Here is a 56,065-nt window from a genome sequence, read left to right on the forward strand (position 1 = left end):
TTCATCCCGTCTCATCCTCGGACGGTTCAGGAGAGATGGGGACTGACTGCTGAGAAGGGACTGACTTTTCGAAGTCAAGAAATGGCGTGGAGTTAGACGCAGCATTTACACAGCAGTGCACTCAGCCCTTGCCCCTCCATTACCCAACATCCTGCAGCAGCCCGCCCCCCAAGGACTCCAGGTCCTGCAGGAGTTGGTCCCTCCTCTGTCTCTGCCTCTTGCTGCCTCCACACCCTGGCCCCCTTCTGGTCTCCAGGCACTGTAGCCCCGTCCCCACCACTTTTCCTACGTATGTCCGCTCAGACCTACTGACTTTACCTCCTCTGCGTCCTCCTCATATCTCTCAGATTTAGCCTTTGATAAACACCCTACTAAGTGCTCACTTCTGTCACCTAGCACATGTCACCTGTCCCCCACCCCTTTTCGTCCACAGTTTTTGTCCCAACTCACATGTTGCCATTGCTATGATGTATCCATCTCCCCTGGGTTGGGATGCAGAATGCAGACTATGAGAACAGAGATCTTATTTTTGTGATAAAGCTTCTGAATTAGGGCTGGGTACATAGTAGGTGCTGAATAAATAAATAAATATAAATATCCAATCAATGGATTTTAGGACTAGATATGACATTATAATTAAAAGGTGTACCGGGATGACTTAGCAGGTAAAGAAGCTTGTCCCCAAACTTCACAACCTGAGTTCTCTTCTCAGGACCCGCATGAGCCTGAGCGAACCAAGTCCTGCAAATTGTCCTCTGACTTCTACATGGATGCTGCGGCACTTGTGCTCAAAGGTGAGTGCAAGCACACACCTGTACACACAAATTCATAACGGTGACTCAAGAAAAGTGCTCAGTAAATATGACAGCATCTGTGACTGTGTGCAGGGAGACCACTGACCTCCATCTTGGCAGGGCCAGCCCTCTTGTCTTCTCTCCCCACCACTTCTCCCATTATCTTCCTTACATTTCATTTATTTAGTTTTCCAAGAGTCTCAGGTAGCCCAGGCTGTCCTTTACCTGCTATGTGGTTGAGGATAGCCTTGAACTTCTGCTCCTTCTGAGCACAGGTGTGCATCACTAAATCCAGTTTTATGTGATGCCAGCCATCGACGCCAGGAATCCATGCCTGCCAAACACTCTCCAGACTGAGTCACAACCCCGGTTTTGCGTGTTTTTGAGACAGAGTCTCAGGTAGCCAAGACTGGCCTTGACGTTAAGATGAAGCCAACAATGGCCTTGAACTCCTGATCCTCTGGCTTCTCCTGCTTCCGTCTCACAGTGCTGGGACACAGGCTCTGCTGGTAATGCTTCCCACGTGAGCGCACTCTTCTCCAAAGTTCTAACGTTCCCATTCCGAAGGTTAGACTGCCCAACTTGCTTTACTTTGTGTGCTTCCTCCACCTTAGGCCTCAGGCTTCCCGTAAAAACTATCAAAACCTCCTGTCTACTGGAAGGTCCCCAAGGGTGGGGCAGGGCTGCGGCACCCACCTGTTCTCTTGGCTCTAGCATGCGGCAAGCACTCAATCAATGCTCCCTGGGTGAGACAGAAAGCCAGAGGACTCGTTTTCCAGTCAGACATTTTAAGAGGCTTATAAGTCTCGGAACTAGTGACAGATTCCGAGGATATTTTTTTTAAGAACTTTAAAAATTACATTTTATCTTTTTAATCAGAGCTGGGAGGCACGCGCCTCACGTGGGTCTCAGGGATCAAACATGGGTTTGGCAGCAAGCACCTTTGTCTGTTGAGCCAGCTCACTGGTCCCTGAGGCTGCGCCTTAAAGAAGCTCAGAGAAGAACCTATCACCAAACAGTTTGCTGCCTGCTCTGTGGCCACCAAGCAGGGAGCCATCTCTTGTTAAAGCCGGACCACCTGTTTCCTAGGGACTCCCAGAGATGGCCGCTTTTCCACACAGACCTGGGGGGCAACTTCTACTCTTCTTGGCCGACCCTCTTCGACCAGAGCGCACTCCGCAAGACCAAGGGAGCCACCTGCCCAGAGTTGGATTCCCAGCCCCACAATCTGCAAGTTGTATGACCCTGGAAGAAGCACTGACTCCTCTGGGCTTTTCTTCCCTGCAAAGTAGATGACTATGCTTGTGACCCGATAACGCGGAAAGGCGTGAAATCTGATCAGTCCGGGAGGGTCTCAACTTGGATCCTGAGAAGCCTCAATTTTCTGTTTCTCAACAAACCTTCAGTAAGTGGCAAGAATGTGGAATAAAGTGTACGAAGCAGGACTTTAGCTTGACATTAATTCTGATTTTCCAAGTCCCCTTCCGCCTCGAGGCGTCAGGTCTGGGCCTGAACCGACTCAGGTAGGAGATGGCAGGTACCCGGGAGAGCACCCTCCCCCGCACGCCCTTTCCCTGCAGCTGGTGACTCCCAGACTCCAAAAGTGAAGCACCCGGGGTGGGGCGGGGCGGGGCGGGGCGGGCAGCTAGCGAACCTGATTGGTCCCTACGTGCCACGTGTCCCCTGCCACGGTGAGCCCAGTCTGCGCTGCGGCTGCTGCTAGGCTAACGGGCTTCGAGCTGCGTCGTCTGTCCGCCCTGACCTAAGGCCTCCCCAGCACGGTGAGTGTGCAGAGTCGCTGCAGGGCACGGAGTTCATGGCTGCAGGGACAGGGGACCGGCATCTTGCTTGCTGGGTCCCTGCTGGGGTACGGCCACCCCGGAGTGTCGCGGTTGGGTGTGTCCCTGGAGGGAACCTGAGATGCAGGCGTGGGGTGACAGCACGCCTGCGGGGGAGGGGAGATAGTGAAATCCCGGCCCCCGCCGAGGGTGTGGTCCAAGGCTGGGGACGCCTGATCGTTTTAATTTCACGGGTGGAAAAACTTGGGAAGACCGGACACGGAGATCTAGGGACCCTCAGGGAAAGCTGTGAGTTGCCTAACTTTGAGAGTTTGAGGAATCCTCTGCTGCGCGCTGTCCCAGTGCCTGATGCCCACTTAGGAAGGACCAGCGGTCCATCCCGAGGGTTCTGATAGTCTGGCTCACATTGCGCAGCTGCTCACCTGTCCGGGAGCCACAGAGGCGCTTAGCCGGTGGCAGAGGCCCCACTCTTCTGCTTCTCCTAAGCCAACCCCGCGCCTTCCCAAAGCTCCAGGGTCTTAGATGCTTTCTAATGACCTCGAATCCTGACCCCGCCACCAATTTATAGTGTGACCTTGAGTCGGGCTCTTTCCCTCTCTGAGCCTCCCTCTCCCCTCTTTCTGGGTAAACAGTCACTGTGAAAGTGGGTTGCTCTGGCTGCCAGTACAGGTAGGGCAGTGAAAAGCTCCTTTAGGAGAGTGAATCTGGCCTCTGCTTCCTCCTTCCCTAGCTGTCCTTTTGTCTAAACTCTGGTGGGTCTTCCCAGACACTTCCAAATTTGGGCATATGGCTCCTGGGTTTATAAGAGCTCCTGGTGTCCCCTGAGAGTCTGCCCTCCTTTCCTCCTCCTCTCCTGACCAGATCACATCTTGAGCTGCTGTCCCCACCCCCAGACAAGATAGCTTGACTTCGAAGCCTTTCTTGCCCCATCTGCAACCATTTCGGCCCCGAGCTTTGCAGAAGACCCTGGGCAACTCTCCCTCATGTCCGTGGGCTGCAGCTTGCCTGTGGCCCTTGGATGGGTCTCTTTTCTTTCTGGACCCTTGTGGCCCATAGCAGTCTGCTAAAGTGGCTGCTACTTCCGGTGCTCCCTCCCCCACCGCCCAATTCAACTGCTCTCAGATTTGGGAGTTGGGTGTGGCTGGGCATGGAGGGAAGAGAAGGCCTTCATCCCCCTGCAGCTGTGACTGTCGCTCACCATGTCCCTTTACTTCCTGTCCTTTCGTTCATGAGCCTCCCTCTGCTGGGATACTGAACCAATTTGCTGTGTCTGGGCAGGGGAATGCAGCTGTTGATGGACAGAACATGGACATGAGAATGGAGATGCTGGGGTGGGGGTGGGGCTGGGAGTGGGGGACTGCAGCACTGGAGAGCTTCCAGAGACCATACAGACATCTGCACTGCAGCTCCCAGAGGAGTCCTGGACACCAGCCCCAGCCCCGCCCCATCCCTGCCCCTCCACACACCAACTGGGCACCTCCCCACTTTGATTCCTTCCTCCCGGAGGAGGAGACCTGTACCCAAGCCCCCATGGTAAGATGTGTTGGCTCTTTAAAGTACCATTCAGGCTCAGTGGTGGCCCCAGGGCATCCCTAGTCAACTTCTTCAAGAGACTTCCTGGGTGGGGTCAGAGCTGAGGATGTGGTCTCAACAGATTCCCCATATGGGGTGGGGAGATGAGGGTTGTATCCTGGTTTGCTGCTTCTTGGCTTGGAATCAAGCCTCTTCTATTTACATTCTGCATCCATTTGCATTCGGAATGCCCTCTCCTGGAGGACTGAGAAGCCCCCACTGAGGCTGGCCCTGCAGAGAACTGTGTCAGCTTCCGGGTTCCACCATCTGTAAAAGGAGGACTGATACCTTTATGTGGTATTGAGCCTGCAGATATGCAAGTGCCTCGCAAACTGTAGAGTGTTCTATGTAGAGAAGTCAGTGCTGCCATGGTAACCTCAGTCGGTTGTGATACTCAGGAGGCTACCTGAGCCTCAGGTTCCTCTTTCTCAACTGCTGTCCAGATGTTCCTTAAAGTCATTGTCACTGATGGAACCCTTCCAACTGAGTAGACTCGGGGAACCCCAGCTTTGTTGGATGCTGGTATCAGACCATTACAGAGATAAAGATACCCTAGTCCTCAAATGTAAAGAAGTGGCTAGAAATGTGGTCCCCTACCTAGAGGATGCCTTGGTTCCTTCCCCAGGGTGGCATAAACTGTGTGTATCTGCAATCCCAGCACTTGGGAGGTGGAAGATGCAGGACCTGGAAGTTCAAAGTTCAAGATCACTCTGAGCTACCTAGTAAGTTGGGTACAGGAGGCCCCATCTCAAAAAAAAAAAAAAAAGAAAAAAAGAAAAAGAAAGAAAGAAAGAAAGAAGGGTGAAGACTAGCTGTAAGCCTTTGCACAAGACTTCCTGGGCAAGGTCCTCATGTGCACACTCGTCTTCATTCTTGCCAGGAGTGGTAGCCAATGCCTTTGTTTTAATTCCAGCAGAGGCAGATTTCTGAGTTTGAGGCCAGTCTAGTCTGCTACACAGAAAGAGAGAGAGAGAGACCCTGTCTTGAAACAAGCAAACAAACAAAAAGTCTCAATTGTCTTTATTCTTTACACCTTAACCATAATCTTTACGAGAGTTAGGTTTTAAATATTTTTATTTACATGCATTTATTTATTTGACTATGTACCTACATGCCAGGGTATGCATGTGGAAGTCAGGGGCCATCTTTCTGGAAGTTGATTATCTCCTTCCATGTTGTGGGTCCTGGATGGAACTCGGGTCAAAAGGCTTCTCACATGCTGAGTCATCTGGCATCTGTTTTTACCCCCATTTTCCATATGAGACAAGGTCTTTCTTTTTGTTTGCCACTAGCCCGTGAGCTATCGAGGGTTCTCTTGTCTCTGCCTCCTATCCTGCAGTAGGATGGTAGACTTGGGTTCTGGAGATTTGAACTCAGGTCCTTCCCACCATACAGCTTCTAGACAGCACCTTGGAGCTTTGACCTTGGGACACCTGACTGCTGTGAGACTTTATCATTCACGGAGTGATCTCACCCGGGATTCAAACCCACATCAGGCAGTTTCTGATCCTGGGGCAGTCGGACAGACAAATGCTTGGGGCCCTGCCCAACTGGGGATCTAATGTCAGAAGTTGGAAGACACTGCTCTCGAAGAAACCTGAGTGTCTGGATTGGGGGGACGGACAAGAGAGGGATGCTCTATCCTACTGTGTCAGCTGGGATTGGGAGCTACTCCTTCTGGCTGGGGGAAGCCCATAAGAAAAAGAGAAATCATTTTCTAGATTTATCTTTTCTTGGAGGTAGGAATAGAACCCAAGGATTTACACAGGCTAGGATTAATAATCTACACTAAACTGTATACCCAGCCTGAGAGGAGTTTTGAAAACCAAAGCCTTCAAAGTACAGTAGACTTACCCCAGGAAACACCAAACCTTTCTGGTGTACAGAAAGTTTTCTGTTATTAAAATGGTTGGTTTTGAGACAGGGTCTCATGAAGCTAATAGGTTTTCTGTACCCCGATAATAGGTTTCTCCGCCAATGCAGTAAGCCAGATCAAGCCGAATTAAAAAGTAAAAGACAAAAAAAAAAAAAAAGTCAAAGACTAGGTTTATTCTGAGCAAAACAACTCCTGGGTGACTCCTCCAGCCCCCAGAGATGGAGGCAGGAGAAGGGGCAGGAAAAATCACATGTCCATCTAAGGGAAGGAGCTTAAATACCCTGTGGGGAGGGTGAGTGGGTGGGTGTGGGTGATGATGACCACAAGCTGGGTTTGCACCCGATTATAACACCTTAGTCAGGGATTGACCCCCTGCCGACACCCCTGCCGGATTCACCAAGAGAGCGGAGGTTTGGAGAGAGAGAAATAGAGGCTTTCAAAGGAGCGAGCTGGAAGTCCCAGCCGAACAGAAGCCCGGGCTGGCCTTGAACATACTTTATAACTGATGATGAATTTCTAATCCTCCAGCCTCCACCTCCCACATGCTAGGGTTGCTTGTGTGTACTATTCATGGCTGATTTATTCAGTGCTAGAGATCAAACCCAGGAACTTGTACATGCTGGACAGGTACTCTGCCAGCTGAGCTACATCCCAACCTACAACATGTACTTTTCCTATGTTATTTTAAAAGTGGATTGAAGGGTAAGGAAGTGAGCAGAAATGGCTTAGCGGGTAAAGGCTCTTGCCACTAAGCCTGATGACCTGAGTTCAAGCCCCAGGACCCACGTGGTAGAAGAAAAGAAACCAACTCTCACAAGCTGTTCCATCGCATATACAAAAAAAGTCTAACCAGTGCTCATCTCTTTTTGTTTGTTTGCTTGTTTGTTTGTTTTTCGAGACAGGGTTTCTCTCTGGCTTTGGAGCCTGTCCTGGAACTAGCTCTAGTAGACCAGGCTGGCCTCGAACTCACAGAGATCCGCCTGCCTCTGCCTCCCGAGTGCTGGGATTAAAGGCATGCGCTACCACCGCCCGGCCAGTGCTCATTTCTTTTCCTCTGTAGTTATTGGTGAGGAGACTTCAGTATTAGGCAGCCAGTGCATGGGCACAGGAGCCTTGGCTGTCCCATTTTCTGTCCTAGGGTTCCAGTGCCATAGACACAGGAGCCTTGGCTGTCCCATTTTCTGTCCTAGCCCCAGCTCCCACCAGTGACCCTAAGTTGCTAGTAGGTTTGTTGTTTTGTTTTGTTTTCTCATGAGTCCCCAGTTAATCAGTAATTTTCTCTATGGACTTGGACAAGTTACTCAACTTCTCAGGTCATTTCCCCTCTGGCCACAGCATGGGGAGCAAAGCAATTTGGTTCAATGGTTCCATTTTTTTCTTCCCCTGTGACTTCTCAATGGTGTCCCTTAAAGAAACCTCTCATGGCTGTAACTGGAGTTTTTATCCTGTAAACCTGGACTTCTGCAGCCCTAGCTGGCAAGGCTCAGCCACCTGATCCCAATAAACCAGTTAGAGACCAGTCATAGTAAAAAATATATATATATTAAAAGGAAGTTTATTCAATGTGACCAAGTTGGGAGGAAGAACAAGCCGAGGAGGCTGCAACAGCAAGCCCATTTTTAGGATCCTGACATGAGCCTTAGTCTGAATAGAGGAAGAACTAGGGCGGGAGCTGTGCACCGTCAACTAGTCCTGGTCTCCGTGTGACTTAGAGTTCAATGTCTTTATTCTGGTTCTTCTAGATGGTTCATAGATGCCATTATCTCTGTCCTTATCAATACCATTGCTTTAGGAGCTCATTCTGGTTCCTACTGACCGACCACTTCTGCCCCAGGGTACAGTTTGCCCTCACGGAATGACTGTCCTCTGTTACAGGGTGATCTGTTCGGTACAGTGTTATTCTTTGGGAATCTAAGGTGACTCCAGAGGAGAGGTTCAGGACAGTACTTAGCTCTGTACTTCCAGCCAAAGTAAAGGAGAGAGAGAGAGACAGACAGACAGACAGACAGACTCCAGATGAAGAGATGCCAGAAAATACCTTGGATTTGGTTTCCTTGTGAGCGGAGTGAGGGGTCTGTACTTTTGAGGAAAAATATCCTGGAAAGATTGGTTTCTTAGCCTCTCAGTGCAAGACAACCTTTAGGAACCACCATCCCTGACCAGAGACTCACGGCAGGCACAATAGCTGTGCATTCGGGTCTCCCAGCAAGGGTCAAACCATGAGTCACATGCAATAAAATAAAAATGATCTTTCACTCAAGGTTTTATTCAACTTACAATCAATGGACTAGTCCAAGTAGTTATTAGTAACCAGCTCAAAATGGAATCAATAGCCACTGTCATATTGAAAGGACTATGCACTTAGAGGCAAAACTGGTTTTTCCACCCAAGGGGGAAGGGAGAGACAGTGGAATGTGCAAGTTATTAGAATACTGTGTATGAACATTAGTCACCTACAACTCGCTGAGCTGTAAAGAGACTGAAGACAGAAAAACCAGAATCAGATAACCTAGAAAAGTTTTCTTTGAAGAGAATTTTTTTTTCTTCCCCATGGTGCATTCAGGGTCAGTGACCTCCAGCTACACAGGAATGGCAAATCCTCAATGGTTGACCACAAGCCAGTCAAGGGAGGGTGGTGTGGAGCCCGCGGGGATTCCAAGGAGAGGAAATCTCCCTGGCTCCCCAGTTGAGACCACAGCTGAGACCAGTCAGTTGGTTCTCAACTTTATTGACTGCTGTGGCCCTGAAACGTTAAGTTAATCTCTAAGGTTGGTCTTTGGTCATTTGGGGAAAAAAAATATTTAGGATGTTTTAATAAAGCTAGAACACTGGTTTAGGTACTAGAAGGTTGGGTAGAAAAATGACAGTGGAGGGCATCCCTGGCTTAGGAGTGGACAGAAGCCATGAAGGGTAGGCCAGGACCTTGAATGCTGAACCTATAGACCGGCTTTGGAAGGCACTGTGGGAGGGAGAATTCTTACAACCCTTCAAGCCCTCCTCTTCACAAATACAGTTTGAAGTAGGGCTGTTCCAAAGTTTCGATTGTTTAAAAAGATAATTATTATTGGTGCACTGTGGATGTGTGTGTATGTATGTACGAGACAGAGAGAGGGAGAGAGAGAGAGATGCGTGTGGAGGCCAGAGGACAGCTTTGTGGAGTCTGTTTTCCCCTTCCACCTTTCACGGTTCTGGGAATCAAACTCAGGTCACCAGACTTGCATGGTAAGCGCTTTTACCTGTGAAACTGTCTTACTGGCCAAGTTTGGTTTTGAGGCAGGGTCGCTCTAAAACCCTGGCTACCCTGGAACTAACTATGTAGACCAGACTGGCCTTGAACTTACAGAGATCCACCTGTCTCTGTCTCTGCCAGTTCTGGGACTAAACATGTGGGCCATCACTCCTGGCTCTACCGGCCAGTTTTATTTTCATCTTTGAAATGAACTGAAATTATACAGTTTAGGAGGGGAAAACCATAACAATGACCTCTGTACATGCATTAATATGCCAGGCACTCCAAAAGAGGCAAGGGAACCTGCCTGGGGGTGCACATCTGTAATTCCAGGACACAGGAGGCGGGGTGGGGGGGTAACCTGTTCCAGACCAGCCTGAACTATGTAATAAGGCCCCTTCTCAAAACATGGGGTGGGGTGATGGAGCCCTGCAGTCAGGTAAACAAAGGGATGAGGTTGGGCTTCTAGGGGGTAAGAAGTGGCCCAGGCCTATAATGCATATGAAGTCTCACAGGTCAGGGTCACCTGTGGTCATTTCCATCTGGGTCAATCAGACCTCCATTGTCCTCCTATAGATAAGATCTCTCCTGTGCAAAACAATGCCTGCACTCGCTGTCTACTGATTGGGCAGAAGTGAACAGCTTCCTGCAAAAAAAAAAGCCCATGTTCTATTTGCAAAGGTCTGCAGTTCCTCTGAATGGCCAACTTGACATATGGCGCGGAAATACATTTGGTTGACTGTGGGTGTGGCTCTGTTGGTAGAGTGCTTGCTAGCACCCTGGAAGCCAGCCCTGGGTTCAGTCTCCGGCACTGTATAAACTGGGTGCAGTGATGCGCATGCAATCCTAGCACTTGGGAGATGGAAGCTTGAGGGTCACCTTATGTGTGACCCTCAAGGACACATAGTAAGCCCAAGGCTAGGCTGGCATACAAGAGACCCCCTCTCAAGAAAAAAAAAAAGCAAAACTGCGCTAAAAAGAAACAGTCTGAGGCTGGAGAGATGGCTCAGTGGTTCAGATCACTTGAGACTCTTCCAGAGGACCCAAGTTTGGTTCCCAGCACCCAGGTCCTTTGGCTCACAACTGTTATGGCTCCAACCCCTTGGAAATTCAACCCCCTCTTCTGATCTCCATATACTCGTGTGGCATACGTTCATCCAGACAGACGTATACACCTAAGCATAAATAAAAAGAAATATTTAATAAGTTACTTGTGCAGGCCTGGAAAAGTGGCTCAGTGGTCAAGAGCACCCGTAGCTCTTGCAGGGGAACACAGCATCCACAGGGTGGCTCACAACCATCTCTAACTCCAGTCTCAGGGTTCCCACGCCCTCTTCTGACCTCTGTAAGCACCATTTACACGTGTGGTACACTTCCATACGTGCAGGCAAAACAGTCATACACAGAAATAAATTGTAAAAAGAGCGTTTCATTACTTTTGGTCTCCCTCAGAAAGGGTGGTTTTTGCACGCTATCTTGCAAAGAAAACCTTACAGAGTTCCCATTTCTAAGTAGGAAATTTCTAAATTGAGGCAGAGAGAGACGCAACTCAAGTGGTTCAAAGTCCTGAACAAGGTGTTTGCAGTGTCAGGATTTGAACTTGGGGATCTTGACTTCGTGTTAAACTTAGTCCAATAAAAATGATCATTTATTGCTTTTTTTTTTTCTGTGTGCCAGACTAAGCGTTTTTCATCTGCTGTGTCACAGTTCACATTGGAATTCCAATGTCTTTGCAGATGCGCTAACTGAGATTCAGTTTAAACAACTTATTACGTAAGCCAGAGCTCAGGAGACACAGTGACCCCTGTCCATTCTCTAGGTTGGGCAATAGGGTCCTGCCCCTGCCCCTGCCCCCACCCCCACCAAAGACCACAATGGTCACCAGCTACCAGGCAGGGCAGTGGTGATAGCCACCCAGGAAGAAACCATCCAGGTCACTGTCCAGAGGGAGGGGTTTTCAGGGACGATCCAGTTGCTTGGGTGGTCAGATGAAAGAGACTTAGGGCTCTGAGGAGAGAGAAACCAGTTTTAACCAGTCTTGAGCATCTTCTTCAGGTAAGTTGGTAAAACTTACAGATTGAGGGAGGACTGAGGAGTCCTGGGATCTAGGAAGAACCTTCCCAGTGTTCTGTCGTAGAAAGGGCTTATTGTAATATAGAGAAGTCGTTCATAGTGACTATGGGGTTTCCCAAAGAGGACAGCTGTGCATTGACCTCATTTCATTAAGTCCCAGAGAGGGAACTCAGCAGGAATCACATATCGTGGGCCTGCCTCCAGCTGTGTGACATGGGACTGTAGGCAAGGCTGCTAGCTGAGTCTTGGCCATCTTGAAAAAGGCATGGAGATCAGATGGTTCAGGCCTCAGCTAGGATCCTGGGCCAATGGCTGCTTAGCCAGTCTGAAGCGTGTGGTGTAGGTTGTCATGGGAGGGGGGCCCCAGTGCTCAGACAGCGACCTCGGTGCTTCAGCCTTTTGCTTTCCTGTTGGAATGAACTGGATCGATCCTCTGGACTACAATCTAAACGTTAAATTATCAAAGAAACTCACTTTCCACATACGCAGGAGGCCGGCCCGCAACGGGCCCACAGAAACTGCCCTTGGAGTTTCCCCCAAAGGCATGGTGGCCTCTCCTTGGAGTTGGCTCTCTGTGGAAAGGGGCTGTCGTCCAGATGGGCCTGGGCGCCAGTCAGCTGCTGAAGTTTCCAGCAACCACGCCAAAAGAAAGTGCCTCAGCCTTCAAGTGACAGGTCCCAGCCCTCCCACCCTCATGTCAGCTCACTTCCTGGGCCTCTTTCACTCCCCGGGTCTCTGGCAGTTTGGGGGTTCGTTCCTTCACTGGCTGCCCCTTGGGTCTCCAGGTTTGGGGAAACCCCAAGCTGATTCTGGGCCCAATCCTGGAAGTCACCCCTTCTCATGTGAGGTTTCCATTTCCTGGTGAGAGCTGCCCTTTTATAGCAAGGGGCCCCCGGTTGCCCGGGCAACAGCAGGGTTTCCTGTAGCTGAGCTTCAATCACAGGCAGATCTCTGTCTATGCCCCCCAACGCCAACATTACCAGATCACTGCTCCTTGCTGACTGGCGGACTTCAGCAGAGGCAACATGGGGGCAAACGGATTAAGTCCCTGTACCTAAGGCCTCACCAGTACAATAAACTCCCACCCCTGAAGTGTCTGCTCTATGCTGGAAGTGATTCAGGTCCCATCCCCCAGCAGTTTGTGCTTAGTATAACTGTGAACTCAGAAATGAGCGCTAAACCCCAGTCACAGACCTAACAACTGTCAAGGGAGCAGTCTCCTAAATTAGGGGATGTGTTGGGCTGGGGAGTGCTGAGTTGCAGGTCTCTATGGTTCCACCCTCCTTTCTAGTTCATTCCTTGCAAGTAAGTTATTTTTGCTCTTACAAAGCAGTTTGGAGCTGTTTTAAGGCGGTCCGCGTACGCCTGCTGCTCCTAGTGGTGGTCAGTGGCCCTCCATGGTTCCTGATTGCTTAACTTGCGTCTCTTGCCCTTCTGCTGAGTGCTCGTGAGCTCAGTTCAGCTCTGCACCCGCTTCGCTTCCTCTTTCATTTATTTATAAATTTATTTATTTATCCACCTGTGTCCCAACTTCATGGTAGCTCTTGTCCCTTACCCCTCCAACCCATAGTCCTTCCCCGGTTTCAGTAACATATTTCAACCTGTCTGTTCAAGTTTCCCACCGTGGCGATGGCCGTGTTCCACCAGAGTAGAGCCAAGTCTTCACAGTGACCTCAGGCCATCCTATCACCACCCTTCTGTCTGCTGCCACCTCAGTCACCTCAGTCACATTGACCTCTATGTTGCCTCTTACCCAGGCGCCTGTGTGAGACCTCTGGCTGGCCACCCAGGGTTACATTCCATTGCCTTTTGTCACCGGGTGCTTCTTGTAATCCATGTGGGTGCATTTATCACTGGGACTGAGAAAATGGGACCGTCCAGTCTTGTGTATGTCCTGCTGTGTTCTCGGGGTTCAGGGCATTGCTGGCTGGGGTGGACGATGGGCGAATGTGACGTACCCGAGTTGAGATGATGTCCTCAGAGAGACATCAGGGAATTCCTGCTTCTTCCCATTTGTATGTGAGAAGGCCTGGCTGGGAAGTCATTCTCAGTGGCTTAGAAGGAGGACATACAAAGTGCGTGTAGCACAAAAGAGCTCTGGAGTCCGGAGTTCTAAATGACTTTGGACCAAATATGGTATCCGGCCTTGGTCTCCTTTCTCTTACTAAGAGCACCTGCGGCCTGGAAGGATTGCTAAAAGGATTAGGGGAGATACCAGGCACACAGCAGGGCCTGGGTCAGTGCTAGGTCAGTGGCCATACCCAGGCCTCCCTTCTCCTCCTTTCCCACCCTGCTAAGACTGGCTGTGTGGTATCTAATACAGCCACTGTCCCCTGAAAAACGAAGTTCCTGGCTCCACCAGGTGTCTGGGTCTGAGAACAAGAGGGAAAATCAGGAGAGGGGAAACAAAAACAAAAACAAAACAAGGAGTTACAGAGTCCTGGAGTGGCCTCTCAAATTTTCTTTGTCTTTCCACAGTGGTTTCTGCTACAGAACCTGAGACCATGGCCAAAACAGCACAGGTAAGGGTCTCTCCTCTTCAACGTCCTAACCGTCGGTCTGGGAACCCTAGCATCAGTCGGTCAGAGTCCCAGGTACCCTCAGCTAAGCTAGGTAGGTACCTTCAGTTAACCCTTGGGGCCCTCAGCTAACCCCTGGCACCTTCAGGAAAGCCCTGGTACTTTCAGCCCCCAAGGACTAGAAGTGACTCTAAATCCACAGCTCTTCCTATGCAAGTCGCCAGGGATGATGCACAATATCCCAGGTACAAAAGGATGCGAATTGACTCAAGTACTGGGAAGTGCAGGGCTTCGGGACTGGTTTGATCCAACTCGTAGATGGCAGAGTGAGGATTCTGCTTTGGTGGGCAGCTCTTTTTAGATTCATTCCTGAGAGGTTCTTTCTTGCCTGCCATGGGCATTGTGCACCTCCGGGCTTCCGTTATCCTGTCTTCAGAGACCCGGATACAATAGTGCAACTTATTTTCAGTGGTTTTGGGTTTTATCCTCATTGGCCAGGCCTAGGTAACATGTTTTTTAGAGTGGGAAGTTGAAGTGACCCCACCAGGACTATGTGGCCCCAGGAAGGGAGATGGGCAACTAGACGGGCACTAGATCGCAATGAGGGGTGCTTATACCCTGAAGAGGTGTGTTCCATAACCCATTGGGGTTATGTTTTCCTGGCTGGGAAGATCATGACCTCGGTCTTTCATGCTGTCTGGCCACTTTGTTGGGTGATAGAATTTAAGACCAAATGAAGCATTCTCTCCTATGTGACTAAGTGAGGCATGAGGGTTTCCTCTGTGTCAGTCAGGGCTTGCCTGAAAAGGGGTCCCACTTGGCGAACCTTACAGTGCAAACCTGGAGCTGGAAGGGGAGGATGAGCCGAGGGACTCCCAGCAGACCCCCTTTGGTTGCTTACTCCATTTCTAGAACTTCTGGTCACAGAGCAGGCCTCTTACCCACTGGCCGAACTGAGAGCTAATTTCACATCATTCCTCCTTGTGACATGACACGCAATGCACCGAGGATAGCCACAGCTTGCAGAGAGTCGTGTTTATATGATGCAAGACAGACTCTAAATAGCTCCTGCACAGCTTCCCTCCACGCCCCTGAGGAGCATGCTTTGTCCCATAGCCTCTCTGATCAGGCCGACTGGAAAGAATAGTCCTTGTTGTGCACAGAGCTCCGGGACGGGAGCTGTGCTGCTTCCTTCTTCCTGAGTGTGTGCATGGGCAGAAGCTGGGAGGCACTTGCCTTGCAGGGTTCTGAATGACTCAAACGACAAGTCAAGCTGGAAGATGGTTCAGGCCAAGACTTGGGGTTCAGAGGTTTGGTCCAGGGCCAATAGACAAAGCAAGTTTCAGGGGGGTTGGGTGTGAATGCAAGTCAAACGTCCTTGCACCAGCTTTGGTGGGACGTGGAAAAGGTCTGGAGTCAGCAGGAGGGCACCCTCTTTGGGTTAAGAGGCTTTGGAAAACAAGAGGGGTCTGGGGCAGGCTGGCTGAATCAGAAGGCCATAACTGAAAAAGCATCCAGTGTAGTCAGGGCAAAGGGTAATTCTGGGTGCCTGGTAGGCAGCAACCTCTAAAGGGAGAAGGTTGCCGAAGACAGGGCAGTGTGAAGAAGGAAGTTTGTCTATTGCCTGCTCTTAGCACTGTCTGCAGTGCCCTCCCCCACGTGTGCACACCCACACACCCTCGCAGACACACAACACATTGGGTCCAGTCACCTTAGCTCCTTCCATCGTGATGATGGGTCCTTCCTGTCACCTTCCAAAGAACTGAACTTGGGAGGCAGGCAGAATATGATTCCATGGAAGGCCCCAGGAGATGTGACTCTGTGGCCTGCTTAGTAGTGAGATTTGGTGTCGAAATGCAATAGCAAATCTAAAAACACTTTGCAGACAGGGTGAGAGGAGTGGGTGTCCTGGGATCCCAGCCGCTGCAGGATGAGGTGGGTACCAGAGCTGGCTATGGTTGCTCTCTGCTGGAGTTCCCCTATGGGCAATCATCCGTCTAGGTAATGTGTATCTGCTTTCTAGGAGGCCCAGGACACCTGCAGGAGCTGGGGTGGGGCCTCACAGGCTGGAGCCCCAGGGCCCAGGCTGCTCACCACCTGGCAGCAGGGTCTGCTAAATATTTCAGGGTGGAAAGCTTCCTCCCCCACTCCCTCCGTCCTGGGTATCTGCATCCAGAATCCTATCTGTGTGGGGTGGGACAGGCTGATTACAGGTGGCCTGGGCAGCTGCACAGGTGGCATTTAGGAATATAAACTTCCATAACACAGTGAGCCATGGCCTGTGGGCACTAGGCCTATATGTTTTGAGGGAATGTTTCTATAGCTTTCTGTTGGCAGCTAGAGCTAAGTCCCATTTACTTGCAGTGCCCATGACTGTGTGATATCTTAGATTGTGGAGCTAGCAGGCAGGCAATGAAAAGACTTCTCTGTCCTTGTGCAGAGCTGCATGGGAGACTGAACTAGATCCCCACTTAGTTTCTCTCCGTGAACGCTTGGGCCCAGCCTGTGTGGGTCATTAGTCTTCCTCCCTGGTGTGACCTTGATTGTTTTATCTTCAGCCCAAACAGCACAAGAACCCACCCACACCATCCACAGAGGGAGAAGGGCAGAGATGAAGCAGCCACAACAGGGAGAGCAGCATGCCAGGTGCTCTGTCTTCTGCCCCACAGCCTGGCAGGTGCCTCTTGTCTTCTCCAAGCCCTGTAGTGACATTTCAATTTTTATTTTAATAAATAAAACTTGCCTGAAGATCAGAGAGTAGAACAGCCCCACTGGTCAGCCATACAGACCAGGGAGAGGTAACACATACATTTAATCCTAGTAGCCACACTAGTTGCCATAGAAACCAGGCAGTACGTGCCTGTAATCCCAGGGAGACATGCTTTTAATCCCAGAACTAGAGAGGATTATAAGAATGGAGGAGACAGCTCTCAGTCTCAGTCTCATTCTGAGATTCTTGGAGACAGGATCACCATTTTCAAACTGAGGACAAGGTAAGAGCCAGTGGCTAGCTATTTTTGCTTTTCTGACCTTCAGGTTGAACCCTAATTTCTCTCTCTGAGTTTTTATTAACTGTGCTTCACAGTTCCTCTAAGCAACTTCCAATCCTATGGTCATAGATCTTGGGTATCTGACTGTGAGCTTTCGAGAACCATCTCAGAATCTATCTTGGCACTTGTTGCCTCTAACATGAGCCCTGTAATGATTAATCTCAGTTGTCAGCTTAATGAGATCTAGATGCACCTATGGAAGCATTTTATGGCATGTCTGTGGAAGGATTCTCTTCCCCATCCACACCCCCTCCCTTTAAATATGTAGTTCTGGCTAGCCTGGAACTCACTGTTTAGACCAGGCTAGCCTTGAACATACAAAGGTCTGCTTGCCTCTGCCTCCCAAGGCCTGGGATTAAAGGGATATGCCACCATGCCCAGCTCTGGAGGGTTACCTTAATTAGGTTAACTGAGGTAGGAAGACTTACCCACTATGGGTAACACCATTCTCTAGGCTGGGATCTTAGATTGTATGAAGAGAAGAAAGTGAGCTAAGCACAAGCCTTTATTGTTCTCTGCTTCTTGGCAACAGAAGGAGTATAACCAGCTGCCACCCCAGTTTCTCCACCATGATGTACTGTGCTCTTGAAGTATAAGCCAAAATAAGCCCCTTCTCTCTTAAGTTGCTTTTGTTCAAGGTATTTTATCTCAGAGATTGAAAAGAACCTAAGGCATCCCTACTATTGGCCTTGACAAAGGCATCAGTTTGAAACAGCTGTTGTTTGACAGCTTTTAACCTACACAGAAGATGGGTTAGTTACATGGTTAAACTTCCTGGGGAAAAAATGCAAAACCCTGGAGACAGTATCATGAGGAGCATCTCTGTTTAATGGGCAGAGACAGCAATGCCAGGTACAAGAACCAGGCCCTGACTTAGGGGGCATGCCTAGGGTAGCCAATAGGACTACAAGCTCTCAATGACATTGCAACCCCATCTTCTTATTCATGCTCATTGTACCCTACATGAGTTGACAGACTCTGGGCACCGGCTCCTAAGCACTGTAACCTGGGGTTCTTTTTCTGCAATGTTCTTACTGTCTCCCAGCCTTCTGCCATATCTCCTCCGTGTGGTAATTTCCACAGCCACTCTCCCCAGGGTAGAGGACCACCATTACTCATCCTGCAGAACTCACAGGGACTCAGACATCATCTCCAGGAAGTCAGCTCTAATCTGCTCAGCATGTATTCTCAGTAATTCACATCTACTTCTGAAGCAAATACCAAGGTGTGCCCCTAGGTCCTATACTGGGGGCTGGAAATACATCAGTGAGCAAGACAGATGCAGTCCCAGCCTTCACAAGGTTTCTTCTCCAGTCCCTGTGATGCACTTAGCTGATTGGATTGTGGGTGCATTTACCATGTAGTTCCCTACCCGACTGTGAGTTCTTACAAGTCCCTTGACTAAGCACCTAGCAGATTCTCAGTGAGAGATGGATGCATGCATGCATGCATGTGTGGGTAGATGAGTTGGTGGATGCAGAGTTAGGTGAATAGATGGGCATGAAGATGATGGATGGATGGATGGATGGATGGATGGATGGATGGATGGATGGGTAGCTTGGTAGGTAGATGGAATGGCAGATAGACAGATTGATAGATACATGAACAGACAGACAGATAAATGAATGGGAGGATAGTGAGCATAAATTGGCGATGCGTGGATTGGTAGGTAAATAGGCAGATGAATAACAGATGGATGAGTGGGTGGCTCTAGTTTCCCTGGAAACGAGAATCTCCGTGTGAGAAGCTGTTGGGGTCTAGGCGTGGTGGGGCCCTGATGCTTGTTTATAGCTTGAATGTGGGTCACCCTGACACAGAGAGGAAACAGGTCTCCTAAAGCTGCCATCCCAGCAGGGGAGTCAGACAGTGCAGGACAACTTGTTTAGTCTTCAAGGAGAGATCGGTGGGTGTCATTCGCTGAGGAAGAAACCCTAAGCTATATGATGGTCACTCCTTTCCTTATGATCTACCACACCATTCTGGCATCTGGCAGGAAGGGAGAAAGCTTGGTTTGCTCGAAACAGCCATCTTCCCCTTCCCAGTCAGGTCTCTGTCATGCTGGCTGGTCACATGTCACTTGTCCTCTCTATTTTGGGTCTTTGAAATTTTAAGATCCATTGCCTTTTTTTCTCCAAGTGAGCCCCAGAATTGGCGGCAAAGAGGTTGGTGCTACAGAGATGATGGATGTGTGGGCTTAGGCAGTTGGAAAGAAAAACATCATGAGTCATGGCAGCAGCTGGCGGCCTCAGATAGACCCCAGAGGACCTGACTCCCAGAAAGCTATTTCAAAGCTGGACGCTCCATTGCTGGTCCCAGCATCTCCAATGCTGAGCAATGGTGCTAGGAATCCATGCTAAGAAGTCAAACTGCCCTCCCCCTGCCTGCCTCCCTCTTCAGCATTCTTCCCCTCAGAGGAGAACATCTTCAGTCCTTCATTCAACTCAGTTACCTTTAGCAAACCCTCTCTGGTCTCCATTGCTAAGCCTGTGCTGGGTGTGGGGATCCACTCTGTCCTATGTGGTCATGCCCTGTTCATGGCAGCTCCTGTACTCGTGGAGTCAAGAATCAAAGGGCCAGATGTGGTGTCACTCACCTGTAATCCTAGCACTCAGGTGGCAGAGGAAGGTGCATCAAGAGTTCAAGGTGAGCCTTGGCTACTTAGTGAGTTCAAGACCAGCCTTGGCTATGTGAGACCTTATGTCAAACAAACAAACAAAAATCCCGAAAGGGTCAAGAGGAAGGTTAGACTAAAAGTCTTAAAGGCCCTTTGCAAAGCAGACATTCTGGTTTCCTCTGCCCCTTTTTCTCCACCCTAGAAGCTAATGGTAATTATTTTCTGACATTGCTAGACCAGGATATACAGAGAGAAATACCAGATGATTAGAAGGTAAAATTCCAGCTGGACACTGTCTTTTTTTTCTGACAGCAGGGACTTGAGGGTCTCTTCTGGTCAGTCTCTGAGCCGTGCATAGACCAGGCCTGACACTGGACCTCAGGTCCCTGGATCAGGCTATCCAGGGTGGAACTGTGCAAATGCAAATGTGGCAGGCAGGCCTCAGAAGGGCTGAAGAGGGCGGAGGAAATCTAGGCAGGGGGTGGGGCCAGCACACGCCATCCTTTGCCTTGTCTCTTGCTTTGCCCAGACCTGAGATCAGATTGCAGGGGATTCCCAAATAGGGAATGGCGGGAAGAAGGTTGTGTCCCTTTCTGGTCACCCGCCCTTTGAGCACTTTAAATAGTTGCCCTGCACCCACACATGCACACCTCTGAAGAGTCAGCTTCGGTGACCGATGGCAGAGGGCAGACAGATGTCTGGCTGGACTCTATGGAAGAAGCCACTAGGGGACACAGGACCATGGGAGGACTCTGGCTTTGCCTGTCCGTGTCTCACTCCTTAAAACACAATCTGTGCGCTCCTCAGCCTCCCGCTGCTCCTCCATCTACAGAATCTTTTATAATCTCTTTCTGGAGCTGGTGTTGGGCTTAGCTGTTTCCTCTGTACCGTGCCTCTCTCTTTAGGTGTTTACACAACCATTTATGGTTCATCTCTGTCACTGGGCGACGGGCTCAACAAAATTCGATCTTTGGTTTTTCTGAATCTTCAGTCCTTGGCCCAGGGCCTGGCACAGACTGTGTGCTGTGTGCCTGCCCAACGACAGCCCCGTGCGTACTGGATTTACCAGGTGGTTCTCCCAGACCCCATACTTCTCCATACTGTAAAGCTGACCCACATCTGACTCCTCCGTGAAGCAGCCCATTGTGCATTCAGCTTTGATCTGATGTCTGAGGTCCTTTGGCTCTCTGCCTTCCTCTTCTGGCCTGCAAGGACCCTGCCAGCTTATCCTTAGATGCCAGTTCACAGCTCAGTTTACTGGGTCCCCAGGACCAGTACTCATCTTGGCATTGAATCTGAGAGTAGCTCTGGGTCTCCTAAGTTCTTGGCAGCTGTTAGGTTTGTGCAGCTGAGGGGAATAGGGAAGAGGGCCGGGGTCTGTGGGGCTCCTTCTCAGGGTTTCTTTGTAGAAGCCACCTTAAATAAGTTTGTTTGTAGATGCCACCTTAAACACGGCCACAGTGGCTGATATAATTGTGTTCATGGAGACAGGAGGCTTTGTAAACTGTAAAATGCCGTGAAAAATGGTTAGAAGTACTGGGAAGGTGGCTCAGACCTCCTCAAAGTACTTGCTAGGTAAAACATGAGGACCTGCATTCAAGTCTGAGAACCCAAGCCCCACCCCCTGAAAAAAAAAAGTAGCATGGTGGTATGTCCTTGTAATAGCAGTGCTGGGGAGGCAGAAACAAGTGAGTCCCTGGGGCCCAGTGGCCAGGCCACCTACGGTAGGTGAGCCCCAGGCCCCTGAGAGACCTTCTCTCAAAAAATAAGGTGAGCCAGGCATGGTAGTTCATGCCTTCAGTCCTAGCAGAGGCAGATGGATCTCTGGGAGTTCAAGATAAACTCTTAGTCTACATAGTAAGCTCCAGGAAAGCTGGGGCTCTGTAGAAAGAGCCTTGTCTTGAAAAACAACTTCAAACAAGATGTGTGGCCTGGCAAGATGTCTCAGTGGGTAAAGAGGCTTACTACACAAGCCTGCCATCCTAAAGTTGGAAAGAGAGAGCATCCACCTAAGGTGGAAAGACAGAACCGGCTCCACAAAGCTGTCCTTCACATGTGCATCGTGGCCGACACATACCCACCCTCTAAACACAGTAATAATGAACTTTTAGCCATTCTTAACACAAATAAATAAATAAGGTAGGACAGGGTGTGCTGGCGCAGGCTTTTAATCCCAGCATTTAGGAGGCAGAGACTGGGGTCTCTGTGAGTTCAAGGTCAGCATAGTCTACGGAGCAGTTCTAGGCCAACCAGAACCACTTAGTGAGACCCTATCTCAAAACAAACAAACAAAAACAAGGAAGATGACACTTGAGAAACAGCAACTATGGTTGCCCTCCAGCTACACACATACACACACACACACACACACACACACACACACACGCACGCACACACACACGCACACACACCACAGCACAGGTGGGGCTCTTGTCACTCACAGGGATCATTTTCCAGCCCTGCCACTCAGTCGGGCTTTTTAACCTCTCCTGGTGGTGCCAGGTGATGAAGGGTGATGAGCCGTCACCCGTGGCTAAGCCACCCTCCCTTGGAGGATGACACTGTCTTTTGAGCAGGCTACATCCAACAATTCTGTAGAGCCACTCCTTTCCCAGGTGACCTCAGCACTTGTTTTTTTCTCTAACGAACAGAGGAACAGAGCTCAGCCTGAACCAGAGCTGGGGTCTGACCTGGGTCCAGGTCCGAGGTCGGGACTCACGCTCTGCTTTTCTCTCCACAGGGCACGATGTACCGAGGCTCCATCCATGACTTCCCAGACTTTGATCCAAATCAGGATGCTGAGGCTTTGTATACAGCCATGAAAGGCTTCGGTGGGTGTCGGCCACCCAAGAGTGGGTCTCATGGGGAGGAGGGGGCATGGAAGGTGTCTCGTCCACTCCACATAGCCTACCCTCGAGCCATTTGTTAGTACTCTGTGACTTTTCCTAGATAAACATGAACAGACCTTAGTCTATCCAGTTAGGGCACCCCAACAAACCAAAGGCACCATTTCATTCATCTAGTTTGATGAATCAGTGATGATGATCAGTTTGATGAATATTGGGGTTACTTACAGGAGCATAAGTGACCCCAAAACAGCTGCATGACCGAAAGGCCCACTTTCCTGGAAAGCTGCATCCTTAGTGCCCTCTGCCCAGCTTATAGGCAGCTCAATCAGCGCTGCTTCCCTCTCACCGCCATTGTTACTGTTTTTATAATCCTGGGGAAGAGCCTCATGGTCCATGTCGCAGTCTGTGCTTTCAGAATCCACTAAGATCCCAGAACTTCTGATTCCTGTGAATTTCACGAGCATCTATGCCTTAAAAGCTTCCTCCTCCATCCTTGAGAGCCCATGGAAATGGCTACAGAGTAACTGTTGGTGGGGGAGGAGCCTGGAATGTGGTTTTGTTTTGTTTTGTTTTGTTCCTGTTGCTAGGGGTTAGACTCAGAATCTCACACTTGCTAGACACGTGCTCTGCTTCCTAGCTGTGTGACTAGCTTATTTAATTAATTTTTTGTCTTTTTTCATATTTTATAAATTTGCAATAAAATATGTCAAACCAAAAAAGTATACACACACACGCACACACACACACACACACACACGTATATACTTTTTTTCTGTATTTGTCCCGCAGAGAGCTCGATCATGTACATATTTATGTCAAACCACTAAAGAGCGGTTTAAAAAAAAAACTGAAGCCTTACCCATAGACCTGAGCTTGTGGAACAGACCTGGTTAGTATAACTGAGAACCTTGGTGAGTTGGTACCCACCTGGCGACTCCCCTGCCTTTCTTCAGGGTGTCCACTGACCTGAATTTGTGCTTATTGCCACCGTTGCTTGTCTGCAGTTGGCAGAACACATGCTGTTAGGACATCTGGATCTTTCTCAGTCAAGTCCATTGTGAGGCCTTGTGGAAATCCTTACCTGTCTCTGCCTCAGTTTCTATATCTGTGCCCCAGAGAGCTCTCGCAGCAGTCCTTTGAGCTCAGGTGTTGTGAATGCAATGACCCCTCTCTATGGGGACTTAGAAGTCCGTTAGACCAGTGGTTCTCAACTTTCCTAATGCTGTGACCCTTTAATATATTCAGTTATTTCGTTGCTGCTTCATAACTGTAATTTTGCTACTTTTATGAATTGGGTTTTTTGTTTGGTTGGTTTTTGATTTTTTTTTTTTTTGAGACAGGGTTTCTCTGTAACTTTGGAGCCTATCCTGGAACCAGCTCTTGTAGACCAGGCTGACCTTGAACTTATAGAGATCTGCCTGCCTCTGCCTCCTGAGTACTGGGATTAAAGGCATGCACCACCACCACCTGGCAACTGTTATGAATTGTAATATAAATATCTTATATTCAGGATAGCTGATGCAAGGGGTTGCAACCCACAGATTGAGAACCTCTGCTACCATTTCCTTGTTGAGAGCAGAAAGTTTCTGCTATAACCTGCAGAAGCTGCAAGGCCTCTGCCTGATAAAGGAAGCAGCCTGGAGGACCTCCTGGAGGCAGGCTGGGCAGGGTGACAGCTTAACTGACTACAGTAGACTTGCACCTTGTTGAGCAAGTGGAGATAAGCAGAGTGGAGACACGAGTGGTGGACGATTCATTACCTGCAGCAGGCAGGGGAGAAGGCCCGCAGCCATTTCCAGGCCAGCGCTCTCACTGAACAAGCCAAGCATGGACATTTTAATGCAGGCCCGTACAGATTCACACAGCCATGGTTCCATTCCTGAGTGAGCGTGCACTCACATGAAGAGTACAGTCCCAAGCATGCTCACTTTCGAGCGCCCTAAATGCCTCTGGGCATGCTCCACACGCACCACGAAGCTTTAGTTGAAACAATCGGAAGGACGTTTGGAAAGTGAATTAACATGGGCCTCTGAACCTGAAGGCACTGTCTTGCTTCGTCACTAACAACAGGTGCCCTCAACTCTTCTTTCTAGGCAGTGACAAGGAGTCCATACTGGAGCTGATCACCTCCCGCAGCAACAAGCAGAGGCAGGAGATCTGCCAGAGTTACAAGTCCCTCTATGGCAAGGTAATTCTTCTCTGACTCCACTTGTGCGCTGGCTCTTCTTCCTCTGCTCTTTCTTGTCCTTCGGTGTCACGTGTCATCTGAGTACCCAGACCTGTGCCACAGCCACTCTCTTACACTCCTGGATCCGAGGAGACTCAGACAGCAGAACTGACAGTGGTGGGGGAGGGCAGTGCTGAGGGCTTGAACCTGCATGGCCCACTGCCAGCTTCATGACTTGGGGCAGTGGCCTGAAGTCTCTTGAATCTTCTTTAAGGGGCAATAGTAGTGTCTCTTCCCAAGAGCTGCATCCAGCAAGGTGACTCAGCCTTGGGCCAGGCAGAGAAAGCTTTCACTTCTCACTCATCTCTACCATGGTGCTCCTCCATCCCCAGGACCTCATCGCGGACTTGAAGTATGAGTTGACAGGGAAGTTCGAGCGGCTGATCGTGAACCTGATGAGGCCGCTCGCCTATTGTGATGCCAAAGAAATCAAAGACGCCATCTCGGTAAGAAGCATGGGTCTAAGTGTGCACTGCAGATGTGGGCAGTAAGTTCTGGGCTTTGCCACAAGCTTGTGGTCAGCCCCTGCCCACCCAGCACATGAGTCCTGCTCTGAGAGCCAGCCTGTTGCGGATGGGTTTCCTAGTCTTCTCCAATCTGATAGATGTGGACAGAGGTTAGGGAAAAGTAGACCCTGTAAAATGAGGCCTTTGTTCTGATCCCCATGATGGGAGTCATAGTCCTGAGAAAGTGGAGACATGGAGACAAATGCCATCCAACACACTAGAAGCTGAGGGCACAGTAAAAACTAATTATTGAAGACACTGGGTCTAAGAGGACCGAGTTGAACCCAAAAACCTGCAGAGGATCTGGTGGGTAGGAGTGCAGAGGACATTCCAGGCTGGGGGCTGTGTGTTCAGCTACGAGCAAGACTTAACCTGCTTGAGACAGAGGGATGCCCTCTAGGAAGAGGGCAAAAAGCCCTTGGTTAGGTGTGGTGGTGCCTGCTGGCAATCACAGCACTGGGGAATGAAGGCAAGAGGATGGTAAGTTCGAGACCATAGCCTAGGTTACAGAAAAGACCAAAAGAATGTGGGGCGTGGGGCACTGGGAAGATGGCCCAATGGGTAAGTGCTTGCTTGCTATGGCAAACGTGAAGACCTGACTTCAAATCCTTCATAAAAGCCAGGCACCTGTAACCCCCGTGCTGTGGGGAATGGGAACAGGTGATCACCAGGGCCGATCGGTTAGTCCGTCTAGACAGAACAGCAAGTTCTAGGTTTAGTGAGAGACCCTGTTTGCAAAGCTAAAGTGGAGAGAGATAAAGAAGACATCTGAAGCTGACCTCTGACCTCTGCATGCATATACGTGTATGTGCACAAAGCCCTCAGTTTAAGGTGTGTGACTCAGTAATAGAATAGGCATTCTATTGCTTTGAAGCTCTGGGTTCCATCCCTAGCACCCTAAAAAATACACACAACAGCCCTTGGTTGTACCTGGCACTTTGCAGTGTATAAAGTCTATAACCTCTGCCCTCATTGAGTTTCCACACAGATTCAATTCTTGAGTGGGTACAATTGGCCACGTGAGAATGTGAGAATGACCTTCCAGGTCAGCCTTAGAATTTGGCAGTGTAACAAAGAGCTTCCTCATTGTATAGATGAGAAAATTGTGGCTAGAAAGATGAAGTCGTTGTTGAAGGTTTTATAAATGTTCGTTTTATGTACAAAGTGCTCCATTGGGTGGGTGACTCAGAGAATTCATTCAAAGAGAGATCATTCAGTCCAACTTAATGAACACCGTGTACTCTATGGGCAGAACTCTGGCAGTACACTTGGAGGCTCTGAGGATTGTGCAGGAATGCCAACAAAAGTGTAATCTCTGCAGTTAACTTTACTGTGCCAGTAAAGTTGCCAATGGTCCATCTTGCTTTCAGTCGTGATTCTAGGGAGAAAAGAACGCAGGATTGTGTTGGGTTTTGAATTTTTATTTTTTTATTGAGTCAGGGTATCATGTAGCCCAGACTGGCCTTAAACTCCTAAACCTTCTTTCTGCCTCTACCTCCCAAGTACTAGGACTAGATCTTTATGCCTACCATGCCTGGCTTTATGCAACTCTGGGTCAAATACAGGGTCTTATTGCATGGCAGGTAAGAACTGTACCAAGTGAGCCACATCCTTGGTCCCAAGATTGCATTTCTTAATGAGAAATCATAACAGCTGCTGTATAGGTGGAACTAGAACCCTTGCCTTGAGTCTTAGGATGGCATCTCCCAAGTGATGCCTAAAAACTGAACCAAAGACACCATGACTGCAGGAGGTATCACAACGCAGGCTGCTCCAGGGTCCCCTTGTGGCTAAGGGCTTCTCATTCTGCTCTACCCCACATCTCCCTTCTCTCCTGCAGGGCATCGGCACAGATGAGAAGTGCCTCATTGAGATTTTGGCTTCCCGGACCAATGAGCAGATGCACCAGCTAGTGGCTGCATACAAAGATGGTGAGATGGGCAGGAAAGACACTAAGACTGCAAGGGTGGGGACATTGAGACTACCCATCCCCCTTCCCTCTGCCTATCCACCCCTCTAACCTTCAGTTATCCACCCACCAACCCATCTTTCTAACCCATCCTTCCTCATCACACTGCCCGTCCATCTACCATCCATCCGTCCAGCATCCATCTATTCTCTCATCCCTCCATCCACCCATCATCCATCCACTCACTCATCTGTCATCCATCAACCCATCCATCTACCCATCATCCATTGCCTCATTCACCCATCTATTCACTATCTACCCATCATCCATCTATCCATCATCTATCAGCCCATCCATTACCATTCATCTATCCATCCAGCATCTATCTACCCACTGTCCATCTGCCCACTGACCCATCCATCTGTTCATCCATTTACCACCTACCCATCCTTCCATCCATCATCTACCCACCCATCTATATACCATTTATCCATCCATCCGACACCCATCTAACTTCCTGTCCATACACTCAGCAGTCCATCTATCCACCCATCCATCTATCCATTTACTCATCCATATCCATCTCCCCATCCATATCCATCTCTATACCTATCCACCGTCCTTCTGTCTGTCCATATGATAAGTACCTGTTCTGTGCTGGACAGTGTACAGGTTCTCAGGAGATGGTGACAGATAAAAGCAGTGTAGTCTCTATATCTGGAACTTGTAGCCTTGTGAAATAACAATGAGTCTCAGAGAAAAATAACCATGATACGGTGGTCAGATTTTACCAAGGAAATGAACAGGGACCGGACATTCCCAAGAGAGGACCTATGTCAGAATACCTGTCTTGGGAGGAAGTGAGGAACTTGTTGTATAGAGAAGGGGTGACAGATGGTCCTTCTGGCAGAGGGAACAGCAGTGTAGAGAGTCCTGGGCAGCAGTAAGTTAGGTGGCCCAGTTGAGGCTGGAGAGGACTTTGTAGCCAACAGAGCACTGATGTTTTGCTCAGAGTCCAGCGACAAGTCAGATATGTCATACAATCAGATATGAACTTTATGACAGTTGCCTTGTCTCTGTGGGTAGAAGACCCCTCTGCCCAGGTGAGGATGATGATGCAGTGGGATGGTATAAGGGGATGGAAGGAGGAAGAATCTACTTTCTTGTATCCTAGTACTAGCAGCTGAGAAGAAGCACTTAGCTATAGTAGTCATGCAGACTGGATTGGAGTTTATAACAATAGCTAATCATATGAGGGCAAGGGGAACAAAAGACCTCAGTTCTGGATCCTGGAGGTTTTAGGGGGATGAGACTAGAACCCTTGTGTTCCTTCCACAGCCTATGAGCGAGATCTGGAGTCTGACATCATTGGAGACACTTCCGGCCACTTCCAGAAGATGCTGGTAGTGCTGCTCCAGGTGGGTCTCTGTGCAGACATGTGCCCCTCCCTACAGCTTGCCCCATGGGAGTCACAGGCTCCTTTCACTGATTCCCAAACAAGCGGCCTAGGAGGACTACAGGGTGTAAAGGCCTCCTCTAGCCATGCCTCCTTCACGGCCCATCCCCATTTCTTTCATCCTTTGGAGCCGGAGAGGCCACTCTGAAGCCTAGGCTTTGTCTCTTGGTCTACCCTTGTCCCAATGCCCTGCTTTACACAAGCTGTGCCCTATGGAGACCCAAATGCCTCATTCACATCCTCCTTCCACTCCTCAAGTACCCTGCCTCCCTTCTATGACTGCTTCTTCAGACATGCACAGGGAGGGACCTGCCTGCACTGCCTCTCCTTACCCAAGCTCTAGTCCCCCAGCTCACCCGAGAGCCTCTAAGGAGGCTATAAACTGTGCCACCATGACCAAATCCAGCCTGCCATGTTGGGTTGCTTTTTCTTTCATTTTTCTACATGAAAAAAGCCAGACATGATGGTGTGTGCCTATAATGCCAGCATTGGGTGGGTGGAGACAAGAAAATGAACTCAAGGAGAGCTATATGTGACCACAAAACACAAAACAATGGAGGCCAGAGAGATGATTTCAGTGGTTAAGAGCACTTGCTATTCTTCCAGAAGACCTTGGTTCAGTTCCCAGCCCCCACATGGGGCGTCTCACAACTGCATGAAACTCCAGCTCCAGGGGATCTGACATGATACCCTTTTCTGATCTCTGCACACGCCTGAACTCATGTGCACGCACCCACTTAAACAGTTGAAATCATGTATACATAATTATAATCTTAAAGAGCAGCTTTGTGCCTATTAATAATACTCAGAAATGGAACGATCCTACCCCAAAGCCAGATTTCTGTATTCTTTTGATTTGTAGAAACTTCTCTGCTGCAGCAAGCCTGCAGTGGCTGGAGAATATGTTCCCCTGTGCCCATCCTGCTGTCTTCTGTCTGCTTGGCCATATGGGAATCTGTGACCACAGACACCCAGAGGACAAGCATTGTTGTGACTGAAATGCAGCCCCCAAGGTGCAAACTGTCTGAAGCTTTGCACACAAATCAGACCACCGCTGTTCCTTCTTGTCAATCCCTCCCCCATTGTATGCCATTTTCCCCAGTCCACCCCCACCTTACCATAGCAGCCTATGCTCCATGTTAACCAGCCAGGGAGTTATCAGGATTGGGCAAGTGTGACCTTTGCCCCCTTTTCAAAGCTACGTGTTCTGGAGAGGAGATTCCTGCCCCACATCCCGGAGTCAGGGATGTTGCCTCCACATCTCAAAAGTAAGTCTTGTGGCACTGATTGTAGAGTTGCTGGCTCTGCCACAGTCCCAGAGAGAGTTGAGGGCCTTGAGACCCTAAAATACACAGCACCAGAAGGAGAGGCCAGCTTCAGACCCTGGCAGTGCTGGGAGTAAAGCCCAACATGGCCAGCCCAGTTCCCGTTGAGTACCTTCCCGTTGCTAAGCAACTCTATTGGCTGGGACCCAGGACCTGGGCAGTGTGATGAAAGAATCAGGAAAACTGGTATTTCACAGCTTGAGCGTTCAGACCTTAGGATGCAAGTCACAAATCCTCATGGGTAAATTCTTGGGTAAGGGGGGTGGAAGACCCTGGTATTAGCACACGAATGTGTAGGTCTAGGCAGGACGTGATTGTATGCCCAAGAATTCCAGCACTTGAGAGATAGAGGCAGAAGGTTCAGTGTGTGTTCTAGGCAACCTGGTCTACGTAGTAAGTTCTGGGTCAGCCAACTATATAGGGAGACCCCATACCATCCTTTACCCCTTGGGCATTGTCATGAAATGGCCTGGAGAATGCCAGGACCTGTGGTCTTGCCATCTAAAGCTCTTGTCTACAAAGTGCAGGACTTTTGTCTGCAACCCTGGGATGGAGGTATCAGAAGGACCTCAGTCATTCCCAGGACTCCTGTTTGGTCAGGCAGAGGCTCCCTACAGCTCTCTACAAAATAAACACGACTTTTCTCCTGTTCAGTCGCTCCCCTGGGCCTCCCCCTGGCTCCATACATTGGGAATACACACTCCCTTGCCTCTCCATCCAGGGAACCCGGGAGAATGATGATGTTGTGAGCGAGGACTTGGTCCAGCAGGATGTCCAGGTAAGCGATGTTGATGGAGGTCTCTACGGCTCAGTCAGGAGCCTTATGGAAGGGGAGCGGTCAAGGGCCTTGGGGTGGGGTAAGGGTGAAGTCTTTTGTATCAAGCACCAGAAATCCCTGAATCACAGCTTGTTTTTTATGGGATTTCGTCAGAAAAAGACATGCAGGTTTATTTCAGAGGTAGCATGTAGCATGTCATGTATGAATGAAGTCAGAGAGTATGTTGAAGTAAAATAGTAACTTGTATTTGAACCCCAGCATGTAAAAAGTTGAAGACACTGCCTCAAAAAACAAACAAACAAGGTGGACCATTTCTAAGAAACAAACCCAAGGTTGACCCTCTGACACCCTTCACACACCCCAACACACACACACAGAAAGAGGAAACTATGGGAGCTTTGGAAAGGGAGATAAGGAAAGAGCCCTCTGACAGACCACAGGGGTATTTTTTGGAAGAAGGTGGGGATGTCTAATTTGGCAGTGAAGGTGGAGTGGGAGCTTCCACAGACGGGAAGATGGGAAGAAAGGTCAAGAGGTCACTGGTAGCTGCCCTGTCCAGGATCAGGCAGTTGTTCTGCGCTTGTCCTGTCTCCCTTGGTTTGTTCTTTCTGTTATGTCTCTCTATCTTCTTCCTTCTCAGGACCTGTACGAGGCGGGGGAACTGAAATGGGGAACAGACGAGGCCCAGTTCATCTATATCTTGGGAAACCGTAGCAAACAGCACCTCCGATTGGGTGAGTTCCCAAAAACTGCAGCACCTCCTCAGGTAGCCCTGAGAACCCCTTTCTCTTCCTTTTCTACTGATGGTACACAAGAGCCACTTCATCTCCAAACCAAGTACTAGCCTCATTGTGGGTTGTGTGGTTCCTTTCCTGAGTTATTACCAGGACAGTAGTAGTAGCCCTGTCTCAAGATAGAGCCCTGTATAGCAAACATGACACAACTCTGTTACCTCCCAGCCACCGTATCAAAGTGCCAGCCCCAGCCTCCTGCTAGCATTTGATTCTTGGCTATTTCGCCACCCCCTTCAAAAGTCTGTGGTCTTTTGTTATTGCTGTGGCAACACTGTTAGATGGCATGGCGTGGCATGTCTGTCTGTCTGTCTCCCTCAGTGTTTGATGAGTATCTGAAGACCACAGGGAAACCCATTGAAGCCAGTATCCGAGGGGAGCTGTCTGGAGACTTTGAGAAGCTGATGTTGGCTGTGGGTATGTACTGGGGGCCATAAAGGAGTCGGGAATGCCATCCCAAAAGTAAGGGGATAGGAATGAAAGGGATTCCCATGGGGTGGAGTTAGAGTAGAGAAAAGCAGGTGGTAGAAGCTTGTTTGAGCAGCATGGGTAAGGCTGAGGATGGGAAGGAACTCAGGCATAGACAGTGATGTCCTGTGTGACGAGGGTAGAAAACACCCACTTTAGGTTGTAGTAATAGCCATCAAAGACCTTGGAGGGTCTGCGTGCCAGGCACCACACTGTATTGAGTCTTTAGAAGGCAGGAGCCACCACGACCATACCGCCACTTAGCCGATGAAGAAACTGAATGGCTTTGTAATATATCAGGGTTACCTTGACTGTAAGGGAAGCCAGGAGCTGATGAGTCCAGATTCAAACCCAGGATCTCTCCCTAGTGTCCCGCTCAGCTGAGGCGAGTCACCTTGCCTAGAAGGGCCTTAGTTTTCTCATCTGTTAAATGAAGGTGGAGGGATGATGGGACTTACTGAGTTCTTTGCCAGTCTGATATTTTAAGAGTCAGCATAGCCAGGCCACAAGTTGGTTAGTTTTTGTTTTGTTTTTGAGACATGATCTCATTTAGCCCAGGTTGACTTTGAATTATGAGTCAGCTGAAGTTGGCCCTTGACCACCTACCTATCTCTGTCTCTGCTGGTTTGTGAGCACACGCACCACCATGCCTGACTTAGGTGGTGCTGGGGACTTTGCCATTGAGCTACATGCCCAGCCTTGTTTCCTTTTTTTATTACTTTATGTACATTGGTGTTTTATGTACATTGCATGTATGTCTTTATGAAGATGTCAGGTCCACTGAAACTGGAGTTAGGCAGCTGTGAGCTGCCGTGTGGGTGATGGAAATTGAACCCCCAGGTCCTCTAGAAGAGCAGCCAGTGCTCTTAACCGCTGAGCCATGTCTCCAGCCCCCTTCTTTCTTACTTACTTTTGTTTATCTATTTATTTTTATTTTTTAGGCAGAATCTCCTATATCCCATGCTGGCCTCAACTCACTGATCCTCTTGCCTCCATCTCTGGAGTGCTGGGATTATGTGTACATCACTCCCAACCAACCAACCACACACGCACGTACGCACTCACACATGCACAGGCTTCCTTTGTGCTTAAAGTGAGAGGTACTCTGGGGGCTGAGAGCCATCAGAAGCCAGGATTCTTCCTGCCTTTGAACTTGGTGGCCCCCAAGTGTTAAGAACAACTGGTAACATGTGTACAATTCCCATCCCTAGGGAAGACTGCAAGTTTAAGGCCTGTCTGGGCTACAAGAGTAAATTTGCCCAGGCAATTTAGCAAATAACTCTTTCAAAATAAAAAGTCATGAAAGGGTGTAGGATATATCTCAGTGGTAAAGCACTTCCCAATGCACCCAGGTCTGGAAATGGAGGGGAAGGGAAAAGGGAGGGACCTACTGAGCGAGCCCTATTGGTGCCTTCCCTTTTCTGAGGCATGGGGATAACTACCTTTTCCTCCTCTCCCTTTTCCCTCTCCTTCTCCAGTGAAGTGCATCCGCAGTACCCCAGAATACTTTGCTGAAAGGCTGTTCAAGGCCATGAAGGTAAGTAGTCGGGATAGTAAGAATGAGATTGGGGGAGGGTAGCCTCTGCCCACACCCTCAAGAATGCAGGGATTTTTACCAAATCCTTGGTGTCCAGTGGCCAGAAAGAGCCTTGATTTTTGTTGCTGCAATAGAATATTGTGACCAGGACTGGGGTAGGGAATATGGGACAAAATAACAAAAAAGACCAAAAAAAAAAAAAGATTCTGTTCAAAAGCAACTTAGGGGATGAAAGGATTTATTGGCTTATACTTCTAAGACACTGTCCATCACTAAGGAAAGTCAGGAAGTTAGGACAGAACTGAGGTAGAAATCATAGAGGATCTGCTTGCTGACTCGCTCAGGTTCATGTTCAGCTAGCTTTCAGGAGGACCACAGGATGTGGTCCCAGCACTCAGGAGGCAGAGGCAGGTGGATCACCATGCGTTCAAGGTCAGCCTGGTCTTCAGAGCGAGTTCCAGAACAGCCAAGGCTACACAGAGAAACCCTGCCCCAAAATCCAATTAATTAATTAATAAGTGAATAAGTAAATAAATGGGTGGACAAATAAGTGGATAAATAAAGAAATAAAGTATAGCCAAGTGGTACGTCCTTGCGTTCCCACAGCTTGGCGGTGGGACAGGAGGATCTGTAGTTCAAGGTCTTCCTGAACCTTGTCACAAAAGCACAAAGCCAGGCTGGCAGGTAAAGGTGCTTGCTGCCAAGCCCAACACTTTAGTTCAGTCCTTGGACCATCATGGTGGAAGGCAAGAACAGACTGCCAAAGCTTGCCTCTGACTTCCATACACATTCCTTCCTATGTGTGTACCCACACAAATAAATAAATGTAATTTTGAAAGATTTTATGAGCTGGGGCTGGAGAGATGGCTCCGTGGTTAAGAGCATTGCCTGCTTTTCCAAAGGTCCTGAGTTCAATTCCCGGCAACCACATGGTGGCTCACAACCATCTGTAATGAGGTCTTGTGCCTCTTCTGACCTGCAGACGTACACACAGACAGAATATTGTATACATAATAAATAAATAAATAAATAAATATTTTTTTTTAGAAAAAAAAGATTTTATGAGTTGGAGAGATGGCACAGTGGTTAGGAGCACCTACTGCTTTCCCAGAGGACCTGAGTTAGGTTCCTAGAACCTGTATCAAACAGCTCACAACTGCCTGTAACTCCAACCCAAGGGATCTCATAGCCTTTCTGTCCTCTGCAGTCACCTGCACACATATGGCATTTATACAAGTAGATACATAAATAAAAATAAAAATAAATCTTTAAAAAGTTTTAAACCATAAAAATAAGTAACAAGCCAGAATATTCCTATGTATATTCCTATGCATATCAGACCACTTTAGAAAACACTTTGGCGTCTGTCAGTTATCTCTCCACATTCATAATGCTGATCATTGTGACCAGGCAGCTGCTTTCCCTCTAGGCACGTTCCAAAAGATGGCATTTCCCAAGCTTTCTCTCATATAACACAGACACCTGTGACATTTTCATGGCGCATTAGAGTAAATGAACGTTGACTATGGGAGATCCCCAAGCGTGGGCTGTCCCAGCCCTTCTTGGCTACTCCAAAAGCATAGAGCAGATGGTCAGACATTCGCCATGAGTGGTGTCCCTCATGCCCTCGTGTCCTCCAGGGCCTGGGGACTCGAGACAACACCCTGATCCGCATCATGGTCTCCAGGAGTGAGCTGGACATGCTTGACATTCGGGAGATCTTCCGAACCAAGTATGAGAAGTCGCTGTACAGCATGATCAAGGTGGGCAGGACTGGGGACGAGGTGGGGAGGGGGGCAGAGAAAGCATGGAGGTTGGAGCAGTGGCTCAGCTATTGAGAGCACTGGCTGGTCCTGCAGCCAGGTTCAGTTCCTGGCACTCGCATGAGGGTTCACAGCTATTTATAACTCCAGTTCTAGGGCATCTAATGCCCACTTCCGGCTTCCGCAGGCACTGCACCCATATGGTGCACATGCATACTTGCAGGCAAACACTCATACTTTTAAGTAAAAGTAAAGAAAACTTTAAAAAGTAAGGCATGACTGATCCTGCAGGCTTGCGAATAGTCTTTAAGGGCCAGGGTGCTGTCCCAAGAGCAGTGGGTGTCCACAGTCTGTGCAGAGTTCACTGAAGCATCCAAGTGAGCATTAATTAGAAAACTCTGGAGTCTGCTGGGTAATTAGTGTTATCTCAGGGGTGGCCGTCCCATGAGGCCTTGCCAAGAGATCGTCAGACATAGTCGTTTTTATAAGCCCACAGGGGAAATGATCCAATTTGTACTCATAAATGGTATCCAGAGAGGATTTTTATGGGTATCATGCCCTGGATGTTCCATAGGGAAATAAGTTTGGAAAAACCTAGACTAAGCAATGATGCTGTTGCACAGGGTCTTTTCCTTGGAACTTCTCGTAGCCGTAAATATTCTGAGGCCCGTTCCAAAGTCTCAAGGAATAAGACATCTATATCATCATGTGGCTTGATCAAATAATTGTTTGACTTTGAGCGGTTTCCCATGGGTTTGTTCATGGAACTACACTTCCATGGAATGTTTCCCCTGGATGTACTGCACCTGGGACAGGGGAATGCCAGGGTCACGGAGAATAGCAAGCATCTGGGAATTCCGTGTTTAATGACGTCAGCCTGGCAGCGGATTGCTATTAGTGGAAGTTATTTATGCCTCAGGAAATGTGACAGATGACCTACTCTAGAGACTTGTTCCTTCCCGTCTTTCCCAGAGCGCTGATTGCTGGATGGTGACCCGCACTGCACTGTTTGGTGGCCTCAGCCACGGCAGGCAGGAGGAGAGGCAGGGCTGGTGTGAGTGAGTGCTCTACCCAACCCCCATTTGTCCCAGAAGAGCCGGGGCTGTGTCTGAGGTCACCTTTCCTCTTCTCTCCCCAGAATGATACCTCGGGCGAATACAAGAAGGCTCTGTTGAAGCTGTGCGGAGGAGATGATGAGTGAGTGGGTTCAGGGCCTCAGGGTGGAAGGGTGGCCTGACTCCTGGTGACCGTCCCCAATAGATGGGGAGATTATGTGACGCTGGGTCTCTTCTGAGGCTGGAGTGCCAGGGAAAGTAGCCTATGGCATTCCAGTCTCTGCTGTCATGGGGGTGTGTGTCCGAACAGGTGTAGTCTACTACATGTGGTACTCTCTGCTGTGTGAACTTAGAAGTCAGTCTGCTGTCTGGACCAGGAATTAGAACTCAGAGGACGTAAGCTGGGTATGGTGGCACACACCAGAGGCAGGCAGATCTCTGTGAGTCCAGCCTGGTCTCCATAGCAAATCCCAGGCCAACCAGAACTGCATAGTGAGACCTTGACTCAAAAGAGCCGGGAGAAGAAGGTCTGAGGAGTCACCTCTAAGAAGGCCTGGTGATGAGGGTTGGCTTGGCTTCTTCCTGTGACCACCAAACCACCAATGCTTTCTGTGGAGAGCTGGGGAAAGAGATGAGGCGGCAGGCGGGCTGCAGGGGCCCTTCCTGGAATATTAAACTAGGTGACTATGTCAGGACATGACCTATTTATACACAGGAAATTGTGGGTGCTTTGACTTCCTTCTCCAGGGTTCAATGGCTAGTTAAAGAAGGGACGTGAGAGCTTCCCATTGTCTATGCTCGGGCCACAGAGGCCACAAATCCCGTGCCACACACACTGGCCCCTCATATGTCCAGGTGCCTTGAAAAGAGTGGTATGGGAGTGATTCAACCATACCCTGCCCTTGGCTTATTTGAGAGGGGATTTGAGACAAAAGGCACCCATGCTACAAGGAAGAAAGAAGAGATTGAGGGACTGTCCTACTTGGGTCTGGGACCAACAAGGCTGCTGGGGAAAGCCCCACTGCATAGGAGCTCAAGGAGCCCAAGGAGGACAGAAGATCTCTAAACTAGAGGGTCTTCTGATGAACTCAGGCTGGAGAAGAAATAAGCCAGATAGGTCTGTGTTGGTGTTAGGGGTGTGTGTGTTAGGTGTGTGTGTGTGTGTGTGTGTGTGTGTGTTAGGGTACATGTGTTAGGGTGTACATTGTGATCTTACCAAGGGGTCTCAAGTGGTCTGTGTGTCTTTGTGTTAGAATGTGTGTGGGTAGCCGGGCGGTGGTGGCGCACACCTTTAGTCCCAACACTTGGGAGGCAGAGACAAGTGGATCTCTGTGAGTTTGGGGCCAGCCTGGTCTACAAGAGCTAGTTCCAGGATAGGCTCCAAAGCTACATAGAAACCCTGTCTCACAAAACAAAACAAGAATGTGTGTGGGAGTCTCACCCAGTGTTGGTTGTTGGTTGTATGTGTGCGTGTGCGTGTGCGTGTGTGTGTGTGTGTTGATTGTATGTGAGTATTGGGCATGAGAGTGTGCTGGACAAATGGGGTGTTGCCGGTGATGACATTCCCTCCCATCCTCTCCCCGAACCCCTCCATTCCAGTGCGGCTGGCCAGTTCTTCCCGGAGGCAGCACAGGTGGCCTATCAGATGTGGGAACTTAGTGCAGTGTCCCGAGTCGAGGTCAGACCCTCCCCATTCCCTGCTTGACCTCTTGATCACTGCCTTCCACACTTCTGCTTGCGCCTTTCCCGCTGAGCTGGTTGACCCCCAGCTGCCCCCTGGTGGCCAACCCGCGCTGAGACGTCTTACACCTGAAGCTTCCAGATTCCTGCCTTGGTTCTAACAGTCCTGGGAAGTGTTCTGCCTGCTCTCTACTAACAGGGCTTCCTCCAGTGACACTGGGCTGGTTCTGTGGGGGCCTCTGCATTCTGGGCCTGGCGGCTGGGCTTCACAGACTGAGCTGCCCTCAGTAGAGCAGAGGGTCTCTTCAGGATTCAGGGGTGTACTCCTGAGCACCCTCAGACCTGGGGGGCCACAAAGGACAGGATGAAAGGTTTCACAGAGGCTCCTGGCAAACCACTCTAGACACTGTTGGGTCCTCACCCTCCTCGTGGCCTCGATGCCTGAACCTTTCAAGAAAGGGGTTTATACATGGCGGTCCTGGTGGCCCAAAGGCTCTTGAAGTCTGATGCTCTACTCTTCCCTAAATTTGAAGGCAAACATTAGCACTACAGCAAACCTCAGGTTATATGCCTCCCACGGCACTAACAACCAACCTCACAAAGAGAGCCTGCCCGTTTTCAGTTCCACCAGCCTTTCTGATAAGTAAAATCAGCTTAGTGCTGTACGAGGTGGCTGCCCTTTGACACAGAGGTCTTAAGTTCAGTGCTTTTGGCAAGACCCGATGCTACAAATGTGTTATACAAGCTGCTGCCCTTTTGCATAGAGAGCCGAGGGAGCGGGCCTAAAGTTCTGTGGTCTTGGCAAGCAATACCATCTTAAATTTGGTGACCTTTAACCTGAGTAGGGGCAGGCACTGCATTTTTTGTTGTGGGTGATCACCTGTTAATGACATAGGATACATTCTTTCTAGATTGCAATAGTACATAAAGTATAAAGTTATTTTTATCTCAAAGCTGGGGATATAGCTCAGTAGTTAAAGTGTTTGCCTAGCAAGCAGGAGGCTTTCAGTTTAATTGCCATTGTGGAAGAATATTTTTTTCACCTATTTATTAACATGTTAAGTATTTTTTTAAAAGTTCTTTATGTGGCAGGCACTTGTTATCACAAAGGATATAAAAAAGTATATATAAAAGTTTAAGCATGGTGGTGCATGCCTTTAAACCCGGGGCTCAGAAGGCAGAGACAGATCTCTATAAATTCAAGACCAGCCTGGTCTAGTTAAGTGTACTTCAAGATAGATCTGTCGGGGCTGAGATGTTGCTTAGTATGTTCAGCACCCCTTCCTCAAATTATTCTAAATAAAACTGTTTAAGTATAATGATGCCCACTTTATTACCAACATCCAGCGAGGCAGAGGAAAGCAGATCTCTGAGTTTGAGACCATGCTGATCTCTTTAGGGAGTTCCAGACCAGGCAGAGCTACATAGTGAAACCCTGTCTCTATACAAAATAAAACAACAGTAAAACCCAAAAACCACTGAAGCGAAATAAAAAAAGAAATTAAGAAAAGGCAAATACAGGAAGCAGCATGAACGTCATTGGGTAATGACTAAAATTTGGAAACTATTCTCCTTCTGAGTCTTTTGGCCTCCTTACGGAGGAGCCATGTCTACACCAACATCAGGGCACCGGGGCAGGGTGGGTGGGATGCTGAGGGGCCCCAGTGGAATGGTCAGCCTGACTGACTGAGCCAAGTCTGATTGCAGGAGCTACCCCCTTTCCTGTCCAGCACTCACCTTTTTCCGGGCCTGAGACTCTCTGCTCTCTCAGCCCTGAGTGGGCTTTGTCTGCTGTGCCTTCTTCCCCAGGCTGCTTGGCTTGGGACTCAGCCTGGAAAGCCCCTGCCACTCTGCATGCCCCTCTCTAGATCTGACTCCCCAGGGGCCTCCAGACACCTGCTGAGCCTCATTTTCCTTCTCACAGCTGAGGGGTACTGTGCATGCAGCCAATGACTTCAACCCCGATGCTGATGCCAAGGCCCTGCGGAAAGCCATGAAGGGAATTGGTAAGGATGACGAGGACCAGAGAAGGCCTCTAGGCAGCAGCCTGGAAGGTTTGGCAGTAAGGGGCTAGGCAAGGGGAGGGGTGAGCTCTCTAGCTAGGCTCTGTAGGATGAGGAGGAGTGTGTGGGAGCTTCGTCCACCTCAGGAAGGAGGGAAGGATAGGAGAGGGTTTGGAATAAACCTGACCGGAGTCTTTTATGGACACCTAAGCGTCTGTCCTCCCATTTCTGAGCAGGCGCCTGGCGTGGAAGAAAGTCCTGGTCATGAAACTGTAGGTGTTGACTCAGTGTGACTCTGGATAAGTCCTTAAACAGCTCTGGGTCTCACTTTCCCAGTGTGTAAAATGAAGTCCATTGACCTAAGAACTCAGAGCACCACAACTGTTGGCTCCTCCAGGCTGCGTTTGCTGATAGTGGGAAAAAAGCCACTGTATGAGTGGATGGTCAGCTGCCTGCACCCAGCTGGGCCTGGGCCTGGAAAGCCCTTGCTGGGAAAGGGAATGGCGGGGGGGTAGCTTCTAGTGTCTTTCCTCCTCCCATATGCCCAGCAGCTATTCCCAAGGGGTCCTGCACCTCCTGGGTCTCAGTGAATTCTTCTCAAGAGAGTAATGCCTTTATAGTATCTCTATAGCTATGAGACTACGGGAGCAAACGCTTTGAAAATTAGATCCCTGTGTCAGGTCTGAGGTTGGTGGCTCTCACCTGACAGGCAGGAGGTGATGCCTTGCCGCAATGCCTTCAGCCAACCTGCTGTACATAGAGGGACCTGGGAGCCACCGTCAGAGAGTTGAAGACAAAGGAAACACAGTCACCAACTGCTGAGATCACAGGGTTAGAAGGCTCTCTTGGTGGTTACTTGGTCCTATTCATGTTAGAGGTGTGGAAACTGAGTCCCAGAAAGAGAAAGGGACCTTCCCAAGGTCGGCAGCCATTGCCAGAGCCAAGATTAGAACTCAGAGGCTCTGACACCCAATACATCGATTGTCACCCCACCTGCCAACCAGGTGCTCATCACCCAGGGCCTCCCACCTTCCTGGATGACGTTTTATCTCAATCAGTGGCCTGACAAGAGAAAGCAAGGCACCTGGGGCAGGGAATCTCAGAAGGGCCAGGAGCACATGGCCACCAACCCAGGCCTTTACCCTGACAGAGACTGGTGGGAATTCTCGGGGGGGGGGGGTGTTGGGAAAGCTGAGCCACAGAACCTCCTCTGAGGCATGTGGCTTTGGTGACTCAGGAACTGATGAAGCCACCATCATCGACATCATCACACACCGTAGCAATGCCCAGCGGCAGCAGATCCGACAGACCTTCAAATCTCACTTTGGCCGGGTAAGGGTCCTCCCTCCCTAGTCTGGGTCTCAGACCATTATACCTCCCTAGTGAAACTCAGCCTGTCACTGCCAGCTCTGTATAATCAGGCACCAGGGGTTTCATGGTAATGAGACCTCCACCTGGTCTTGGAATGTTCTAGCCTCAGGTCACTCTACTCCCCTTATGATCCTTGTGATCAGAGAGCGATGTGTGTATGGGATGGCTTAGTGGGGGCACAATCAAAGATGGTGGCTATTTCTATGTGGACCGGAGACTGGTGTGACCTTGCCTCTGTCCTTGCAGGATTTAATGGCTGACTTAAAGTCTGAGATCTCGGGAGACCTGGCAAGACTGATCCTGGGTCTCATGATGCCCCCAGCCCATTATGATGCTAAGCAGCTGAAGAAAGCTATGGAGGTACAGTGCACACACTAGAGGATGGGATGGGGTGGGTACTGGTACTCAGGGTCAACACCGCAGTGGACTTGTCCTTTGCATGGACTTTCCAGGGAGCTGGCACAGATGAAAAGACTCTTATTGAAATCCTGGCTACTCGGACCAATGCCGAAATCCGGGCCATCAACGAGGCCTACAAGGAGGGTAAGTGTGGGAGGGCCCGGCCCAGTGCTGCTGGGAAACAGGGAGTCTCCAACTGACATATTAGCCCACAGCTCTGACTTACCACCTCCGTGAAGCTGTGTGTGTGTGCATGCAGGGATACGTGTATTGATGGAGACCAGGTTTCAGTCTTAGGTGTGACTTCAGATACCATCCACCTTATTTTATATTTTATAAATTGTGTGTGCGTGCGCATGCGTGTGCACATGCGTGTGTAGGTCAAAGGACAACTGTGAAGTCCATTCTCTCCTACTGTGTGGGTTTCAAGAATTGAACTCAGGCTTGATTGGTCATCAGGCTTGGCAGCAAGCACCTTTTCCTGTTGACCTTGTTTTTTGAGACAGAGTCTCTTACTGGCCTAGGGTTTGCTTGGCAAGGCTGATGGCTAAGGAAGCCCAGCTTCCATTCTTCCCATCCCCAGCTGTAGGATGAAAAGTGTGCACTACTGAGCCTGTTTTGTTTGGTTTTGGGAATGTGGGTCTGAGGCTCCAACTCAGGTCCTCGTGCTGGTGTGACACGCCCTTTACTGACTGTGCTGTCTCTGCAGCCCTTCTATGGGACTTCAACAAGCCTCTTAGTGTACCCAACCCCACATCTAGGGAAAGCCAGCTACCTCAAGAGTCCTGGTCGTAGAAGACAATTTAGATAGAATTTGGGGAGCAGAGAGAGCATTTAGCCTGCTAATGAGAGGGAGGGCAGCTTCGTGGGAATGAGACCTGAATAGTTACACGGAGACCCACCCTCAGAACTGTCTCCCCTGCCCTGTTACACCCTACGCTACACTGTGATACTGTTACAATAGAAGGAGTTGTTCCCACGACACTACATTGTCTTGAAACTGTTCAGCTTTAGTCAAGTGGCCCTATATTTTCATTCTGAAACACTATGACTCTGTTCTAGGAACGGCTTTCCTCTTGCAGAGCTTTGAGACCACAGCCGTTTTAAGTGGGGGAGGAGAGGCACTAAGGTCCCAGCTATAATTCGAGGTTCAGTGAGTGCTGTGTACAAGGGATGGTAGAGAGTGAGGGAAGGCAGGGAGGTTCCGCTGGAAGGTGTGAAAGGGCGGGGGAAGGGGGTTATAGCTCTAGATCCCTGCCTGGCATGCATAAGGTCCTGGGATCACTTCCCAACAATACAACCAAATGAATGGCTAGCGAATGGGAGAGAAGAAAATGAATGGGAGCGTTTGGAGCTGATGCAGGTGTGTGGAGGGGCAGGTATCAGTACCAGCCGCCTCCCCAGCAGCAGGAAGATAACTGGATGCCCTCAAGGACTGACTGCACACCCATTCAGCCCCACCTCTCCTGCTGACACAGCCCTGGCTCAGGTGTGACTCTGACTCTCCAGGCCTCCTGGTTGGCAGCTGCTCACACCTTTCTTCCTATCTCAGATTATCACAAGTCCCTGGAGGATGCCCTGAGCTCAGACACCTCTGGCCACTTCAGGAGGATCCTCATTTCTCTGGCCACGGTGAGTGAAGTTATGGCTCTGAGGCCCATTCACTCACAGACTATAAGAGAGAATGCCCCCACTTTTATACTTTAAAAAATGATGGCGTGCCCCAGGAGGCAGCAGTAGGAAGGCGGCAGACTCTAGTCCCAAGGCAGAGACGACTGTGGGAGCCATGCAAGATCCTCAGGGGCCATGTGAGCAGGTGCAAGCTCACAGAGCAGCGGAAGCCCAGCGGGTCCCTAGCTGCTCACTCCAAGGTCTCCGGTGAGCCGGCAGAGACAGCTCGCAGCGGGTCTGGGAGACAGGAGACATGGACAGACACCACATGTAGAGTGAGATTGAAATATTTATTCAGGGAGTTATGGAGGAGAAAGGGAGGAGGCAGAGAGAGAAAGGGAGAGAAAAAAGAGAGAGACAGAGACACACAGAGAGAGACAGGGAGGGAAACTGGGAGAGAAGTAAGAATGTGCGATGGTGGGGAGAGGTCAGGGGCCGCCGGGAGTGGGTGTGGCTTGCCCCTTAAAGGGCCAAAAGAATAACACCCACCCCCACCCCCTTGCCTCCTCGGGGTTCCACCTCAAAATCTCTATTGTTCCCCTTTTTGTTGTTGGTTTTGTTTTGTTTTGTTATGACAGGGTTTCTCTGTGTAGCCCCGTCTCAATCTCACAGAGATGCACCTGCCTCTGCCTCCCACATGTTGGGATTAAAGCCGTGAGCCACCGCCACCCTATGAGAATCCATTTTTGATGGCTGGTGTTGTGACTTTTTTGGTCTCTTTCATATAGGCCAAAACCACATGGGTGGCTCTGTCCTGTGATCCTGTAACCCTGGGGCCACGTGGCCTACCCTGGAACTGTTTTATGTTGTTAAAGGAAAAGGGGTGCAGGGAGGTGACTGAGCAAGACCTACGGGTGACTGTAGGGTGCGTGTCGGGGGATGTTTAGGCCTGACTTCTCGATGGTCCTGTGACAGGGAAATCGCGAGGAAGGAGGAGAAAACCGCGACCAAGCCCGGGAGGATGCTCAGGTGAGATTCCTGCCCATCTCTACAGGACAGCTGGCAGGTTCCTGCCAGGAATGACTGTCAGGTGGGGGCAAGCTCCTGGCTGGGACATGGCTGGTTTGACTGACATGTTTAGGTCTACTCTACAAAGCAAATGCTCAAAGGTTTATAGCATAGGGTGGGAGGGTGGAGCTTGCCTCCCTGGCCCTTCCCATGTGGACTGTAGGACCTTCAGCACTGTAAGGTAATCATAGATCGCCCAGGTCAAACCTCTAAGCCTGCAGTGGGAAATGGAAGTCCAAGGGGGTGACTGGTTTCTCAAATCACACAGCAAATCTGGCACAAGGAGAACTGACCCAGAGAGAGTGAGTTTGGAATCTTGCTGGGAAAAAGACCTGAGAACCAAATGTCTGGATTTCCTGTCTGAGAAATGAGGCAAAAATCAAAGGGGTGACTTGGCAAAGTTTAGCAAGCTCCTAAAGGCTGGTGCTGCTGTCACTCACTGATGATGTATCCGAGGTACCCTGTGTCCAGTGATGCCTAGATACCACCAAATAGTGGCAGGGGAGGGGTCACTGGCCACTCTGCTTCTCAGGCTTCTCTGAAGCTGCCCTTAGAGGCTGGGCTACCCCAAGTCATTTTCCTGAGAAGCACTATAGTGGCCTCACTGTTGTCCCCATGGATCTGAGCCAGGTCTCTGTCTGTTCTGACTGCCCCATCCCCACCTGCTGCAAGAGCTGCCCCATGCTGGAGATGGGCACAGATGCCACCAATGGTAACGCTAGCATCCAGGGATTACACTTGGTCACTAGAAAGAGCATTGACCAACCCAGAGTCCCAGCTGAGCCCCCAGCTTGACCAGCAGACAGGGGCTGAGATGCCAGTGTCAACTCAGCAGTCCCTAGGGTAGCCTGACAAAACTGAAATTGCAAAATTAGGCACACCCCAGCAGTGGGAGGTGCTGAGGCCGGAAGAACAGGAGCCTAGCCTCAGCTCCAAGGGGCCCTGTCTCCAAAAGAGCAACACAAAACCCAACAGTCTCCAAGCCCTTGTTACAGAGTTTAGAAGGGGTGCCCTGTGTTGAGCAGGCATTAATGCTCCTCTGTGTACCATCTTGTTTTTCCTGTGGAGAAAGGCAGCCTTAACAGGCCCACAGTTTCTGAGTGGCTTCAGTTTGATTGGCACTCAGGTCCACCTGACTCCAATCTGGCTTATATAATACCTTCTAGGACCCAGCACCATCATCCCCCATACAGCTCCTTGCACAAGAAACCATGGCCCAGTTGCCCAATCCTGTTCTGGAATTACAATGTCAGAAGCTCCAGGATCCCAGTCAAAAGGGTGTTTTCAATTATATACAAGTACATTTATAGACACTAACCATGGGTAACCCCACCATCGTTTACTGAGCCCACATTTTACACACACACACACACACACACACAGATCCAATAGGTATTTATTTAGTATTTGTGAGCATCCTCATGGTGTAGCAGAGGGCTTTTGATCTTAGATTTCACCAGCATCCGTTCTCTAGGGAATGACATCATCTCTAGGGAATGCTGCTGCATGGTACCTGGTCTGCCTTGGATCCTAGTGGGGCAGTAGTGGTCCTGGCCCAGCAACTGCTTTGCAAGAGAAGGAGAGAGAGAGAACCAGGGTAGAGGTCCTGCATTGACAGAGGCTCAGCAGCTTCTTCGTGAATAAGGAGCAGATCCTGGTACAGCGTCAGCTCATTTTCTGATAGGACAGCTAACAAGGTTTTCTCTCTTTCATAAAACTTTAGAAAATAGAACTAAAGGAAAAAACCTACCCCCCATAGTCATCACTTAATATAGTTATTCAAATCGGGCTTTCTTTGTGTGTGTGTGTATATGTAGATATAGATATAGATATAGATATAGATATAGTTTCCTGTTTATAGCAGTTAAAATAAGATGGACAGAATAAACCTCACCTGTAAGTCCAGCAGAGGCTCCCTGCAAAGTTCAGGCCCAACCTGTTTTGCACAGTGAGTTTCAGGACTCTATATCAAAAGCACTATTGAAAGAAAGAAGGGGGAGGGAAGTGACCTATAGCGGCTTTCAAAGCCAGTTCTGTCCTCCCACTCTACCAAGGCAGGGTCTCTCCTGCTCCACTGCTTCTGGCCTTGCACGCTTTCTCCAGCTCTCACTGGAGTGTTGGGACTACAGATGTGCACCCCCGGCTTGAGCTCCGGGAATCAAACTCAGCAGGTGCTCCTGGCAAGTGCTTTGGCTGAGCCCTCTCCTTGGGTCAGTTAATCACTCTTCGTGGCTTCCAATGCATTCACACTGCACAGCCATCGCTGCTACCCCGCCCCCAACCGCTCTTCTTTTAACAAAACTGAAACTCTGAGCCCATGAGCTAGTGGTTCCTCGTTTCCTCTCCCTCTAACCCAGAGCGGCCTGCCGTCTGTCTCTGGATTTGACCCCTCTGCAAACATCACCTTAGGGATTTGTGTGCTTGTAGCTGGCTTACTTCACTCCGCACAATGCCCCCCATGACTCAATGAGGTGACTGAAAGTACTGAAAGCCCCGAGTAGCCCATTGGCCTTAAACCATTGCTTGACATTTAAACCAAAATGAAATTAAGTATTTCTGCAATGGGGAATATGATCGTAAAATTCCAGGGTGGGTAAAGGAGCTGCCTAACTCTGGCCTCATGAGGTAGACACTTGAGAGCCACATCGTCCGGGTATGTACCTCCTGGTGGCTATGAGTATCATTTTCATCTAGATAAAAGATGCACCAGTATATACAATACATATGTATCATATGTATATATGGATTTATGTAAATCATATAGAAAAGTCTTGTTTTTATGGTGCTGTGGTTTAAACCCAGGGCCTTACTGTGTCTGAGCTTCTCCACTATCTCAGTCTTAACTTTTTTTAAAATGTGGGTATGTGTTTCTATGTTGTACATAAGTGCAGTGCCTACAGAGGCCAGAAGAGGGCAGCTTCTCCCCTGGAGAAGTAAGTTATGGTCAATTGTAAGCCACCTGGCATGGGTGCTGAGCACCAAACTCAAGTCCTCTGGTAGAGCAGTGCCTGCTCTTAGCCACCGAACCTTCTTTCCAACCCCCTTAGTCTATTTAAAAGCTCCGTGGGACCTTGAACATGGTGGCATCTTCTGTAATCAGAAGGCAGAGGCAGGATTGCTGTGCATTTAAGGCTTACCTTGGCTGCTATAGAGTGAGACCTTGTTTTCAAAGAAAAGAAGAAAAGAAACCAGGTGTAGTGGTGCACACCTGCAATCCCAGCACTCGAGAAGCAGAGGCAGGCGGATCTCTGTGAGTTCCGGCCCAGCCTGGTCTACGTAGTGGGTTCCTGGCCAGCCAGGGCTACATAGTGAAACCTTGTCTCAAAACTAAATAAATAAAGACTAGAATCTTGGTGTCTGTGCAGGAGAATACAATGGTTGGCAGGATGCTGGGAAAGGATTCAGGTACGTGGAGACTAGCAGGATTTATCCCCAGACATTCTGGGTTAGAGCATCTTGGCTTACAAAAGTCCTGGCCACAGTGTCTGGCTCCACAAGCTGTTCTTAAGGAGAATGCTTGGAGTGCCCACTGATGCTGCATGCCCGTGACTCCCAGACCTCAGCGGTCCTGCCTCTCTGTCTGTGACCTGGGGTGCTAAGGTGACAGAGCCTGATACTGATTCACTCCAGAGAATCTGTGCCTGCCCCGTCCCCTTCCCAGTGGCGCTCGTGTAAGCTAGTGAAGGGGGCTTTCCTTCTTCCAGATGTCAGACAAGCTGGGTCTGCAGGCTATCCTCGGGTCCTGAGTATAAAGGGTGTCATTCCCCTTCTGGGGAGCTACACTTTAACTATTCTCAGTTGAGGGGGAGGGGGAGATGGCGGCGCACACCTTTAATCCCAGCACCTGGGAGACAGGGGCAGGCAGATCTGTGAGTTTGAGCGCAGCCTGGTCTACCGAGTGGGTTCCAGGACAGCCAGGCCAGAGTTACACAGAAAAACCCTGTCTCAGAAAAACCAAACACAAGACACACAAAAGCCAAAACCAAACAAACAAATTTCCAGGCCTGTCTTCTGCTCTGAGTTCTAGCCCAGAGGTTAGAGAAAGGAGATATCCCTCCCAGTCCTTTGCTGTGACCCTGGGGTCTCTCGGGACCTCTGCCCCTCTGAGCTAGGCCTTGGGGCTCCAGGGTCCTCTGGCCAGTCACTCCGGCCTCTGACTCTTGCCTCCCCTCTCTCCCTCCTCTCTCTCCTCCCCACTCTCAGGTTGCTGCTGAGATCTTGGTGAGTGTTCTTTTCTTCACGGGGATGTGCCAGCTTCTGAGTCAGCCCTGCTGTGCTGGTGCTGGGCTGAGTGGGGCAGGACTGGGCAGTGTCTGGGACCCTCCCTCACGGCTTCTCTCTCTCCCCTTCCGGGCCTTTTAAGGACCCTGTTGGTTTAAAAAGGGCTAGGTGTGATGGTGCATGATTATATTCCCAGCACTTGGCAAGTGGAGGTAGGAGGATCAGGAGTTCAAGGTCATCCTCTTCCTAGAGAGTTTGAGGCCAGCATGGGCTACACGAGACCCTGTCTCAAAAATGGGAGTTGGGAGCAAAGCTAGTGTTTCCCAAGCCATTCATCCATTCCTCTCGGGCCTGCTCTGTGCTGTATAATCACCAGCGATGATTGTTGCCTTTAAACTGGCTCGTTTTAATTTTTTTTTAAACTCAAAGTGAGTTTTTAAAAGAAAATGTAAATAAGATCATAGCTGGCAAGGGCATCTTTGTGGAAACTTATGTGGTAGAATACAAATGTGTTTGCCCTTGACCACCCCAACTGGGGGAAACTGACTAGGACATTTTTGCTTGCTCACATACATGTCCATGCTGCTCCAAGGGATTGTCTGGTGACTGGGTAGGAGGACCAAGTCCCAGTACCCACCTCCAGCCCCATTTCTGGGTCCTGAGGACTTCAAAGAGAGATGGAATGACCATTATGCTTGAGTTGAGGAGAGGGGACCAACCTCAATCTCCTTGGATAGTTAGCCCCCACCCCCTCCTGCCCTGAGCCTCAGCAGAGACAGTCAGTACTAACCATGGCTTCTCATGTTCCCCGCCTAATCCTTGCCCTAACTGAACTCTGCAGGAAATAGCAGACACTCCCAGCGGAGACAAAACTTCCTTGGAGACTCGCTTCATGACGGTCCTGTGCACCCGGAGCTATCCCCACCTCCGCAGAGGTGAGCCTGCAGGAGCCCCACCCCTTCCAGTGTGGTAGTGGGAGCCCCAAATCTGTCCTGAACCTCCCAGCCCTCTGTGAAGAGCAGAGCATCTAAGTGCCTAATTCTTACTTCTCACTTCAGTGGTAGAATATAGGGGACTCCAGAGCCCTAGCCTGTCCTTAGCCAACTCCCTTCCCTGCCTTAAAGTCAAAGCAGGTAGAATACCTAGGATAAGGAAAGACCAGCCAATTTCACCTCAGAAACATGCAGTATCAAGGATGCTGAGGTGTGCTGCCGTGGTCTCTCGGTGATGCCAGGAACAAAGCAGAGAGGGGTGAGGATGGCACAGAACAGAACCACGGCTGTGTGCGGTGGCAATCCCGAAGTCCCCTGTCACTGAGATTTTTGCTGCCTTGCATGTATCGGCTCAATATCTTTCAGTACTCAGATACTTGCTGCTTGATGTTCGGTTGCCTTGACTCCAGTCCCCCACTTACTAGCTGTGTGGCTGAGCACTTGACTGTGTCTCTGCGCCTTAATCCCCTTATCTAAGAATTGGGGTTTTAGTTGTACCTCCCACGGTTGCTAGGATACCAAACCTACAATAAACATAAAGTAGTCAGCCTGTGCAGGGCACACAGAGCCTCCTGGGTGTCATTTTGATTATTATATAGGAAGTGCCAGCCCAGTCTGTCAGGGAATAAGAGGGAACCCAGAGAGGAAGGCCACCTTGGGTGGTCCGGGCATAGTTCCTTTTACACATCAGGCTGGGATAACAGAACTCCCAAGACCTGGGACTGTTGGCCAGACCTGGAGTCGCTGATATAGCCTAGTTGGCTGCAAGCTTTAGGACAGCCCTGAGGCCAGAACCTACCTGTCACCCCAGCCCTACCCAGTGAGCAATGCATGGGATAGGTCAGGTGACTCCCCCAGCTGGTGTTCACCTCCCCTTCTTTCTTCTTGGCCAGTCTTCCAGGAGTTCATCAAGATGACCAACTATGACATAGAGCACGTCATCAAGAAGGAGATGTCTGGGGACGTCAAGGACGCATTTGTGGCCATCGGTAATTGACAGGCACCAGGGGAAGGGGCTGGAGCATTTCTGGGAATGTAGGGAGGTTACCTAGAGAAATGTAGCTTTAACATCATCCTGTGCTGCTGTTACCAGCGACTCAACACTGTCTCAGATCACGTCCCCTGCCAAGGTATGATAGTAGGGGGCAGCCTGAGGACATCTTCAAGGCTTTGGGGATAGGGTGAGAAAAGGGAATTCCAGGAAAAGGACCAGGAGAGCACAGCAGAGAAGGGCAGTGCTCTGCAGGATTGAAGTGTATATGTGTGTGTGTGTGTGTGTGTGTGTGTGTGTGTGTGTGTGTGTGTTGTATATATTTATATATGTATATGTTTATATAAATACCATTCACGAGACACACCATATATATGTCCATGAGATTCACAGGATATGTATACATAGCATGCAAAATGCATTCATTCACAGGGTCCACAGTGCATGCATGCACTAGACACACGTTATGCATGTTCTCTCCTACCACATTTTGCCACTGAGCTACCTCCTTTCTCTGGGATTTTTAGTTTTTTGTTACATTTTATTATTTATTTTGTGTGTGTGTGCACATAAATACAGGTATGTGCGTACCATAGCATGTATGTGGAAGTCAGAGGAAAACTTTAGGGATTTGGTTCTCTTTACTATGTGGGTTCTAGGGATTGAACCCAGGTCCTTGGCTTGGTTTCAAGTGCATTCGCCTGTTGAGCCAGCTCACAGTCCAAAGATCTTTCTCTTTCCCTTTTGGATCTCATTTCTTGCTGTGTAAATATGTGTGCATACAAAGCTAAGCATGATATTGCATCCCGTGTATACCTTATTGTACCAGCAGGTGGAGACAGAAGGCTTTCAGATTCTATCAACTACAAAATGCATCTTGAATTTCAGGAATTCTAAAATGTGGAGGAGAAGTATTCTAGATTAGATAAATGGAGGTGTTGCTTACAATGGCTTTTTATGGCCAAGAGTGACACCAGAGGGGCAGGACGGCATAGTGATTGGAAGCTGGGGAGCTAAGTAGGAACTGCCTCTTGATTGTTGTGTGTCCCTGGGCAGAACACAGGACCTGCCTGCCTCAGTTTCTGCACTCTGTGACAGGATATGAAAACTGGTCTTTCTACCCAGTTCTCCAGTGGCACGGAAGTTGTTAACCCCGCACACACACCCCACCCCCGCTCAGAATGTCTCTAGGATCTAGAGTGGAGTCTAAAACTCAGGTGTTTGGGGGTTTTGGTTTTGGTTTTGTTTTAGCTAATTTTTTGTGACGTGTGTGTGTGTGTGTGTGTGTGTGTGTGTGTGTGTGTGTGTGCATGTGTGTGTGTACCACATATGTGTGGTAACTTGTGAAATCCGGAATAAGGTGTCATATCACCTGGGACTGAAGTTAATAGGCAGTTGTAAGTGACCCAAAGGACATAACGGGAACAAAACTTGAGTCTTTTGGAAGAGTAATAAGGGCCCTTATCCACTAAGCTCTCTCTCCAGACCCGGAAATTCAGTTTTTAACCATCTTTTCCCATGCTTTTAATGTACTTAAAATTGGTGGCCCTGCATCCAGCATCCTTGAGAGCTTAAACCCCATTTACATATTCTGCTGACCTCAGTCAGCTTCAAGCATCTTTACTGTAGGAAAAATGTGACACATGACAGAGTGAGAGATGAACACAGGGACAAGAAAAGGGAGAGCATTGTGGAGGGGATGTAAAACAACACCTTCGAGCGTGGAAGGTTAGCAATGATCTTCTGACCCAGAAGGCTGGTTGCAGTAGACAGAGGCAAGCCCTGCCCAGGGTCTGAGCAACACACAGCCTCTGACCAGATTCCCTGCTTCTCTCTTCTCTTCCCCTGCAGTTCAGAGTGTCAAGAACAAGCCTCTCTTCTTTGCTGACAAACTGTACAAGTCCATGAAGGTATGACATCTGACCTGTTTATGAGCACTGTCTTTCCCAAACCTTCAGGCACAGATGTGCGTCATCCCCCAGATGAGGACTTAGGCTGCTGTTTCTCCGCTTTGCTGTTTATCAACATCTATCTACCTTCGGCCCAAAGATAGCCTTTCTCAGTCAAGGGTGATTTTTGTGCCCCTCCCCCACCCAGGGATATTTGTGATATCCAGACAAATTTCTGGTTGCCACATCTTAAAAGGGTTTTGCTGTTGGCATCTGGTGGGAGTGACCAGGGATGTTAATACACCCTGTTGGACACAAAATAGACCCCTATATCAAAGAATGATTCAACCCAAATGCTTGAGAACTCACTACATGCCAAGGCCTGAGCCTTGTGTCCACCTCTAACCACAGTTGACCCCCCATGGCAGTTCTATGGGCCCATGGTAACTCCCTTATTTCCTAGAAGAACAAAGAGCAGTACAGGGCAGTTAAAGTCGGCCCCATGTCTGTATACCTGATGTATGACGGAGCTGGAGAGAGGGAGTCCCGGTACTCACATATTCCAGGTCCTGTGCTAGTTTCTAAGACTTCTGTAACAAATTTTCACAAATCAAATGAACACAATCTCTGATGGCTCTAAAATCAAGGCAAAGGCAAAGTTGGTTCTTTCCTGTCCTGTCCTTCCCATCCTTCCCCTGCCTCCTGGGGGCTGCCAGGAACCCCTTGTGTGTGTTGGGTTTGACTGCATCTCTCCAGCCCCTGCCTTCATCTTCATGCGTGTGCCTGCATCCCTGAGATGGCACCCAGTGGGTTTAGGGCCCTAATCCGACATGACATCATTTTAACCCATTACAATAGTAAGGTAATTAATTTTCCATTTCCATGCTACAATATTTGGGAGGAAAATCAAATGAAAGGATGGAAAAAAAGGATTTGGGCTCACAGTTTCCGAGACTTCGTCTTCTGGTCCATTGCTTTTGAGCCTATGATAATGTAGAATGTGGTGGCAGGGAGGACATGGCGGAGCAGAGCTTCTCACTTCCTGGTAGCCTGGAGCAGAGAGAGAGGAGGGGACTAGGGACAAAGGATATCCTCTAACACCCCCAGGACTTACTTCACCCTTGCCACTTCCCAGCAATACCATCAGATTGTATGTGCATCAATGCACTGACCTGTCGAGGAAGTCGGAAACCTTAAGACCCACTTCCCCAAATCTCCAGCTCTGAACATTGCACTGGCAGCCAGGCCTGCAGTGCATGAATTTGGGGAAGGATACAGCCTCTGAACCACAACAACGCAAAGACTCTGTTCCCAAGGTTACATCCTGAGGCTCCATCAGGATGTTAGCTTTAGCAGGGCACGCTCAACCCACACAGACCCTCCTTGTCTGACCAAGGGAGTTTGAGTTGTCTCTGGAAGATAGCGATGGAATAACCCCCCTGGTTTGGGAGGGCAGGAGTGACAGGCAGGCAGACACCTGCTGACCTAGCTCTACCTCTCCCTCATGCCCCATGAATCTCTCCTTCTTGACTCTCCCAGGGTGCTGGCACGGATGAGAAGACCCTTACCAGGGTGATGGTCTCCCGGAGTGAGATAGATCTGTTAAACATTCGGAGGGAATTCATTGAGAAATATGACAAGTCTCTACACCAGGTCATTGAGGTAAGAGAAGGGGCTCAGTGGGCTCTTGGATTACCGTGTGAACCGGGGAACTGCTAAATGAAGACCTGCCCAACCCTTCTTAAGAAATCTCTTAATAAGCCAGGCGTGGTGGCACATGCCTTAATCCCAACACTCAGGAGACAGAGGAAGGCAGATCCCTGAGTCTGAGGCTAGCCTCAACTCACTCTGGTCTACAAGAGGACTTCTAGGATAGCCAGGGCAACATAGAGAAACCCTGTCTCAGAAAACCAAAAACAAGAAAAGGGGGGGGGGAGAAATTTCTTATTTTGAGACAGGGACACTGTGTTGCCCAGGCAGGCCTTAAGGTCACCCTATAGCCCAAGTTGATGTTGCCGTCCTCTTGCCTCCACCCCCTATTGGCTGGGATTACAGGGGTGGGCTACCATACCTGGTTCCTATGGGACTAGGAATCAAACCCAGGAAGTCTAACTGAGCCACAACCCTAGGCCCTCTTTGAAGGCTTCTATTTGTTTGTTTGATGTAGTGCTCTGAATTGAGGCTAGGGCTGCATGCATCCTAAGTGCTCATACTGCCAATGAGCTGTATTCCCAACTCAGAATATAGTCAAGTATCCTATACTCTGAAAGTAGTGATAGATCAAGATCATTCTTGATTATGTAGTGATTTTGAGGCCAACCTGTGCTACGTGAGACCTTGCCTCCAAAACCAAAAACATTATAAGTAAGAGAAGCCCCTTCTCAATGAGGATCGGTGCCAGTGGGGAGCGACTGGCTTCCTAACTACAGACAGACCCTTGTGGTGTCTCAGAGTAAGTGGTGCTTACCAGCTTGGCTGCTGGCTGAGCCTTGGTGCAGTGTGGCTCTCTCTCAGATATTGGTCCTGTAACAGTTGGCACCAAGGGCTGAGGAATTTGCCTGACTTCCTGAGAGACAAGATGGAGGCCTCGGGCTCGTCAGTGGGAAGCTGCAGGGCTGAATGGACAGGAGACCTGGGGTAGCAGATGGGATCCCCAAAGGAGAGGACGCACCAATGCTTTGTAGCTCTTCAGGGTCAGATTCTAAAGAGCCAATTCCTAGGGGTACCTGGCCTGTGTCTGGAGAGGTCTTTCTGGCCTTGGTACAGCAACTCTGTCGCTGACAGATTCTAGGCTGATGGCCACTAGGAGTCTTTGGCATTTAGACCAGAATTATTCTTTTCTTACAAATCTGCTTTCTCTGCCCTGCCAGGGTGACACCTCTGGAGACTTCCTGAAGGCTTTACTTGCTCTCTGTGGTGGGGAGGACTAGAGCTGCCGGTCTTAGCGGTCCCTCTGCCAAGTAGCAGCACCAGCCACCGTGACCCGACCTGACCAAGCCATCGTTCCAGCTGCAGAGACTAAGGAAGGAGGGGTGAGGGGTGGAGCTGGACTACCATTCAGCTGGGGCTCTCTCTAGCCATCGAGGGTCCCTGGCGGTCCCTTCTGTTATCCCTCCTGCTCGTGGCTGAGTGGCTGGAGAACCACAGCCCTATATCACGCTCACCCCTGTTCCCCTTCTACCTCCTCCTCAGCCCTCCCTAGCTTCCGTCCCTTGACATAATCCCTGCCCTGATTCAAGCTTTGTCACATCTCAAAACATACCAAGCCTCTATCTATAAAATGAGTGATGTGTATGCTTTGAAGTGGGGGTGGGGGGCTGTGGTGGCTGGTGCCGGGCGAGCATTCTGGGATAAAGGAGATAGATTAGTCTGAAAGAGCAGTGGTCTGTCCCCCATCGTCACCATCCAATCTGCTAAAGTACTGAGGTAGGAACATCCATGCCCAGGTTTCACTTTGTATCTACGACACCCTGGGCTTCAGACCCTGGGCCCATCCCTTCCCCTCTCTGGCCTCAGTTTTGTTATCTACAAAATGAGAGACCAAAATATCTTGGCTTCCCTTCTAACCCTGACCTTCTGGGCTGAGCCTGCAGCTTGAATCTTATTCTTTGTTTTATAAAGGGAAGAAACAGGGCTAAGGAGATCGTTCA

At 49.5% G+C, this 56,065-nt stretch overlaps 1 protein-coding gene and 1 long non-coding RNA gene across 3 annotated transcripts; one reads left to right on the forward strand and one right to left on the reverse strand.

The window, feature by feature from the left end:
- The first annotated feature begins 2,465 nt into the window (after positions 1–2,465).
- Anxa6 (annexin A6) lies at positions 2,466–55,696 on the forward strand. Of its 2 annotated transcripts, XM_048437727.3 has the most exons (26): positions 2,466–2,575; positions 13,822–13,865; positions 22,267–22,357; positions 24,469–24,563; positions 24,935–25,048; positions 26,949–27,039; positions 28,356–28,435; positions 30,520–30,576; positions 31,217–31,310; positions 31,689–31,784; positions 33,314–33,372; positions 35,013–35,135; positions 36,274–36,332; positions 37,790–37,868; positions 39,795–39,876; positions 41,111–41,205; positions 41,491–41,604; positions 41,697–41,787; positions 43,196–43,275; positions 44,230–44,283; positions 48,526–48,543; positions 49,385–49,478; positions 50,429–50,524; positions 52,378–52,436; positions 53,955–54,077; positions 55,286–55,696. In XM_048437727.3, exons 2-26 carry the CDS (start codon positions 13,848–13,850, stop codon positions 55,343–55,345), a joined length of 2,022 nt encoding a protein of 673 aa, XP_048293684.1. In that variant the 5' UTR covers positions 2,466–2,575; positions 13,822–13,847; the 3' UTR covers positions 55,346–55,696. The 2 variants fall into 2 exon arrangements, with proteins under 2 accessions (XP_048293684.1, XP_085551085.1); XM_085694959.2 differs by lacking the exons at positions 2,466–2,575; positions 48,526–48,543.
- Positions 21,674–22,898, reverse strand: LOC146892921 (uncharacterized). Its single transcript, XR_015003583.2, has 2 exons — positions 22,601–22,898; positions 21,674–22,471 (listed from the first exon to the last, which is right to left on the reverse strand). It is a non-coding gene; the product is annotated as an uncharacterized LOC146892921 (long non-coding RNA).
- Positions 55,697–56,065: the final 369 nt, after the last annotated feature.

The sequence above is a fragment of the Myodes glareolus genome, chromosome 9 (assembly GCF_982192425.1).
Source record: "Myodes glareolus chromosome 9, mMyoGla1.1, whole genome shotgun sequence".
In the NCBI taxonomy this organism is placed as follows: Eukaryota; Metazoa; Chordata; class Mammalia; order Rodentia; family Cricetidae; genus Myodes; species Myodes glareolus.

What these genes read in the sequence shown, in the direction of transcription:
- Anxa6 (XM_048437727.3), top strand. An exon ending in AAATCAAAGACGCCATCTCG is followed by an intron (nt 25,049 to 26,948) that starts GTAAGAAGCATG and finishes TCTCTCCTGCAG; the next exon opens with GGCATCGGCACAGATGAGAA. An exon ending in TCAAATCTCACTTTGGCCGG is followed by an intron (nt 41,206 to 41,490) that starts GTAAGGGTCCTC and finishes CTGTCCTTGCAG; the next exon opens with GATTTAATGGCTGACTTAAA.